This window comes from Puntigrus tetrazona, chromosome 3 (assembly GCF_018831695.1).
Source record: "Puntigrus tetrazona isolate hp1 chromosome 3, ASM1883169v1, whole genome shotgun sequence".
In the NCBI taxonomy this organism is placed as follows: Eukaryota; Metazoa; Chordata; class Actinopteri; order Cypriniformes; family Cyprinidae; genus Puntigrus; species Puntigrus tetrazona.
In genome coordinates this window covers 28,791,313-28,852,260 of record NC_056701.1, presented here as the reverse complement: position 1 = coordinate 28,852,260, position 60,948 = coordinate 28,791,313, and the positions used below count along the sequence as shown (strand labels likewise).

General features: G+C 40.0%; 9 protein-coding genes across 16 annotated transcripts in view; 4 read left to right on the top strand and 5 right to left on the bottom strand.

Moving 5' to 3' along the window:
• Nucleotides 1-5,885: 5,885 nt before the first annotated feature.
• Nucleotides 5,886-8,447, bottom strand: LOC122335482 (protein FAM104A). Of its 3 annotated transcripts, none has more exons than XM_043233373.1 (4): nt 8,317-8,447; nt 7,914-8,048; nt 7,547-7,658; nt 5,886-6,854 (listed from the first exon to the last, which is right to left on the bottom strand). In XM_043233373.1, the coding sequence occupies exons 2-4, from the start codon at nt 7,991-7,993 to the stop codon at nt 6,627-6,629; spliced, it is 420 nt and encodes a 139-aa protein (XP_043089308.1). In that variant the 5' UTR covers nt 7,994-8,048; nt 8,317-8,447; the 3' UTR covers nt 5,886-6,626. The 3 variants fall into 3 exon arrangements, with proteins under 3 accessions (XP_043089308.1, XP_043089315.1, XP_043089302.1); XM_043233380.1 differs by having other exon boundaries at nt 7,914-8,043; nt 8,317-8,441; XM_043233367.1 differs by having other exon boundaries at nt 7,914-8,436.
• Nucleotides 8,448-9,329: 882 nt separating this feature from the next.
• Nucleotides 9,330-21,466, top strand: hid1a (HID1 domain containing a). The gene is made up of 19 exons (XM_043232707.1): nt 9,330-9,491; nt 10,523-10,672; nt 11,877-12,047; nt 12,964-13,086; nt 13,326-13,432; nt 13,620-13,736; nt 14,845-15,052; nt 15,185-15,241; nt 15,329-15,469; nt 15,545-15,635; nt 16,213-16,364; nt 16,460-16,538; nt 16,840-17,004; nt 18,391-18,618; nt 18,732-18,877; nt 18,954-19,046; nt 19,864-19,955; nt 20,039-20,197; nt 20,517-21,466. Exons 1-19 carry the CDS (start codon nt 9,426-9,428, stop codon nt 20,578-20,580), a joined length of 2,409 nt encoding a protein of 802 aa, XP_043088642.1. The 5' UTR covers nt 9,330-9,425; the 3' UTR covers nt 20,581-21,466.
• A 58-nt stretch (nt 21,467-21,524) lies between these two features.
• Nucleotides 21,525-25,648, bottom strand: otop2 (otopetrin 2). The gene is made up of 7 exons (XM_043232741.1): nt 25,537-25,648; nt 24,371-24,753; nt 24,065-24,201; nt 23,923-23,981; nt 23,394-23,542; nt 22,266-23,080; nt 21,525-22,094 (listed from the first exon to the last, which is right to left on the bottom strand). The coding sequence occupies exons 1-7, from the start codon at nt 25,578-25,580 to the stop codon at nt 21,924-21,926; spliced, it is 1,758 nt and encodes a 585-aa protein (XP_043088676.1). The 5' UTR covers nt 25,581-25,648; the 3' UTR covers nt 21,525-21,923.
• A 119-nt stretch (nt 25,649-25,767) lies between these two features.
• ush1ga (Usher syndrome 1Ga (autosomal recessive)) lies at nt 25,768-32,319 on the top strand. The gene is made up of 3 exons (XM_043232851.1): nt 25,768-26,782; nt 29,589-30,039; nt 30,584-32,319. The coding sequence occupies exons 1-3, from the start codon at nt 26,619-26,621 to the stop codon at nt 31,388-31,390; spliced, it is 1,422 nt and encodes a 473-aa protein (XP_043088786.1). The 5' UTR covers nt 25,768-26,618; the 3' UTR covers nt 31,391-32,319.
• A 1,839-nt stretch (nt 32,320-34,158) lies between these two features.
• On the bottom strand, nt 34,159-35,683 carry amn (amnion associated transmembrane protein). Its single transcript, XM_043232840.1, is given in 2 exon segments — nt 34,159-35,013; nt 35,016-35,683. Coding segments are annotated over 2 exon segments (1,425 nt in total). The 5' UTR covers nt 35,647-35,683; the 3' UTR covers nt 34,159-34,219.
• An 873-nt stretch (nt 35,684-36,556) lies between these two features.
• Nucleotides 36,557-38,982, top strand: zgc:112148 (uncharacterized protein LOC550424 homolog). Its single transcript, XM_043233317.1, has 7 exons — nt 36,557-36,654; nt 36,859-36,929; nt 37,190-37,334; nt 37,601-37,690; nt 38,363-38,488; nt 38,592-38,720; nt 38,811-38,982. Exons 1-7 carry the CDS (start codon nt 36,643-36,645, stop codon nt 38,835-38,837), a joined length of 600 nt encoding a protein of 199 aa, XP_043089252.1. The 5' UTR covers nt 36,557-36,642; the 3' UTR covers nt 38,838-38,982.
• Nucleotides 38,983-43,432: 4,450 nt separating this feature from the next.
• On the bottom strand, nt 43,433-53,947 carry LOC122341400 (5-hydroxytryptamine receptor 3A-like). Its single transcript, XM_043234730.1, has 11 exons — nt 52,809-53,947; nt 52,628-52,690; nt 52,388-52,524; nt 52,010-52,054; nt 51,744-51,850; nt 51,188-51,357; nt 50,949-51,076; nt 50,573-50,783; nt 49,899-50,048; nt 49,522-49,776; nt 43,433-43,512 (listed from the first exon to the last, which is right to left on the bottom strand). The coding sequence occupies exons 1-11, from the start codon at nt 52,828-52,830 to the stop codon at nt 43,433-43,435; spliced, it is 1,368 nt and encodes a 455-aa protein (XP_043090665.1). The 5' UTR covers nt 52,831-53,947.
• A 554-nt stretch (nt 53,948-54,501) lies between these two features.
• On the bottom strand, nt 54,502-59,209 carry LOC122335014 (5-hydroxytryptamine receptor 3A-like). Of its 6 annotated transcripts, none has more exons than XM_043232811.1 (9): nt 59,083-59,209; nt 57,642-57,704; nt 57,397-57,548; nt 57,271-57,315; nt 56,611-56,977; nt 56,237-56,355; nt 55,711-55,921; nt 55,391-55,555; nt 54,502-55,185 (listed from the first exon to the last, which is right to left on the bottom strand). In XM_043232811.1, the coding sequence occupies exons 2-9, from the start codon at nt 57,694-57,696 to the stop codon at nt 54,890-54,892; spliced, it is 1,410 nt and encodes a 469-aa protein (XP_043088746.1). In that variant the 5' UTR covers nt 57,697-57,704; nt 59,083-59,209; the 3' UTR covers nt 54,502-54,889. The 6 variants fall into 6 exon arrangements, with proteins under 6 accessions (XP_043088746.1, XP_043088748.1, XP_043088751.1 ...); XM_043232813.1 differs by lacking the exon at nt 59,083-59,209 and adding an exon at nt 58,447-58,778; XM_043232816.1 differs by lacking the exon at nt 59,083-59,209 and having other exon boundaries at nt 56,611-56,780; nt 56,871-56,977; nt 57,642-58,430.
• LOC122335381 (serine/threonine-protein kinase 19-like) overlaps nt 59,191-60,948 on the top strand; it is a 2,064-nt gene continuing 306 nt past the window's right edge. Inside the window, 6 exon segments of the mRNA XM_043233225.1 lie at nt 59,191-59,521; nt 60,159-60,304; nt 60,385-60,620; nt 60,690-60,787; nt 60,869-60,898; nt 60,901-60,948. The exon segment at nt 60,901-60,948 is cut by the window's right edge and continues 67 nt beyond it. Of these exon segments, the coding sequence (XP_043089160.1) occupies nt 59,431-59,521; nt 60,159-60,304; nt 60,385-60,620; nt 60,690-60,787; nt 60,869-60,898; nt 60,901-60,948 (649 nt within the window). The 5' untranslated portion in view covers nt 59,191-59,430.

Genomic DNA, 60,948 nt, shown 5'->3' with positions numbered 1-60,948 from the left:
AGAAAAATAACAAAAAGATGGCGTGTTTGTATGTGTTGGGAGCGCTGATCTGTTTTGCTCTCGGCATGAGTACGGGTCTCTCACTGAAGCAAAACGCGGGAGTGCAGGCCACTTATTAAAACACTGACTGCACTGACTGTTGCTGCTACATGATAAATGTATTTAATAAAGGCTTCACACTGCCTGCATTTGCCTCCATTTAAAGTTGCTTTCATTGCAGTGTTATGGTACCCTCACCGTGCCAGTAAAAACGAGGAGTGCACGCGTCTAACACGCTATGTTATTAGCAAAGAACAACACATGCCGACGCCGTTGGGTTTTGATGTGTTGTCGGACTATTCTAGTATGAAATGATAGTCAATTTAAAGGTTTAATGCTAAGCATCACGTGAATGTCTCAAACAGACAGTGCTAAGGAAAGTTACTTTACTCCATCAATTGCATTAGTAACTTAAAGCAATGGGTAATGCTTTTGGGTTGCTTATTTGTTTTTAATAACAAAAAATCCAAAGGTTATATTTTTGGCAACGGTGAAGGCCCTTTCGCACCAAAAGTGAAATTAATAAGCCTCAGGCTGAAGAAACTGCCTCTCTCTGCATCTCGCTCCCAATTTCTTTCAACATGAGTACAGGAGAGCTGTCAGTGAATGAATGGGAAAAAAAGTAACCCATTTGAAAACATGCACTCAAAGGTTCTTTACTGGCATCCGTGGTTCTGTGAAGAACCTTAAACATCCATGGAACCTTTCGAACGCAGAGAAGGTTCTTTAGGTTTTTAAAATGTTCACTAGGGAACCTTTTTAAGAGTGTTGCTCAGATGTTGTACTCTAGTCGCTTGAAAAAAACCAACCTAATTGCGCAACTGATGTTACTTGTACCCCAACATTGCTAATAAACATCTACAAAACCTGCTCGACGACTTCTTTTTGGAAAAGAATAAATATGTTGCGAGCCAAAATAATGTTGCACTGCATGGTCCCAGATTGTGTGTTCTGATTAATGCCCATCCTCTGCCCCTGTATCCATGTGCCTTCAGCCGTAATGTGGCCATGCTTTGGGGGCCTATGTTTTATTAATTTGAAGATGAGCTCAGCTATTGATGGGGTTGGCAGCCCATGGGTTCAATTAGGATAATATGGGGAGTGGAGGAGATTATGGGCTGCTATTTAAGTGGGGGTATATCTCTTCCTGACAGTTATAGTCCAAATGGAACAAATTGCACCTTGTCTGCCGCCAGTGTGCAGCGCAGGAATGAGCGCATGGTTACTACACAGATGGGACATGCCAGATCTGCCCTGCATCTGAACACGAGACATTTATGTGCGTCTTTACAGATCGGTGTGAAAACACTGAAATGCTCTTAAAAGTAAAGACTCTTTAATGGTTCCTTACAGCAGCCTTGTCAAGAAACTCATTTGGCTCTATATAAAGGCCTTGATCTCTTCAGTGGTTCTTTAGAGATGGAAATGTTCTTGGTGTTACATTTATAGGTTCTTCAGATCAATGTATGGAACGTCTATAGTTATATATAGAACTCACATACGGAACTCAAAGTTGATCTTGGACACCTACTTGCTGATTCTCTGATTTTCTCTCTATTTCCAAAAAGAACAAGAAGCAGCTAGACATTAGCTAAGTACCACACATATTCTACATGACCTTATTCTACATCCCTAGTCCTACCCAATACTTGATCTTAATTACTTTACTAACTATTGATAAACAGCAAATTAGGAGTTTATTGAGGCAAAGGTCATAGTTAATTGTTTGTTAATGGCAAGAAGCTAGGTCCTACTATGTGTATTTTTACTATTGGTCATGTCTTCATGTGAAAGAACTTGAACTCTGAAACACCACGAAATTCACTTGAGCCTTGATATTGTGTGTCTGACCGGCATTTAAGTTTATAGACATTTCCTTACCTAAACACAAACACACCGATTCAAACTACAGGTAAAACATGAGACTAGCATGGGAAATACCTTCTTATTAATTCAGTAGGGCCCTATTTTTATGGACTTTTCTTAGTGTTATGCTAACAGACCTTACGGCCTGTTGATGGATCGTGAACACGTGGCATGAGACAAACGTCTGGATGTCTTCATACGTTGTTTTACACCGTTTAAACCACATTGTTTAAGTACTTATCTATCTAAAGCAGTAGCAAAAGAAAAAAGCTGACCCACAAGCCCTGAAAGTCAGCCAAAACAAACAAAAACAGGCATGTAAAAACACCTCTGGACGAATACGGCACACAAGCCACTTCAGCGAGCCCGTCACTCAAAAACCAGTCAGGAAAAGCTGGTCTTTAGCTGATCGAGAGCTGGTTTAAGCTGGTCCTGAGAAACTAGCTCCTGCTCAGGACCGGCTTACACCGTGTACTAACTGTGCCGCGATAAAAGGTTATCTTTTCCATGTTAATCATTGTTTTCAGACGTCGCGGGAGAAACAACAGCATACAAAATATAAATAATATTAGGTTATTTAAAGTTAAGCATGTCTAATATGAGTTCAAATATCATATTGCGTGACCTTACAGCCACAATGAAAGCAACAACGGCAAATTCGAGCAAAGTGAACTCACTGCGAACCAGCAAATGTATTCCGTAACAGAGATGTCATCACCAGTCACTTTAATGATGTTAAAAAGCTTTAATATTTATTAATTAGATTATAAATGTATCAATTTCGGCGCGAGAGCTCGGGCGCAGAGAGAGCCCGCCCACGCACGCTTCTGATTGGCTGCGATATTTGATCGATTGCGTCGCGTCTGGCGCGGAAACACAAATAGCTTAAATCGCTAGAAAATAAAACTAATTTAGGTTTCTCAACACGATGGCATTCCTAAAGCAACAGTTTATCCAAAACTTTACTCACCTTCAATGTCTTCCTGTAGGACTTTTTTTTTTCTAGAGCACAAAAGTAATTTCCAAAAAAGAAACGCCACACAAGTGCTATATTCAAAGTCTCCAGAAGCCATGCAATAAGCGAAGATCATGGTTCATTTTAAGTTATTATTCCCTGATTTTATTCACATTTGCCTTTACTCAAATATGACATGACACAAATTTAAAAATCCAAAACTCTTCAAAATAAAAAGTCAGACGATTCGTCAGGGCGAGCAAATTCACAAAATGTTGAACTCTTTCTTTTTGTCGGGGTTGCTGGACCAGGGTTTCGTGTACAGCGTTTATTTGATGAAATAGAAGACGCAGAAGCTGTCCCCTCAACGCATTGTGTGAAACTGAATAGGGCACATATTAAACATAGACCCTGAGACAGGCACGGTGTGGCAGCTATACAGAGAGAGTCTATAAAGACTGAATCCATTCGCTTTATGTAACAGAACTACGGAGGAGACATTGAGACGGTCTAACAGCTGTGTTTGGCCTTGTTCAGCGCCCGCTCTTCTTTCTGTCTCCCAAAGTGTTCACCGTCCGTGAGAGTTCACGCTGGTGACCGGACGGATGACCCCGTCTTTTAACAACAGGAGGGGTTTGAGGGTTGCTTTTGGAGAGGGTTGTAAAAGACAAGATCCGACGAAAATTAGGAAGACACTAAAAACGCTTTCAGAGACTTTGCACTCAACTTTATTCAATACTGTAAATTATAAAAAAAAACAATACTGTCGCTTTGCCTCTTATGATCAATGCATAAAATATTAGAAGTGCATGAGATATTATTAATACAGATGCTTAAACGTGCATTCGAAAACAAACGAAGTATTTCCCCTTTATTATGTTTTCAGTTGCTTCCTTCGTCTAGCAAGCTAACAACTTAGCCTAACTAGCTATCATATCTGGTTAAGAGAACTCTTTGATCGGCTAACAGGTAATCACAAGCAAATCATTTTACAAGCTTAACCAATCAGAATCAAGGGCCGAAACGATTATTTTTGCCATTTTGTCGATCATCTTGTTTTCTTGTGCTTTGATCGTGTTAGGATCAGAGAGCCCTCGGGTTTCGTCAAAGCATCTTAAATTGCGATCCGAAGGTGAAAGAAGGTCTTACGGGTTTGAAACAACGCTATTCATTTTAAAAATGTACAATTTTTGGTGTGAAATCTCCTTTAAAAAAAAAAAAATCGAATGATTTGTACGTGTAATGTGTTTCAACGCTATCCTGTGGAGAGTTAATATAACCTCCATTTAGCTGAGGCAAGGTATGCATGTGATTTCTACGAGAAGCCCTAAACACTTCCCAGAAGTGTTCGTCAGATATGAGATTATAGTCATCCCAATCATTAACGTGTCCGTCTGACAGCAGAAAGCGTTTGCACCTCTCTCCCCTGCGGTTTTCCAGGGTATTCCTCTCCTCTCCGCACGGAGTCCAGTGAAGGTAATAAGGCTTTAATGACAGGAGTGGCCAGTCATTAGCTGGAGTGTTTGGGATGGAGGAGGCCTCGGAGAGCTTTTTTCCACCGGTGGAGCAGATGTTGGTGTTGGCTCGCGATGGAAGACCAGCAGCTCTTGCGCCAACTTCGCACCAATCCAACAAGCTACCTAAACAGCCCGCTGAAGAAAAGTACCCAAACTGTAAACTTTGTGTACGGAGAGCGACTATCTGGGAAACCCCCTCGTGGTGTGACTGGATGGGAAGACGGGGGAAACGAACGAGGGATTGGAGATGCTGAGATGTTTATCAAGAGAGTAAATCGCACGTAGAATCACATGTTGATTTCGTTGGCCCTGCTGAATATGCGCGTGGGTCTTATAAAGCGCTGTACCCTGTATGTTGTCTGCAGCCTCTGGTTTCAGGAGCGGGACAAGGACCAAAGGGCCTTGAGTGTAACCCAGATTTTAACGGTGGATGGTAAAAATAAAACGACGTATGCGCGGCAGACACCGGAACAAGGACAGCTGATTTAACTCTCTCCTTCCCCGATATCAGTCCACGTATTTTTTTTAGCTTTTTAGTCATTCGTTTAATATTACAAATAAAGCAACCGTTTTCACTCTCACAATGGATTTGAAGGATTCTGCTGCCACCTGCTGGTATGTTATTGTGATTCTTTAAAAAGGGCGCGGATGCAATTGTGATGAAGCACTGTACGTTTTAGTTGAGTAGAATTTAATAAAGCATCGGTTAATGGTTTTCTTCACACGCACTTAGATTCTCGTAGCTTTGTAAAATTACACTGATGCATTTCCACCTTCAGGTCTATAGACAGTCAGACAGATGAACAGAGAGAGGTCTCAGAGGTTTGGAACGACGCAAGGGTGAATAATTCATCAGAATTTTCAGTTTTGGGTTAGGTATCCTATGTTTAAGTTATTGTTAATCACGTTTAGTTAAAAATTACAGAAGACTTAAATCGTTGTTAGAGACGGGCTTCTACGTAAAAATAGAAAACATACATTTTTAGATTGCTGCATCCTGGATTTGAAGTTTTTAAATCTAGTTCGGTATCAAATATCAAGTATAGGAGAATCCATTCTAAATCAAGGCTGCCTTTCTTCTTCTTCTTCTTCTTCTTCTTCGCAGTGCTGATAAACTGATCCGGGGTCATTCCGGAGACATCTATCATGCTCGCGCAGTGAAGGAAGGCCCGCGCTTTCTGCAGGAGCTCTAATGAGGACGGGGAGCCGTGCTTACCAGAGGCAAATTAATATATGTAATCTGTTACGCAGCGCGACGTGACAAGACAAGGACATGTAGTGCTCTAATTAAAGTGACCTTTCCCCACAACTCCTTGAAGCACAGGTCATCTCTCATTAATGCCCGGTCTGGCACGGAGCTGTAATTCACAACATATCCAGAAAATAGAAGACTTCTTTTTTTTTTTTCTCCCTTGCCACTGTCATTTATTACATGCATGTACCAATACAGGAATATATAGTAGGAGAACTTCCCAGGATTTTACGGACCAAAGAAGCCAAGCACACGGTTCTGCTCAAGAACATCCATCTTTATTTAGAAATGTAGATGATCTGAATGTAAAATGTAATGTACATCTTTCAATACAAAAAGGTATAGTAAAATAAACGACAATCTTTAAATGCAGAATTCGAACGGCACGCAAAAAAAAAAACCTCCGCGGGGGTCTCAAAGGCCTGATGCCTGGATGAGCAACCGGCTTCGGTGATGGTCGGGGAGGCAAGAGATCAGGCGGGAACCTGAAGATTAGAACGAAATTCCCCCGGATCTGCCCATCGGCGCCGTCTTTGATATTAAACCGACTGGCTTCCTCTACGCACGGCAATGGAGTTCGCCGATCAGATTTGCCGTGTCAATGCCTCCCGTCTACGTGCTCAGCTGAATTGCTATATGGTCCACATCGATATATCCGATCAACATAAATTCCCAAGTGCAAATCCCCACCGAACTGCATCTCGATACAGCCGTTTTCAGAAGAAAAGTACACAGTGTGAAAGTCACAAAAGTTTGCATCGTAGTCAAGCCTTTATTGCTTACAATGAACCCTTTTGTGCTCTGGTTAGTCGAAGAGCTTACAGTACCCAGGGCATGGTTTCCATCCAGTAAAACGCCAACATAACATGAGCTCTAGCGGAGAGATCTAGAAAGTGGGAGCAGGTTTGAATGAGGATGGAGATGAAGAAGTTTTACCCTGTCTTCTAGGGGTCGCTACCGGGTGGGGGGGCTTTGTGTGTGTGTGTGTCCCTGAAAGTCACCTGTGCTTGGACTGAGCTCGGCTCTGTAAGCTGTGGAAATGGGCTTCCCTCAGGACGCGGTTGATGTGCTGGTAGGACAGCGGGTCCGCGGGGTCCGACTGCTTGGAGGCACTGCGGGGACTGCTGTGGGGCCCGACGACGTCCACTCCACAATGGCTGCTGCTGCTGCTGCTCCCTGCGGCGTGATCCGGGCTGCTGATCCAACTGCTCTCGCTGCTGGAAGACTGTGGGGGACCGGACCGTCGGGTTAGCGACAAGGGGAAAAAAAAAATCAAGCGCCCCTGAAAGCAGTTCATATTTCGATTCGCTTTCGGGATTTAGTGTGGAAGAACTCGACTAGTCTGCATAAAGCCAACTCCTCAACCCAGCTGAACACCTCTGGTGTGGCTTTAAACGCGGTCCTCGAGCCAAAAAGCTCATCACCGAAACGCCGATGGCTTGTACATTCGCACAAGAACTGGGACGCCCCCCTCGTGCAGAACGGAAAACGACAACAGAGATGAAGACGTAATTCATTTATTGAAAAATCGGTTTCCATCGGTTGCAGCGGTTTTGGAAGTGTCCGAAATGACTGCATCCGCACGGACAGCTCACTGGTGTTTGGTGATGAGATTTTGGCTTTGTCCCCTCCCCCCCCTTTCGGCCAAACCCTTTAAGTAAAATATAGAATTATATGGATACATTTTTAACACTACACTTTTTCGATTATTTTGGTGCAATACCAGTAAAAGCTTGAACCTATCCCGCAACCCACGATTTCATAAACGAATGTGAAACTTTAATTATTAGCTTCTCATCAACCATTTTTAGGAGAACACTTAAAGGCTTTAAAAACAGCTTTTAAAGACAATGGGTGCGGCACTAAGACGTTCGGATGGGTGCAGTTAAATGACACGAAGTTAACTGCATTTCCTACCTCAGACTCCCACGATTCTCTACCCGTCTCCGAGCTCTGGAGGGCTGAACTCAGTCGTTTGGCCTGAGGCATCCGAGCATCTTCATCATCACCTTCGGCGCGCTGACGTTTCCTTAACAGCAAGCATCACTACAGGTTAAAGACTTCTGACACTTCTAAAGCAGCACCTCAACACCGATGGCACACATTTAATCACTGTGTTGCACCGAGGTTAATGTATTTTATATGCTATATTATATTTGTTGCTACAGTCGAGCACATTTCACTGTCACATTCCGTCTAGGAACCAAAAACGGCCCCTTTGTGATTAATAAAGACGTGCTGTTTTATTATCATGAAGAAATTCATCGGCGGCCTGTAGACCCACCTGTTTTCTGTAAGCATTTCTGCGAATCCCAGAGCAGATGATAACGGTCTCGAATGTTTGAGCGTTTTATCGAGCAGCATTCGCTCCTGGATCAGCTGTGTTGCTCTGATCAACTCCCTGCTGTGTCATGCTACACTGAACACAGCAAAACACATTTAGACACTAAACGCTCTCATCCCTGTCCGAATGAAAGCGAGCTTGTGAATCGGTAACGAGAGGATTATAAATCAAAATGAGTGAAAATCGTGTTTAGCTGATTGTACGGTAATAAACGTGTCAAGCTCTAACGTTAACTCCTCCGGCTAGTCTCTATCATAGCTGGGTGCTAACTGACACTTCACTAGCTGTAAATTCAAGCGTTCTGCTAATTTAACGCTGTAAGTTATTCTTCTTCCAGACTTACTTTCACGAACGTAGCAGATATAATATCGTTCTCTGTACGTATAAGCCGGTTACTCGTTTATTTAATGAGCCTGCGCGACACCAAACAAACCACCGCGGTTGCTGTTATTTACATGCTAGCGCGCGTGCGCGGAAATCAGACTGTAAACACGAGGGCGGCGCGGGATTGGCTAATCGTGCGATGACGTCACGTCCGATACCCACAGCGCTTCTGCTAAAGCAAGAAAAAAATATTTTATTTTTGTCTGGTTCGTCTCCCATACTGCTATTTATTGATTCATTTATTTATTTAGCTAATTTAATGTAATTATTAAAAATGCATATATATATATATATATATATATATATATATATATATATATATATATATATATATATATATATATATATATATATATATATATATATATATATATATATATATATATATATATATATATATATATATGCATGTTTTTAATTTTATGTTTTATTTTAACGCTGAGTGAGTAAACAATTAATGTGTTGGTTTTCCCAGCGCGAGATTTTCCCAGAATCTTCTTCATATCCAAATTGTACTTTTTTTTCCAAAATTGTCCAATGCTTTTCGTCACTTAGATTTTATTAAAAAGTAAATGCTGTAACTATAAATTATGCATTTAGAACATGGGTTGCGATGCCTGTGAAAAGCAAAAAATTCAAGGGGTGAATTAGCTAAACACTGTTTTCCTAGCAACTGCCGAGTGCGTTTGGAATTTATGAATCCTACTATGACTGTGGTAACTTTGAGGGGGCCTTATAAATATTAATTTGAGCCGACTGACGTTGCTTGGTAACCTGTAGTTACGCAAGTTAAATAAGGTTCAAGAGTCAGCTCCGCGTTATCAAGCCTTCATTAATTGACCTGAGGGCCGCTGCCGTTTAGCCAATCGGTTACGCCCACCGACTTGACGTCACACCGCGTAATTAATATTCATGAGACATCCCTGACCATAGTAGGACTGTTAGATCCTCATCCCGGAAGTTTGTGGCTTTAGCGCAGCACCGCCGCCTCCGCAGATGACACACGCAGAGGAGGAGGTGACGGGGATTAGAGCAGAGCCTCATCATTAAACGATCGTATCAGGAAAAATGGGAAATACGGACTCGAAGCTGAATTTCAGGAAGGCGGTGATACAGCTGACCACGAAAACACAGGTTTGTGTCTTCGGTGTTATTCGAGGCTGTTATTAGGAGCGCTTGTGTGTTTCCAGATGGAGACTGCGCCTCAGATCAGACCTCTGCAACACCAGAACCATCAGTGAAATAAAAGCAGAATTTAGTCGTCTTATATACGTGCGCACGGCTGCGGCGGCCACTGGTGTTTAAATCAGAATAATTTGTTTACCTCTAATATATATAAGACAGCAGTACAGGTGTCACGTGTTTATCTACAGACGCGAATGTCTGCGTTATGTTGCTCGTTCATGTAGAACTTCTTCGTTTTTGACAAAAATCGTAATAATTTCTTACAAGTGAAAATGCAGGATCAGATAAACCTAAATAAAATAATCAATTTTATTCTATTGTTATTATTAAAAAAAAAGAAGACTAATTTAATTAGAGCTACGAGAGCATATCTTTAATATAACTGTATTTTATGTATATATTCTTTCAGTCGCTGTAAGTATGAACCTCCTTGTTAAACTATAGCATTTATTTTATTTTATTGTTGTTTGCTTGCTGTTGTTTTTTGATGTTTTTTGTTGTGTTTTTGTATACGTAAGAAATCGTAAAATGAGATGATGACGTAAGTTAGACCCCGCCCCTCCTGGCGTGACGTCTATAACGGTCAACTCATCCGATATTTTAATACTAAGTGTTTGCGGGGTAAATATAAGAAAATATAATGCAATATTATATTTAGAAATATTTGACGTAATCGCTCAGTACAGGCTCACAACACCGCATGTATAATAATTGTTAAAACGATTGTAAAATGTTGTTTTGTTTATTTGAAATATGCAATAATCAACTGTTTCTTGTTCTCTGCAGGGTCAAGGTGGTTGCGTTGTTATTTTTAGCTGTTAATTAAATATTGATGTGATTTATGAATTCAGTGTTTGTGTAAGCCCAGCTGTTGCTTCAGTCTGGCCTGTGTGTGTGTGTGTGTGTGTGTGTGTGTGTGTGTGTGTGTGTTAAAGGATTTACATATGCATTTAAAGAGTGTCCCCCTCACCCGCCCCTAGCCCGTGGAAGCCACAGACGACGCGTTCTGGGATCAGTTTTGGGCCGATACTGCTACCACCGTGCAGGACGTGTTTGCCCTGCTGCCCGCCGCCGAGATCCGAGCCGTCCGGGAGGAATCGCCCTCCAATCTGGCAACACTGTGTTACAAGGTAGCTTTCAGCACGGCTCTGCGTGTGGAAACGTGACACCCGTTACGTTCACATCGATTCGGTGGGACAGGAAAACAGCTGGCGCTTTCCCCTTCCTGTCTCAGTCTCCGGGCTTCCTGTTTGAGGCTGCCCATCAGAAAGCAAGCTTGATTAGAAGTCTTCGTGGCTGTCAAGTGCGCATCCTGCCAGAGGAGTTTGCAAAAGAGAGAGAGAGAGAGAGAGAACAAAAGCATGACATCAGGCCATAAGTAAAGAGATTATGTTGTGTAACAGTATTTAAAAATGATTTAACTTGTATGCACATGAAGTCTGTTTAGTTTCACAACGGCCAAAATGCATTTCACACTTATCCGTATGTCTGAATAACAAAAGCAGATCAAAGGGAATGTTATTTATTTTAAACCCGCGCCCCAAAAAATTCAAAAATGCAATTTTTGGAATAGTTTTATTATAGATGCCGTGGTTTAGTGATAACCGCTGTTGAACATTGATGAATAATAATAATAATTTAGACTTTTTTTCCGGAAAGTACTCTCAAAACACTCAAAAGGGACAATAAAGATTTTAGAGAGTTGCAAAAGATTTCTGTGTCAAATTAATGCTTTGGTTGTGTCCATCAAAACATAAAAAAAAGCATTACGTGACTTTAGTGGCAAAATGAATGATTGAATGATTTCTGAAGCATCGTGTGATATTGAAGTATTCACTGGTTATTGAATATAAAATGTTCATTTTAATTGTGATTAAAAAAATGAGTTTTTTTGTAATGAAACTAAAGAGAAATCTTTTGAAAATCACTGGTTAAAGCGTTGTGTTCAATCATTAATGGATCACATATTAATATTATGCATTTGATATATTTTATCATAGTTTTTTTTTAGAAATCAAATATGATATCTGCAATATGTTGATCTTTTTTGGTTTTAAACAATAAATATTTAGTGTATATTTAGGGTCTATTTTTATTTGATGTAAAAGTAGATGAATGTTTACGTGTATGTTTGTACAGTATATGTACATCCCATTATCATTTTGATTTATGGTTTTGGTTTTAACTGTTTATATCCTGCTTTTATGTTTTTGCTTGCATGATATACCTTGTGGATTAAATACTGCTGAGCAGAAATCAAATAAACTCAAAAACCGGGGCGTTCTAATATTTGCATACAGTCGGTGTGTTATGTGTATCTGTGTTTTGTCACAGGCGGTGGAGAAGTTGGTTCAGGCAGCCGAGTCGGGCTGCCCCTCAGAGAAGGAGAAGCAGATCGTGCTGAACTGCACTCGGATGCTCTCTCGAATCCTGCCCTACATCTTTGAGGACCAGGACTGGAGGGGCTTCTTCTGGTCCACAATCCCTGGATCCGGCAGAGCGGGGGTGAGGAGGACGCGCCAGAACTATCGAGTGTACAAAAACGGGCAGGCGGCGTGACTTCAAGCTCGCGTTTAAGCGCAGTTCAGTTCAAAATAGCAGTGAGGGATTAAGAGAAACCTACATCGCTAAAAAAGTAGCACCGATAATCGTCATCAACCGATATTTGATGCGCATTTTGTCGGTAAAGCTGGCTTAATAAACATGGCTTAAGTGAAATCAAGCACCTATACTGCTGATTACAAAACCGGCTTTTCTGACAAAATCCTCGAACATATCAAACCGATAATCGGCCGTTCGTCCCTACTACAAAGCAATTCCAGTGCTTTAACTTGAAATATTATCTTCTTATAATCATTATAATAAGTGCTGCCAAACAATTAATCACGATTAATTGCATCAAAGTTTTTGTTTACCTGATATGTGTGTAAAGAAGAAGAAAATGATATTTATATATTAGATATGTTTATTTGTGATATATTTTCTATTTCAAAAACGTTTCATTTGGATGTGATTTAATCATTAGACTAATTGTAACCAAACGAAACATACAAAATAAAAAGTAAAAAAACAACACGTAATGTTACATTTACAAAAATAGCAGAAATTAAACGGGTACTGTTTCGATTTTTAGTAGCGCTGTCCCGCGATTAATCGCATCCAAAATAAAAGGTTTTGTTTGTATAATATATGGATGTGCACTGTGTATATTTATTATGTAGGCCGGCATATAAAAGCACACGCATACAGCTTGCATTTGGAAAATATTTACCCATCTTTACATGCGTACATATTTATATTCATATCATTTATACATTTCAAATATATACATTACATATTTCTTTTAAATATATACGTGCAAGTGTTTTTGAATGCGATTAATCGCGATTAATCGTTTTTTTTTACACTTGTCTCTGCACAGATGGACGATATGGAGGATGAAGATGAAGGTGCCCGTCCACTGGCGGAGTCTCTCTTATTGGCTGTGGCTGACTTGCTCTTCTGCCCAGACTTCACTGTTCAGAGCCACAAGAAAGGAAGACCCGTGAGTTCAAAAGTTCAAAACGGACGCTTTACGGTCCAGCACCTCTACAACTTAACCGTTTAAAGAGTGAAACCCTGAATATAAAAAGGAAATAATATAATAAGGTACTAAAAATGCGTAGACACTTGTAAGTATGTTGGTTTTAGTTCGTGGAGAACAGCTGGGTAAAGATATAGTAAATAAGTATGCCTTTAAGAGTTAATTCTGTCCCGGATTGAGTTTGTGCGTCTTACTTACAGGACTCGGTTGAAGACATGCAGTCGCTGGACAGCTGTGAATACATCTGGGAGGCCGGGGTGGGTTTCGCTCAGTCCCCTCCACTCAACTACATCCACGATATCAACAGGTGAGAGCGCTTCCCACGGTTGATTGGAGTTTCCATGGTGATCTTTTAATCAGTAACCATGTTTAAAAGCCCGAACCTGTTTTTCCACCCAAACTCGAGATTGAGATCAGCTGTTAAGAGACCAGATGAGTAGTTTATATACGTGTTTCACTCCTCCGTGTGTGTGTGTGTGTGTGTGTATTTATAGGACTGAGCTGTTGAGGTTGCTGCTCACCTGTTTCTCAGAGGCCATGTACCTGCCGCCGACATCTGATAACAGCATTCTCAACCCCTGGGTCACCTTCTTCTGTTCCACTGAAAACAGGTCAAACAGAGCACTCCCCAATCAAACACCCGGAGACTTACTAGCGCTGTTTGCAAAGTTAATCCCCTAATCCTGAGCTTTAAACGCTAGACGGTAAACTTCAGTATGGGTGCTTTTGATTTGGGCCTGGAGGAAAACGTGTAGCCAGCAACATCGCAGCCACCGCGTAGAAGTACACTTAAACTAATTCTCAGTCGTTTACAATCGCATGCTGACTCTCAGAATAGTCTGTTAGGCTGGGTTTGGGGTTAGTAGAATAAGTTGACATGTACTTGCAAAGTTTCTGTTAACATTGTTTAAAAAAAAAAAAAAAAAAAAAAAAAAATACTTTTGTCATATCTCTTCGTTGCAAATTTGAGCAAATCTTAAGTTTTTAAATCTTTTGAGGTTTTTAAATCAAGATACATTTACATGGGAAGAAAAATTACAATTGCTTTAGATTTTAAGATTTTTTTTATTTATTATACATTAGTAATTAATAATTAAATTTATATATATATTATATATATAAATTAATGTATTTTTTTCAAAGGAAAACTATATTATTTTTTTGCATTATTGTCTTATGATTTTTAATTTGATTGATCTTAATTTTGAAAACAAGACTAAACAATACCTCTCAAGTAAATGAATTTCATCAAGAATGTTAAATATAAAAAAAAAGTGTGTGTGTACAATTTTATTTATTTAATTTTTTTAAAGCAGCGTTACCATTAAATATGTTTTATTCCACAATATTCCACCCTTTAATTAAGAGGCAAATAATAATAATGTAATTTCCTAGAAGACTGCAGCTGAAAGGTCTTAAATGTTATGTAGAAAATACGACACTTTGATCTTTCAAAATATATGCTTTAAAAAATGTTAAATTTAGCTTAAAACAAGAACAATGTCGATAGAAAGTAGTAATTTTGCTTTATAATTCAATGTTGATTTAATATGTTCGCCTATTTGCGCTAGCATCAACCTAACGTTGTCCCGGCAACCATGCAGAGCTCCCTCGTTAATGCATAGCAACACCACACCAACCCTACCAGCAAACACCGCTCACGTTGTCCTCAGCGACACAAAAGTGGGCGTAAACATTGACAGCCTGTGCTTGTTTCAGACACGCTCTGCCTCTCTTCACCTCCCTGCTGAACGTGGTGTGCGCTTACGACCCGGTGGGCTACGGCATCCCCTACAACCACCTGCTCTTCTCTGACTACCGCGAGCAGCTGGTGGAGCAGGCCGTGCAGATCCTCATCGTGACTCTGGAGCACGAGGGCGGACAGCCGTACCGCCCACCCTCCCCCTCCAGCATGGAGGACCAGGATGTAAGCTCGCCACACCCCATAATGTACACATACTACGAATGTCAGTACAAGGATCGGGATCAAATCTGGCTAGACGATAAGTCTAATGGTCATTGTGTGCGCTATACCTTCTGTTTTTCTTTCCGTTCACAGTCCGTTGGTCCAAATAACCTGTTTGTGAATTACCTGTCCAGAATTCACAGGGAGGAGGTACGGAGTTGGCCTTCATCTCAGCATATGTTAAGAAACTCTGCCATTGTCCTCTTGATGCCTGAGCCGTTTTTCTTGCGTCCGCAGGATTACGACTTTGTTCTTAAAGGTTTGGCGCGCTTGCTGACCAACCCACTCACTCAAACATACCTTCCCAACTCAACCAAAAAGATCCAGTTTCACCAGGAACTGCTGGTCCTCTTCTGGAAGCTCTGTGATTTCAACAAAGTAAGAGATTAGGCGCTTGAATGCAGTCCTATCCAAATAATGACTCTGGAAATTCACACGCGTTTCCTGTTGCAGAAATTCCTGTTCTTTGTGCTGAAGAGCAGCGACGTGTTGGACATATTAGTGCCTATCCTGTATTACCTGAACGATGCTCGAGCCGACCAATGTAAGAGTGTAAGAATATTAAAGACGTAGTTCGCCCAAAAAATTAAATATACGGTCATTTACCTCATGTTTTTCCATACACTCATGGCTCCCATGTCCCACACTGCAACAAAAATGTATAAACTGAAGTACATATGAATCCAGCTATTAAATTTTTTGAAGAGACACGATTGCTTCATACAGATTTTTAGACTTTTATGCACATAAAACCCTTGATCTCCCATTCATAGAGCACATCAAATATGGTAAATGAACAAAATTTGGGCAAAATGTACTTTCTTTGGGTGGACAGAAATCTCTCAGGTTTCATTTTAAAAATCAACAAGAAGAGGGCGCAAATGCCCAAATTAGCATTTTTGGGTGAACTATTCCTTTAAGGGTGACACTTTATAGTTTTCCCCCCTTGAAGTCCACTTACTGTGTTTCTTTTGCATCAAAAACGAATCATTTAGTTTTTGTGAACATTTTTGAGTCTTGCTGACCCTTAAATGAAACCTTTACTGTTTTACTGTTACTGTACCTTTTAAGATCTTTATGTAATGAGCTCTTGATGTTGTTGTTGTTCTGTTGAACTTCAGCACGGGTCGGTCTCATGCACATCGGCGTCTTCATTCTGCTGCTGCTGAGCGGAGAGAGGAACTTCGGTGTGCGTCTGAACAAGCCCTACTCGCTTCATGTCCCCATGGACATCCCTGTGTTCACGGGCACACACGCCGACCTGCTCATCGTGGTGAGGCCCTTCGCTTTTACAGTTCTCGCGAAAGCACCTGGTTTGACTATAGAAATAAGTTGTTTTGAACCTCTGAAAACCGGTTGTGTCCGAAGGTTTTCCACAAGATAATAACCAGCGGCCATCAGCGTTTGCAGCCCCTCTACGACTGCCTGCTCACTATCGTGGTGAATGGTGAGTATTAGTAGCGTCTGGGTTTGTACAGGGCTTCGCTTGGATTCAGATTGTTATCTGTTGTTGCGCCAGAAGGGCAAAAAAAACGGAGGTGACCCCTCTCGTTTGGCGAGAGACTACGTGATGTATTCCATTTAGGGTGAGGTCATTTTTATCAAGGAGAACGAGTTCGGCGGTTTCCTGAGGTCAAAAAGGGATTTATCATATTGGAATGGTCAGAGTAATGTTGAGTGGACGCTTACTGTTTGGTGTCTGACCATCAAGCACTGTGTTCGTCACATAATACCTTGTCCTTGTTTAGTGTCCCCTTACCTGAAGAGTCTTTCCATGGTTGCGGCCAACAAGCTCCTTCATCTCCTGGAGGCGTTTTCCACCAACTGGTTTCTGTTTTCTGCACCTCAGAACCACCATCTGGTCTTCTTCTTGCTGGAGGCCTTCAATAACATCATTCAGTACCAGTTCGATGGTAAGCTCGACCCTCCCGTTCGTCTTTGCCAGATGAATTCTCACTTTGAAGAAGAGTTTTAGACATTCTCTGGTTTTATAGAAGTGCATGTGGTACTTTTATCGGCGAACTTTCAGTGTACGTGTCTGGCTGCTAAAAGGTCACACGAAGATGACTCCAAACAGGTTTTCTATTAAAGGACAATGTTTGACCTCTGAAATTGTTTTTTCAGTTTCATTTATTGCCTTGTTAGGGCAATTATTGTAATTATCTTATTATATAATTACCTTAGTAACTAGTAAACCAAATATTTAAACGTAACCAATTTATTCACACAGTCAGAATACTGTAGACTGTTTCGAATAATTTTTTATCAGCATCTATGAAAGCCATTATTATGCTTCAAAGCTCTGGCATGGCATTCTTTATTTCTAAAGACATTTACACAAATCAAATGTCTGTATGAAGTATATCATTTTAAAATATATAAAAATGGTTATTAAAAATGATAATAAATAATATACAAATATCCCTTAGCATTTTTCAGTGCTGGATGTCTACACATAGTTGGGTAGGATAAAAATTTGTCCATTTTTATCTGGACAAAAATGTTAATGTAAAGAAAAAAACGAAACTTCAATGGAAACACATCTACCGGTTACCATAATAACTTCACATTTAGCTTAAAAAGTCATGTGACCTCGCGCTGACGGCATAACTCGACTAACCAGCAGACTAATCTTGTTCAGAGATCAATATGTTGTCTATTGTCAAAGTATTTATTTAGGCTTGTCTTACATAACTGCATTTCCAAACAGCTGGCATCTGCTCACTCCGAGGCTCAAGCAATTTATCGTATATGAATTATTATATCCTCCTGGGACCCAGCTTTGGAGTTTTCACCTCTGTAGTGGACATTATATTTTAGTGAATTTCTCTGAGACCTCACATGTCTGGACGTCCTGTACAGAATACGCTCAGGGCTCTTCAGAGATACCAAATGATCCGAAGTTTGACCACGACCGCACCTTCTCTAAAACGTATTTGAAATATGATTATATTTAGCAATTTTCATTTAAATATAAATCATTTTCAAATCGTTTGTCATAAAGCAACATCTTATGAACATGTTAAAGGGATTTCAATCCAAATATGACTTCCTGTTGTGAAACAGGACATTATTTCCTAGTCCTAGTGTCCTTTACAGAGGACATAGAATACATATCATTAAATATGCATTCATTAAATATAATAGTATTAAATAAATATGGAGGCTGAGTTTGTATCGTGTGTTTTGTTGTTCTATGTGAAATGCTTGGATGCTGCAACAAAAATGCCTTCAGCAAATGAATAAAGAACCGAACTGATTTCCTCCCCCGACCCCAACTCTGCTAATGTTTTGATCAGGCAACTGCAATTTGGTGTACGCCATCATTCGGAAGCGCAACGTCTTTCACCAGCTGGCCAACCTGCCCTCCGACCCCGGCACCATTCAGAAAGCCTTGCAGAGGAAGAGGAAGTCTCCAGACGCTATTTCTCGCACCAGTTCGCAGGAGACGGTGTCCATGGAGGGCTCACGGCCGGCTGTCCCTGCCGAGCCCGGCACTCTGAAGGCCAGTCTGGTGGCCATGCCAGGTATCACTGCTTAGTTTACGTGTACCGCATGCTAACTATTAATATTAGCGAAGACCAGTTACCGTGAGACGCTTTGTGTGTAAGTTTTTGATAGACAAGCTGACTCTCTTCAGGCATCGACAAACTGACGGAGAAGTCCCAGGTTTCAGAAGATGGCACTATGGTAGCTGTGCCACAGACGGAGCCCCCGCAGACCCCTGAACACAGCGCCGCGGCTGGAACCAGCGACACGGAGTCCATCTCAGGAAGAGACAATGAGGTTAGAGGAGCAGGCTCGCAATCACATCCGCAACCGGATCTTCGAAGAAGGTGGTAACGTTGTTGTTCCTTCTCAGGACGTCTTCTACACTGAGGCAGAGATGGCAAGGAGACGTCTGTCCAGCTCGTCATCGTCTGCCGTCAGCCACTGGAATCCTAATCCAGACTGGGTAAGAAGACCTTCATCATCACAGCCATGAAAAACTAATAGTCATTGATGCTATAGTGTTTTTGAGCCTGTTTTTGTATAGTATAGCATAACACTTACTTTGGTATTGAATGTTACAACATACTGTAGTATTAACTATAGTGAACAGTTGAACTGTAATAAATACTGTAGTATGCTTCAGTTTGTGCGACAGGAAACTAGTATGTAGTATAATACAGTAGAAAACGTAGCACAGTATTGGGTCGGTTATTGTGTTTACTATACTATAATTGTTATATTAGCATAGCAATTATAGAATTCCCCCAACAAATTAACTTTAATGCAGTATGGTTCAAAAACACTAAATACGGTATAAATTACTATTGTATATTTTATTGTGTTTTACTATAGTACTATAGTATTCTATCAGTGTCCTACAAGGGTCATTTTAACCCCTGAGTTACAAAACTGTTTACCCATCAATGGAAATGGTCATTATTTACTCTCCCTCACATCACTCCATGGAACACAAAATGAACTCGGATGTGGCTAAATAGAGATTTGTCAAATTTCCGCACTTTGTTTTGCACGGAAATAATTCCAGCTTACAGGTGGGTGAGTAAACAATGACCTTTGAGTCATCTCAGTCCCGCGATATATAGTTTGTCGATCTTATTCCATATTTTGCCTTTTTGTATGAGTATATTTGTCGTTTGGGAATTTTTACAAAAACGCCTTAGCAGAAAAACATCACAAGCGTGCATATTTTAAGATATTTTAAGTTCAGTTGAGAACCAGCGTTTTAGGGATATAGTCCTAAATGAATCCTGATATCGCAGGTCCTGTCCTGGAAAAGCAAGCTCCCGCTGCAGACCATCATGCGCTTGTTGCAGGTGCTGGTGCCGCAGGTGGAAAAAATCTGCATCGACAAGTAAGCGAAGAGTTTGTCGTTGACTAGCTGTGTGTAGTTTGATCTGCTGCTGTGAAATATAAAAAAATATGTTTTTAAATAAGGGGTCTAACGGATGAGTCGGAGATCCTGAAGTTTCTCCAGCACGGCACTCTAGTGGGTCTTCTGCCTGTGCCCCATCCCATTCTTATCAGGAAATACCAGGCTAACGCAGGAACTGCCATGTGGTTTCGCACGTACATGTGGGGGGTCATTTACCTGCGGTGAGTATGATGTCTCTAAGTGGCTCTAAGTGGAAACGGAATATAAATTTTGAATGTTCAATTTAAAATGTGGGTTTTTATTAAACATTCTGTACGCAAAAAGTAACCTAATTGTCGACTAACCTTTTTTTTGAGTGATTTTTAGCAAATAGTAGACTGATAGAGATAGGGTTAGAATAGGTACATCTTCTTTGTACATCAACTTTGTAGTGCGCCTATGAATGATTCAGAGGTCAAATATATCCAGTATGTGTTTTTGTCAAGTATAATTCAGTTCAATAACAGAGTTTTAACATCGTTCCGTCTTTTTTCGCTGCAGTAATGTGGATCCACCCATCTGGTACGACACAGACGTGCGTCTCTTCGAGATCCAGAGGATGTAAGAATGAGCCGTAACCCGTCGGTCCCCGAGACTTCATCTTGCCTTGTCATTTCGCTTTATCCCGTTCATAGACTGTGAGACTCCACAAGAAGTGCCCATAGCTGCCGGTCGGCCTATCGGTTTGCCCCGTTTGCTCTGGCTGGTGTACAGATGATAAAGCGTCTAAATATAAACCATGCACTCTGATAGTAAAAGCGTACTGTGCTCAGCAGCTTAGGCAGCCCGGACATGTGAAACTCTCTCACTGTGGTTTTTATAGGAACAAGGTGCTTGTCATAAGAAGGAATGTTATTTATAGCGTCGAAAAACCTTAGAGGAAGTCGTTAGATTAGAAGCGTGGACGAAGACCTCTAGATTGTATTATCACCACAAGGGGGCGATCTAGCTAAATCCTCTTTTTTTTTGTTATCTGTAAGGACGTGTGTTTACGTGCATATTCTCAAACTTCACTGGTCGGGTAGGAAGAATTAACCGGATGAAAAATGAACAGAAAATCAGCAGCTGGTTTAGATTACTTCCACGAGTATTCATATATATCGTTTTAAAGTATTATATCGCAGTTGTTTGATGGTATATAGCCTACCAATATCTCTATTTTCGTCTGCATATCAGTTTTGCTAATGAGATACTGTAAATACTGCTTGCCGTTTAAAGTAGAAATGCTGTCTACGTACATGAAAAATACGAAGCTATCTAATGTTGTCAATTACTGAATTTCTGCATATGTTCATCGTATTGTTTTAAGTGCCGATGGCTGTAAACGGATTGTTTTTCTTCGTTTGTGGCAGTATTTATAAGACAGCTTGCGGAACGGATTTGTATATGTATTTTAATGTTTGTGCATTTGTGCAAAAATTGTCCAAATATATTTAGAAGATGTAGAGAAACACGCTCGTCGCGTCACGCTTCCCGTTCAGACTTCATTTATGGAACAAAACAAAAGAGTACAGTTTGCTCATTTTAATCTCGGTACACAGTGAACAGAATAAACAGATATCGGGAATTCACAGGTGCTCTCTGGTAATACTTCCAGAGGGTTTTACTGCGTTGCTAACAGTCGAATGCCTGTAACAGGATTAGGCCATATTTCAGATGATATTCTGTCATCATTCACATATTCAAACGGATTTCAGTTTAACATGGTCTATATCTCCACACACACACACACTCACATGTACACATTGTTGTATTATACACTAAAAATGTAGTAAAAAATAATACAATTTCTCTTTCAGCTAAACAAAAATATAATATAAAAATATATATATGTATATATATATATATATATGTATATATAGTTTACAAAGATATGTGCATAAGCTCGTACAGTTCCTGAGCAGTCGTTTAAGAGGCGAGTCCCACCTCAAACAGGCTAGCCACTGAGTGCATGCGGTAGAAGATACCGAAAGGCATTCCGATGTTCACTACCGCCGCCCACGTTTCGAATTCAAAAATGTCTGATCCGACGGAGTTGTCAAACTGAGGCCGGGCTCCGAAGGCAGGCATAATCCAAAGCTACAAAACAGAAGTGCAATGTACAGAATTAGATTCATTTTCAAAATGTTTCCAAATCGTCCGGACGTTCCCAAAAATTCTGCAGTGTTTCTGGAAATTTGCGGAAATGTCCCACCTCCTTTTAACCCTACCATTAACATAATAAAAAAAAATTTGGAGTCAGGTACTTACAATGACATTGCAGAATAACAGGAAACCACAGATCTCCTTAAGGATCCTCCTCTGCCAGGAGAGCTGACCCTGGAGCAACGTCAACGGGATGGGTAGCGTGTGAGCCGGGACGATGGAGCTGCTCCGTCTTTCGGGGTCTCTCTCTCGTACGGCCACGACATTGGCGAACACGGTGGTAGTCTCAGTCTCTCTGAACGGCTCTCGATGGAGGCCTTTGATGAGGAAGGCGTTCTGCAGGCACAGCTGGATCACAGTCAGAATAGAATTGGTCAGGTTGAGTCCGTTTACGTGCCCCTTGACCCCTGATGCCAGAACTGCTACTATAGTAAAGTAACAGATGAGGAACTGGCCCAAAGATGCTCCCACAAGCAGCCCTACATCCAGACTCCTGGTAGGGTTCTTCCCGGACACCTGCTCTCTTTTATCCATCCGGAAGATTATACAGCCGATCAGAGTCGTGATGGACATCAGAAGGATGGCTACTATGTTCATGATGTAATGCATTATCAGAGCTTCCTCCTTCTTTTTTGGGTCTTCTTTGGCCACGTCCACTTCGTAAACCACAAACGTAGCCAGGCCCGCCACCAGAATGATCAGGCCAAAAACTGGTCCGACCAGAACGTCCCAGAGGCTAAAGTGCAGATTGTGGCTATGGTGTTCATCCATCTGGCGGCCAACGTTTTTCCACATGACGTAGGCCATAGCTGATGCGAAGAGGCTATACTCGATGTTGAAGGGGTACAGATAGTAGTAGGCCTTCTCAAAAACATCGCACATGTCATGGCTACACTTGCAATCACTCGCTCCAGCGCGATCTGGAAGACAACAACGGGTAGAACGTCAATAAAATACTCTAATCTAATGCTAATCTTTGAAATAAATGAATCAATACAACAAGTCCACAACCCTGTTGAAATAAACAGCTGCTTAGGTATGTTTTGAAGCTTTGCTGCTGGTTGGATCTGGTCCTTAGTTGGTCAAGAGCTGGTTTAAGCTGGTCCTGATCAGGAACTAGTAGCTTATACCCAGTTGCCATGCTTCAAAACATCTCTAAACTGGCATATAAACTGGCTTTTTTTCATCAGGTAAGTCTCCAAAGTGTGCAGTATTATTTGCTGATTAAATCACCTTGTGATGTGACATCAATTTTGTAACCACCACTTGAGGAGCTGTTGTATGAAGGGTTAGCTGGAGCCACTGTTTGATGGAGCGACTCTTCTGTTACCGCCGTCATCCACACTATAAGGTTCGTAGACAACGTCAACATCAAACCACAACTGCAACGAGAGAGTAAATATTACAATGCAGTAATGCTAGTGGCTTTGTTTCATAGAAGTGTACACTCAACACAAGAGTCAATGCACATGCCGCTATCCTATCAAACCTTCAGTCGGGCAAACATTTCCTTGAGCCAACTTTAAAATATATGCTCATTGCTTAACACGGAGATGTCAGACAGTTCTACAGTCAATCGGCTATTCAAGGTGTCTACAAACAACAAATTTCCTTTACGCTCCTGGAAGGGTGCGATCAGTTACCTACATTTTCCCATTAATTTCACTTCCTGACTACACACTGAGGTCAAGATAGCAAAAGACAAGGAAATAAACTGACAAAACCCAGATGAATAAAGCATTATCAACCGCCAGGGACTCACCGTGTGACGATTTGCTGTATCTGCACACAGTCTTTTGCATGAACCCAGAGGACGTATGTCTGAAATATGGAAGAGAGCATAATTAAATGTTCTAGAAATGCAAGAATAAATAGCATAAAACCATTCTTGATTTTTAACCTACCTGTACGATAACAAACAGAGCTTGTACAACAGGGAAGGCGATTTTCACAGGCGACTCGCAGTGTATACGACCCACGTAATAAATAATCTTGAAAATGTCCATGATTACACTGCAGACGCCAAACAGAACCAGTCCACCTGATGAAGAAACAAGCAGGAAATAAGCACTTGGAAGTAGATTTCTATGGAATATACAAGATAGTGAGAACAACCCAAATTTTTTTCTGAAATCTTTCATTTAGCGTCATTCAATTCAAATCCATTTGTCAGCAACTCCTTTACTGGACCATACAAAATGAAGACTCACCTCTCAGCCAAACTGGTCCAGCATGACTGTCTTTGTAAAGCACTGCTCGGTACACCCTCGAAGTATGGATTTTGTAGTAAACCAACCATACGGTGGTGAGAATGACAAGCAAGATGAGGAAAATCAGAAGGTGAGACGAGGTGATCTGGATCTTGTTGAAGACGCTTCCACAGACAATGGGGATTCCGAGGAGCAGGATGTTTAAGGAGATGAATCCAGACAGAAGCCACCCCCAGTTGCGTCCCTTCTCCACCGCTTTTAAACCGCCGTGGGCGAGTCCTGGGTTAACCGTCTCTCCATGGGAACTGACTTGGATGGTAGATATCTGGTTCTCGATAGCTTCTAGGTCTTGCTTCGTCGTCATGTTGTGTGAGTTAGAAGAACTGTCCAAGAGAAAACACAGTTTGTAAGTGGAGCTCTAAGAGTCCGAGTTAAAAAGAGTTTGTAGAGTATGAAGCATGCAAAGACCTTCTACGAGTTGTCATGCAAAATAATTAGAAGGAGCCTAGTTTCCTCAAGCTATATAAATGCTTGAACCCGCATAAGTATCCAACCAATCACCTCTCTCCTCTTCTGCTTACGTCTTGCCCTACGTCTATCCCACATCTGAATGGACCAGCATCCTCAAATCTGACTTGACAATATTGGAAATCTAAAAAGATTTCACCTTTGCTTGCACTGGACCAAAGCCAGCCAAGAGCTCCCAGCTATTGTGATAACAGTGTTTAACAAGAGGGCTACCTGCACAGTCCCTACAGTCTGTTTGGTGACGAAGGAAATGTGAAGTACTGATCAGACACCCTCAGCTCTGAGTCATCAACAAATATTGAGCTTTTATTTACTTCAATCATATCTGTGTTCAAAATATTAAGCCTTTATTTACTCAGCTTATATCGGTTTTCACAATCATTGTGATATTCAGCCTCACCCAAATTCATTGCAAATGTCTGAGTACAATGGAATTGTGCATTGTTTCTTTTGAGACCTATGAAAGCATCGTATTAATGGTGATTATTAATGTCAACACAAGAAATATTAGCATGCGCTTTTACCAAAAGCAACTTGCATTACTTCCAAAACACAGAATTTCTAAAGTAAACATAGTGCAAAAGCTATTCGGCGTAACACAATTCTAATATGCTAGATAGTTAGTATACTTCACTTACCAAGAGTAGGAACCGCTGGCCTTCTGAGGAGCATGCCACCTCATGGTATATATATTCTCTTGGTGACACAAAGATTTACAGCCGTATCACTGAAGGACCTGTAACCTGTCAGACACAACACAGTACACAAATAATTAGAACAAAATGTATGAACAATTTGACATCTACTGTACACCATGCAGTTATAGGCATTATAAATCCTCAAACATCAGTGGAGGTGTGTGTGATAATGTCACAGTGATGGTACATCATGATATATATACCATCCATATAAAACGCCCATAAATAACATTGATGGAACTATTAATCCAGGTTTAAATGACTGGTAATTCACAGACGCAGTATATAAAAAAAGTTGATTCGACACATTTAAAAGTACTATTTATTATGGGAAAATAATAGCAGGCCTGCTTAGTAGTTCACATTTCCTTGTTCCCTGTAGTGACTGCCATTTGTATAACCACAGTTTTACTACAAACACCACGTTTAACCTATTAAACGTTCATTTGTGGTTAGAACGGTTTAGCTAGCAACCGTGTTTTTGTAGCAAAAACTTTTGGCTAATTTTCGCTAGGGTTAAATCACGAAGACTGTCCACCAAAACCACAATTAAAAATATGACACCAGATATCAAAAGCATTTCAGCACAAACCTAATTTTCAGGTTAAACATTTCGGGGAGAAATGTGTTCACAAAAATGGATATTTTTAATTAATATATACTACAACTTTTTTTCCAAGTGTTTAGATGTAGCTTCTGAGTCTTGATGCCGCTTTATTTGAACGTTTATTGAGCGATAAACACTCGTTTATTAACGCTATCCGTGTGCTTGGGATTTTTCAGGGGACAGCGGGCTTCTTTTACAGAACCCAGTAATATAATATTTCGAATCCCCAAACGTGAACGAGATAGTATGCTTCGCAGGGACCGAGCTGAAGCCACACCCTCGCGAGCCGCCCGCAGCGCGTCTGAGGTGTCCTTGGAAACTCCAAGCGCCTGAAGCGCGCCGCAGCCGGTCAGGGGTTCAGAGCTGATGCACAGAGCCAGTGAAAGAGTGATGGAGGCTGAGGTTCGAGATCACCATGAATGACAAATACCACAAGGCAGCTCGGGATGGCTACCTTGACCTGTTGAAAGAAGCGACGCGGAAGGACCTGAACGCTCCGGATGAAGATGGCATGACACCGACCCTATGGGCCGCTTACCACGGCAACCTAGAGGCGCTGCGGCTGATTGTCGGGAGAGGGTAAGACCGCTCTACAATGTATTAGTTACACGAATCGGTTGAGTTTGTGGGTTTAACGGAAGTGCAACCCGTATGTTTCGCGTGCACGCCTCATATGAAATCGCTTGGGCATGGCGCGGATCTCTAGTCACCGTTACTGTGCATCATCACAACCCAGCACTGGTGCTTCACGGGGCTGATGCTTTTATTAGGATAACAGGGTGCGGAACACGCCGTTTTCCGTTCCCCAGCCCACTTCCTTAAACCCTTTCTCGTGATATTTATGGTGGCGTTATGTAACATATATCGAGTTTGCAGAGGAGCATGCCATACCAACATAATACCGAAAAGGCTACTGTAAAAAGTCATTCAAGTAACATGAAAAGCAACTGGCTTTAGGTCAAAAAATAATGAATCAACACCATCAACAAAATCTATTTCTGAGAGTTAGTTGTTTGCATGTTTTTGCAGAATTCGCAATGAAAAATACATCGTATTGGTATTTTAACACGGTGATTTTTTTTTCTCTCGTGTTCCTGTGCCTTAAACTTTCCGAGCATTCCATTAGCAACAACCTCAAGGTCATAGGTTCAATTCCCTGTTAATGCACAGACTGATTAAAAATGTATACACTGAATGCACCTTAAGACAAGTACACCGCCCCTGCTGCTCCTTAGCAGGCCCCTATTCGTTTGCAGTGTCATTTGAGTTGTTTTATCACTAACAATTCCACTTTGCGTGATATAGAGCCGCCCTGTTCATGCCGATGACAGAAGACGGATAAAAGCGGACGCACAAAAGCTTTCATCAGAGTTGACCTGGTTTCCTCTGCGGACCTAGAGGCCCTTTATAAAAGATCTTAATTGTCAGAAGTTCTCCCACTGTTCTGCGGTCCTGAATGCATAATCGGACTGTTTGAGCACTGAAAGCCGCTGGCTATCGCGTGATCTCCTTCACATAAAGCAAAGCAAGCATCGCGTTTCTACGGTTAGAGCCAACTTATGCTCATGTACACATAGGGATACAGTAATTAATCCCTTAATTTGGGTGTTTCATTTCTCTAGTGATTAATTCAATGGCACTGACTGATCCCTGAAGCATGATTTCCCACGATAATGCCCACCGTCGACAGAAAAGGTTTTCAAGAGGTCATTAGTGCGTTACGGTACATGAGAACAGGCTCTGAACTGTCATGAATCATGCTATTAGAAGCTGTTAACAAACAGGGACAGTAAATGATGGTAAAAATAGCAACGATGGGAAAAAAAATAGACATTTATGGGTGGTGGGTAACATATAGCAGTCGTGTTGGGAGATAACCAACAATATTATACTTCTCTTCCACTAAGTTCACAATGTTCTGATAGTCATATGTCTTCTCGTCTGACAGTATTATTACTCGTGTAGACCGTGAGTTATGAACTGTCATTTATAGCACACTAATACTAGACCAGCTGCAGTACACGGGAGTGAGATTGATTATAATAAGGATCTATAAGTCTCTTTCACTCTATAATTTGTATACGATGAGTATTGGCGTGCCAAAAATCAAGGTCAGGTAGGTTATCGGGTCATAATCCAAATTCTGGCTTGACCCAATAGCGCACACAGCTCCCTTTGCTAACTGTGAAAACCTTGCAGCTTTTCTCATCCATAATGCATCACTGCAAGGCTTCACCTGTCACCCATCAAATATTAATTAGGCTCAACTTGCGCTTCGTGCAGAAAACAGTAAGATAGGGCTTAACTGTAAGGTGCAAATAAGAGCAGCACAAATCATATATATATGGTAAAATATGACTTTTGCCATACAATTATGCATCAGATTTTTTTTTCACGATAATATATACCATATTGTACCTGTAGGTGGAGCTATACAGTATAGTAGTAAAGCAAAAAACAGTAATGTTTCGATCTGAGTTTAGTTTCAAGCGATCCAATTGTCATATCATAATGCATCCCACTGTACTGAGGGCAAAGAGCACCATATAGCACGTAACGTTAATAATAAGTTCTAATAGAGATATGCGATACTACTTAATAGAGAATTGCATGCAAATTACAGTGGTACCTATATGTTTTAAATAGCTCAACATAGCATTTCGACAAACTAGATTTAAATGATTGTCTATTTATGCGTTTACTAGAATGAATATTGAATATAGAAATGACGAACAGTCACTGTGCACTGTATGTAGTTTCTACTAATCATAGATTAGAACGTTTTGTATAGTTTGAGAATAGTTTCTTTGTTGGCCTGTGGTTACAGTCTGAACACAGGAATTTAGTGTGACATCACCTATGCAACTCTATCATTCTTGCTAGTAAGGAGACACCCAACAAGCTCCCTCTTATTCACGCAGGCGATCAAATTACCGATCCAGTGGTTTGGATCGGCATTAGGAGAGATAAACCTGGATTACTGGCTTACAAAAGAAAACTTATGTAAGTGAGAAAAATAAGAGATTGCATGGGTTATGTAACACACCTGTTTGTCCTTCCTATGGCCCTCTTAAGATGCTTTTTTAGATATCAAATGTGTAGAGCAGGTTGTTTCAGTTTCATAGACATGCATTATTTACTGGCCTTCACGGGTGACAAACCAGTGCTGAAAACATAATCAAAAAATCATGGGATTGCCAGTGTGGTCTCAGCTATTCTTGGGATATAAAACAAATAATAAGGACAGCTTGGAAAAGGTTATATCCAGTTTCACTTTACACTTAAAAATGTGAACTGTATATGCTAGATATAGTCTATAGTGGTTTCACGGAGGTCATTATTAAATGCCACACCTGATATGGATCTATCATGGCTCTACTTTCAGGGGGAACCCAGATAAGTGTGACATATGGGGGAACACGCCGCTCCACCTGGCTGCCTCCAATGGCCATCTCAACTGCCTGTCCTTCCTGGTGTCGTTTGGTGCCAACGTGTGGTGCCTGGACAACGACTACCACACACCGCTGGACATGGCCGCCACCAAGAACCACATGGATTGCGTGCGCTATCTGGACTCCATCGCTGCCAAGCAGACAGCCCTCAACCCCAAGCTAGTGAGCAAACTGAAAGACCGGGCTTTCCGTGACGCCGAACGCCGCATCAAGGAATGCATTAAAATGCAGCAGAAACACCGACGGCGCATGGAACGCAAATTTCAAAGAGAGACAACGGAAGCATCGGTCTCTGATGCCATGAGCTTCTCCAGCTACGCCAGCAGTACCTTGAGTCGCAAGCTACGCCACTTCAACACTGCCACAAATGTGCCATACTCCCAGGTCAGATTGCTCTCCAGAGCTTAAATATTTGGGGCCAGTTTAACTAAACAATTAACGTAGCACGAGAGCACAATTCCAAAACAGCACCAATGGGTGTGGAAATTTCTTTACTAACTAGGTGATTTACTAACAATTCGCAAATTGAAGAACACAGATGCGCCATCCCATTTACATACCGACCAACGCAATACACCAAATGCAGCACAAATTAAAGTAGTCGCAAATAAAGAAATAAAGAAGCCAAAAAATGTAAGTTATTGTGTGGTTCCTAGTTGAGTCATTTATTTCCTGAAGCAATCTAAAAATAACATGACTTGACAAACTATATGTTCGGATGATGTGTTATTCTGGCAAATTTATATTTTAAATGCCTTCTACCACATGCTCTCTGTTCTCTCCAGTGCCTCTTCTAGCAACAATAATTAAATCAATTTCAAAATAGAGTAATTCAACTAGGGCAAACATTAGTAAATCTTTTGGTGTGATTCATTTGAATACTCTCCCCTCATACATTTTATATACTTGTGCTATTTTTTCACTCTAGGCTACTCTCCATGCCACAGCCAGGGGAAAAACTAAGATCCAGAAGAAGCTTGAGAAGAAAAAGCAAGGTGACGGGACATTCAAGATTTATGAAGATGGCAGGAAGAGTGTCCGCTCTTTATCTGGCCTACAACTAGGCAATGACGTTATGTTTCTCAAGCAGGGAACGTACGTCAACCCTAAAGACCGGTCTCGTCGTAACATACGTGACATGTTCCCTAGTGACAACGAGGATGCCATCTCACGTGCCATCAGCGAACCCGACTTGCACGGTCATGATGTGGACCATTCAGAGATCAGCACTGACTCAGGCCATGACTCGCTCTTCAATCGTCCCGGCCTGGGCACCATGGTTTTCCGCCGCAACTACGTGAGTGGTGGACTTTTTGGGATTGGGAGCAGAGACGAAGGCAGTCTAGCAGGCAGCGAACGGGTCGAGAACGTGCGGCTCCACAGCCGGATGCATCGCGTTCCCAGTCTGGACGAAGATAGTATCGGAAGCGCCCGTAGCCTTCAAGAGAGGAACCTGCAGGAGCTGCCATGGGAAGAGGTGGAGTTGGGACTGGATGACGATGATGAGCCTGAAAGCAGCTTTTTGGAAGTGTTCCTAGCCACGCAGAGCATGAACGAGTTCATTCCTATCTTCAAAAGAGAAAAGATCGACTTGGATGCCCTGCTGCTGTGCTCAGATGATGACCTCAAGAGCATTCACATCCCCTTGGGGCCTCGCAAGAAGATCATAGACGCCTGTCAGAGCCGATTGGAGACCATTGAGGACCCAGGCTGCATAGAAGACACTGAGCTGTGAAGCCCTTCAAGGGTTACTCCACCCCAAATTGAAAATATGTTTATTAATCACTTACTTCCATGTTGTTCCAAACCTGCAAAAGCTTTGGTACACAATATAAGATATTTTGAATGAAAACCAGGAGGTGAGGTTGCTTTCAAAATGGCGCTATGGTAACTCTACGGTGACACTGAATAAAGTTGTTTTTAGAGTTTTCTATCCATACAATAAATATTCTCACTTCATAACATTATGGTTGAATCACTGATTACACATGGACTATTTCTGAAACAAAGCTTTTACTGGCTTGAAATGACATGGGGGTAATTGATTAATGGCAAAATTGTTATGTATTTTTTTAAGTATGTCAACTGGTTTGAGCTGCTTTAGTCTGGCTGGTTATGAGCAGGAGCTAATTGCTTAGGCACCAGCACATGACCAGCTCCAACCAGCTCAAACTAGATGCCATGCTATAAAACAAAACTAACCATCATATGATGTTTTTTTTCAACAGGGATGTCTGCTTTTACCTCGTGAATGCTGAAGAAAGCAAGAGTTTACAGAACCATTGTTTCACTTTTTTTTGACGATAGTTGCTTCATCAACATTTGGCCAATGCACCAGTTGTTAAAGAAACAGGGGTCTTTATAAGTCTCGGAGGGCCAGTTTAGCTCCAGAGTTAGATTCTGGAGACCTTGATTAGCAGACAATAAAATGAAAACAACCTGTGGTGTAAAAAGAAATTCTCTTTTCATACATTTTTGTAGAGAGGTTTTTAGAGGACCAATGTTGAAATAGCTGGCTACATTACCTCTTTAATTGACACAAACAACGCAATATGCATAAAAATGGTAATTCAGTTTCAATTTAATGGTTAACGTGTCATGTGGCAAATAAAGAGTATGAAAATGAGGTAAAATCTCATTACACACACTCTTAATCTCATAATATTTCAGCCCCGTGGGGTATGTATCTCAGTGCCTGCGCTTTCTTGACAATATGTCATTTAAGACATAACTTGTATATATAACTTGACAGATATTTTCCTTTTAGATGTACAAAGCTCATTATGTGCTATATATGGTGTTAATTATACCATTGCTATTCTTGTTAATGCACAGATTTGGTTAGTTTGCTGAATATGGTGAAATGTACAGTAGATGGATTAACAGAATCTGACGTCAGTGTTGCTGTTGTGGGGACTGTATGTAGGATACAAGCACCCTCACATTATGTTACACATAATGTTTACATATATCAGGCCATAATGTGTTTTTTGAAACATGAGCAATTGGATGAGTTGTTTGACGCATGGTTGAGTTGGTGTACACAGAGAACCCTTTGTTGATCCTGAAGCTTTAACTTGAGGAGCATAGACCTCATTACCGCTGAGTCATTTCATTTATCACAACAATGGTTTCTTTTTGAACTGAGGTATATTGTCAGTAAACAGTATGGTTCATGCACAGGTCTAGAGGACAGCGGGTTCTTGAAGGCCTATCTGTGCCTATCTGTTTTTACATGATGTCTTCCTTCAAAATGTATGAACATGAACAATATTTACAGCCATGTTTTGTAATTCATACATCGACTTTATTCATAATGTTATTTGTTGGTATGTAACTATTAAATTCATAATCTTTAATGAAAAATGATCTGGTCGTTACATTTTGATCAGTATTAAAAGTGCTGCGTCTACTTTTGTCCTGCTTCTCTTTGTGGAAACTGCAATAAATGGGGGCCGTCAAACTTATTCAAATATTTATAATTATATGTGTGTTCTCTCACAGGGCTGTTCAAAGCCTTCAGAGAAGAAAAGACTGTAAATGTGATGCTTGTTGACACCAACAAAGATATAACGATTAATGTTCCCTTAGGAAATTATGCTAATTATGTTAAATATCCTGTCTGACTTCAGAGGACAAAGCTCCTGTATGGTTCAACAGAACTGTCCGGAAGACACAAAGCAACGTGCACATCTTCAAGTTTACAGCTCCACCTTACACTGAACCACAGATGGTAAAGGTTATGAGGAAATGCTAAATAACATTTAACCTGTACAATGTCATGATTTTTCCTGAGGCTGCATTGAGATCAACAACCTCTAGTTCTACACCATACAGAATTTCTGCTGACCATCTTAGAACCATATATCCAACACGGACGTCACCTTTTGGAACTTGACTTGTAGTAAAATCTAAAGGGGAGTAGTCTCGCTGCTGGTGATTTAAATAGATTTTCAGTCATTCATGTCTTGGCCATTTCTAAAGAATCTGCTATGCAACATCAGGAATCTTTAAAAATCCTTAAGAGACTTTTAGAAACTCAAGAAGCCCAAATAGGTTCTTGACTACTGAGCATGCTGTACCACTGAAGAATCTTTATTTTTAAAGGTGAATAATTAAGTATTTGTCGTAAACAGAGTAGGGCTCCAGTCTAACAACATGGCAAAAATCCAGCATAACACTTTGAAGTTGTAACCTTCAAATCTCAGGTTCAATAATTGTACTTGTTTGTCACTGAGGAGAGATTTCTTTGATATTTGAAAACCAAATGTTGTGACAACAAACTTCATGTGGGCATTTCCACGTGCATGTAGTATTAAACATTCATCAAATGCATGTTTGTATCAATACATTTCACTCTGAATTAAAAATAGTAAAATGTAATAATAATAATACAACTAAAAATCTTCTATGCTTGAATTTTTTTATTAAGAGAAATATGATTATGTGGTGCATTCAGCTTGTGAAAAACATACAGTAGTATATATTTTTGTAAAAACACAAGCAGTGGAATTTATTTTTGTATAATTTTGAGATTAATTCATCAAGAATTGTTGTATTAAGCTCATGCACTAAAATCAGTTTCGTCATAAGCAGGATTTACGAAATGCACTCCTGACTGAGTTAAGGTTATCGAGTTCATCATCTCTGTCCCATACAGCCCTGGCTCCTCAGGCATCATAGTCGGTTTGTCAAACATGGGATTGTCAAAGCCGTGGTCCAAGGGGCCACCAAGCTCCCCAATCTCGCTACTGTTCTTCCACTTGCTAAATGAGGGCATGCTAGGCATTCTGGGTATCCTAACAATGCCACGACGATAGAGCACAACGACAGCCGCAAGTAGACCGATTCCCAGCAGGGAGCCCAGCACTGCACCCACCACAACCCCTGCACCACTTCCAGCCGTCTCGCTGCTGCTCGCCCCAGATGATGCCTGGAACTCTGCACTGGTGATGCCGATGTTCAAGCCTTGGTTGTGCACATCCTGCACTACGTCTCGAGCGAGAACTTCAGCCAGCTTCCCGGCTTCCTGACCTGTTTTCTGGTCCAGAAGCAACACCTGAATCTCCTGAGTGGCTCCAAAAGGAATCACTCGCAGCAGCCTCTGCTCTTTTGACACTTTGGACAAGGCCATCTGTATAGATTCATATTTATGCTGGCTAAGAAAGAGGTGCTGCAGACGCTGGCGATACGACTCAAAGTTGAAGCTTGAGGAGAACTGAACGTTAACGATGGCACCACAAACGTTGCAGCAGTGTCCCACCGGTTGCAGGGGTTTCTTGCACTCCAATGAATCGCATTTCACATTTGAACAGATCCTGTCTCGATTTCCAGAGTTGTCACAAATGCACCCGTAATATCTTCGCAGCCTGAACTGCCAACTTTAAGGTATGAGGAGCCATGGAATTGCAGCTTGCCGGAATTGGATGACAGGTACTGAGAAAACTCAGAGCTGCTGGTGAACTTCTTCCCAAGTACAGATACACTCTTCACGGGCACGTCATGATCTGAAGAAACGTCCACACGGAATGAGGTGGCCACTCGAAATACCACGTCGTCATACTGGCATGGGACACTCTCCTCGTGGACTGAAAACTGATATGTGCCTCTGTCCAGGTCGTTGATTGTGGTTGCAGCCACCCAGAGCGATGGATCGAACCATTTCAGAGAATCAGGGTCTTTAAAGTGTGCCGTGACCCCAGATCCACAACCAGGATCTCCACCCTCTCTTACAGTAAATCCAGCGCCAGGTGCCAGAATCAGTTCTCCATCCACTGGCAAGCTCATTCCAGTGATAGTGTGAGCCGTTTCTACATACACCGATACTTTCCTCTGAGCTAAAAACACCACTTGGTCATTACTGCATGGTACAGAGCCTTTATCCCAGTTGGTAGCATTTTCAAAATTGGTATCTGGAATCCATTGCTTGTAGAGTGCATCAGTAAAAGGTAAAATGCAAAGGAAAAGCAAGACGTTGCGTCGAAGAGCCATCGTGAAATGAATCAGTTCGAAGAAACACAGACCGACCTTTGCTCAGTCCCTAACGGTACGACTGTCACATGAGTGCTCACGCTTTAACTTAGTAACAAATTCACAAGAGCTGTTTTGTCAAGTCAAACATCTACTTCAATGACAATAAAGGCACACATTAAGACTACTGTAAAATGCTTAACAGCCAAATTGTGGCGCTGTGTTGCGTACATATAGCAGTGGGTTCCACGAAAACATGGTATAGGAGAAAAAGTACATTGTTACATTACTCTCTCTATCTCTCTCTCATGTTCTTTCTTAAATGTAGAGATGCCACGTTGGCAGTATACCTTACTTCAGTGTATATAATGTTAAGGCACTGCAAACGATTTCCACCATTTTGCTGACTTAGCCAATCAATTAGACTAGCCCCATCAATTTAGCAACACACACTCTTTCCAGCGACAACCAAGTCATTGTTCGCAAATCTAAAATGTACTAAAAGTTTTACAGGCAAATAGATTGTGATTGAGTTTTTTTTTTTTTGTAACGGGGTGTGCCATGATACAAAAATACAAAAACAATACCCTGAAGGATTAGCACATTAATATATAAACAGTTCTCCGAGTTACTTTGGTACTAATTTGTATATTGGCCTTCGTTGTTCTTTTACTCAGCTAGTCAGAACAGCTAGTCACTTTTAGCAGGACCAGTGCTAATGCTAAACAGATGGCTGTTATACAGTATATATATGTATATATATATATATATATATATATATATATATATATATATGTATGAAAAATATATTTGGAGCATAACTAGCCATAAGTAGCCTAAAAAAAAGAAAGAAAAGAAATAACGTGTTGAGATTAGCACGTAATAATCATTATTTGAGCCACCATGCGCCCCCTAAAGGAGGACCCTCAAATGAAATATTACGAACATTTGATCCTCATGGACCAGACACGTGTGTTTACATACACGTAAGCAGGAAACAAGACTGCGTGCGCCAACATGAGCAGACAGGTGAGTTGTCACTTATATTTTCTATAAAGAAACCTGTTACGAAAGAGTCCTCGGTGACAGCATGTAGAGTTTCGCATCGTTAAGTGCACCTGTAAGCATCGCTTGTTGATGAAGGAATAATAAATGAAAACATAACGGTTGCATTACGCGCATAAAGTTCAGGATGTCGTAGTAACGTAAACCGACGCAGTATTTATTTTGAAGGATCCTCTCGGCGAAGTGCCATTATTCTACGAGGACGAAAATGCGTTTAGAGAGAAGAAATCAAAGATCAGGTGAGTTGGGAAAACACAGACTAGAAACTGATGAACGTTAAGTGAAATTTTGTAACTGCTGTATGTTTCTTCCGTAACATTTCAGTTGCATAGGGACCAGTACTTATTATTATTTGCATATTAGTATGCCTAACGTTGACTGTATATTAATGCTTATATAGCACATAACAAAAGTCATTAAAAATACATTTTGACCGTTTCTGATTCTTCTTTTTAAAATCATTCTTCAGTCTACATAAATAATAGTTTGTTCCTCTCAGGCATCCCCTGGCCTGCTTTTTTCATCTCCTCTTTCGCACAAGTGCCATCCTGATCTACCTCTTTTGCGAGTTTCTCAGCCAAAGTTTTATTGCCAACATGGTCACCATCATTTTACTTCTGTCATGTGACTTCTGGACAGTAAAGGTGAGCATGAAGTCAACGCGCATCTTCTGGTTTTATTACTAATAATCAAAAATTGCATTGGTCAAACCTTGGTCCATAAGGTATCTTCCTCTTTATCTGCCTTTTTACTGGAATAAAATCCAAGCCTCATCCTGTGTGTTCCTCATTGAAGTTCTTTTTACTCCAGATTAAAGAAGTAAAAAGAGCATTTCACTTTGACTTCAGTAATGTATAATAATCAGGTCTTCTGAGCGTTTCTGAACGTGTTGTTTCATATGCTGTGTAAGAACGTGACGGGGCGGCTGTTGGTGGGCTTGAGGTGGTGGAATCAGGTTGATGAAGATGGTCGCAGTCGTTGGATGTTTGAATCCAGATCAGTAAGTCTCGCCACCCTCAACTTTACAACACTGCAGTACATTAAAAAACCATGGAAATCGACCCTACAATAAAAGTCAGGTTTATGATCGTGACTAACAAAACTGAGGTAATGTACAACTTTAATATATAGCTTTAGCTAACTTTTATCACGGTTCGATCAAAGTTTAATGGTTGTGTTTTGTCACTGTTTTGTCACAACCAGTGTTAAGACGTTCCCTAACAGCGAGTTAAATTTCCTCTTTTGAGTCACACTGTTCAAATTTTTTTTAAAAAGAGTTTATTCTGACCTAATTTCCTAACCCTCGTGTTGTTCTAGACCCATATTGACTTTCTTGGTTTCATGGAACACAAAAGGAGAATTGTGAAGGATCTTCAAGACTGTTTTTCAAGACAATTAAAGCCACATGATAGCTTTGTGTGAAAAACAGAAGCTGTAATACATATTTACTATACACAATAAAACAGTAAAAATGCCCTTTACTGCATGTCTCAGGCCCTATTATCAATTTCTGCACATCTGCTGATCATGAATGCTATGGATTAATTTAGTCCTTTTTTAAGCTGCTTATTTGACATTGAGAGCTCTTTATTTTACACGTAAGGGAGAACGAATAACGAGAGGCTTTCTTTTCACGACTGAACTATGTCTTTGATACCCTTTTTTTTTACAGGGAACGAATAAAAATCGAGTGTCAAACTCTGATTCACGGATTTTCTGGATTGGTCTGATTTTGTGTCCATTGTTTTGGGCTTTCTTTGTCTTTAGCTCACTTTTCTCCTTCAACATAAAGTGGTTGGTGAGTTAAAAACTCTCAAATGTCTAATTTTGCTGCATCAAACATCTAAAATGTGAGCTGTAATCTTCTTGATGTGTGTGTGTGTGTGTGTGTGTGTGTGCAGGCGGTTGTAATCATGGGAGTTGCGCTACAGTGGGCAAACCTGTATGGATATGTGCGATGCAAAGTAGGTGGTGCAACCAAACTGAAGAACATGGCGACTAATTACTTTGGCGTTAAACTCTTCAAAACGGTAACGCTGAGTTTTAGAGCAATTAAATCATCTATAGTTAAATATTACTATAAGTGTGTATACATTAATTCAATCTTTATTTCCATGCAGGTAGTAAACAACCCAGAGGGACCCTAATTTGACCGTGGCTGCCTTCATTTCATTGATACGCCATTTTTTTTTTCATCTTTTTTTCACGATTCTTTCCTGCTCATGTTTAAATGGACCGATTTTCTTTTTGGCCAGCTTCTTTTGCTTACCATTAAAACATCTTTGAGAGAAATTGTATGTGTATGTGCAGTTCTGAACATTTACATTAAAATATTTAGTGTACGTTACTAAGCTGAAAAATACGTCTTAATACTTAATTTTATATATATATATATATATATATATATATATATATATATATATATATATATATATATATATATATATATATATATATATATATATATGTATAGATATAATGCATTGTCTCCTTTAGTCTTACGCTGTAAGCACGTCTCGATTTTGCTGAGTTTTGATGTTTCCCAGGTGAACATATTTTGTTGACCCTGGAACAACATTTTAATCCAAAAATCTTGACCATATGATCCCTAAAATCAGGGGAGATTACAGATGAATAACGCTGACGTACGAGCACCAAATACTGGTTTTAGACCTAAACTTCGAATCTGATTGGCTTATCACAACGTTGTTAAACGTGTTGAATCGGGAACGCGTCACACTCGGCAAAAATCAGGTTCTCACGACACCTAGACCATGTGTTACTTGTCGGTTGTTCTCCAGGTGCCGCTGTTGCTCAGCGATCAAAGGTTCGTTTTCCTATAAATCCTACTAGCGAGGGTAATCATTAAGATCTCAAGTGCTAAAAACGAGAATAATGACAGTAACTGCGACTTTTGGCTCGGTAAACTAAATTAATGGTTAGTAAGGTAGCATTTAGGTTCAGTTATGAGGTCGGATTAAGGGATCGTATGGAGGAAGGCATTAATATGTGCTAATAAACACAAATAGGCAACCAGTTCATCGTGGAAACCTCCAAATTGTTTGTTGTCCTGTAAAATTTTGCTCTTAAATAACCGCAAAAAGCTTTTCGTGCATATAAGTCTTCAATGAACGCTACCATGATGTTCAACAAGCGGAGTTTGACCAAATGTGCAATGACAGTAAAATATGACAAATCACAACTTTTGTTTGATAGCTGCAATATAAAATTCAGAAATGGGTCAAAGTATGCGGGCTGTTAAGGGAATATGTGAACAAACAGACATCACGAGATGCCACTTAAACGTGGTTTTATAGCAAGCAACTGTGAAAATACAGCTGCTGTCTTGGTTTTGTCATATACGTGCCGACACTGCCATCTGATAAATACGCTATGTTATTGGACAACATTGCCAGCTAAAATTAACGTGACACTACGGCTAACTGTTTCTCAGTTTGCACTACATAATGTATGTATTTTTGTGCAGAAAGCCGTTGTAACCTGCCTTGACGCATTCATTTTATCAAAAACAATTATTGCTTTAAAGTGGGCCACGTGTTGACATGCTGGTTCTCCGCTTGTAAGCGTTTCACCCTTATTGTCCCTGCGCTCTGTCTGGGTCATGTGACCACACCAAACACGTACGGGATTATTGTGAGATTACAACTAAATGAAGCCGTTTTCATCGAAGTGGAAACTAGATACGAACCTGTATTGACAATAATACAACTCAGACAAAAACAAATACATATATGCTCTGATTAGCTGAAATCTAATAGCCAGGATAAGGAAAAGTTTTTCTTTTTTTCTGCTGTATGACTGGATATCACATACACTATGAATATTTCGATCATTTGTCTTAATGCTCCTAAAGGGTCTGACGAGCATCATTTTCTTTCTCGTGTTGATGTTTTTGGACTAAAAATGAATGTATGTCTTTGTGCAGGAATTATTAATGTTCTTGCTTTTGCAGGACAGGAAAAAGTGTTTATTTTAAACCTAAATGATTTTTATCAGCTTTTAGTAGAAAAAAGCTAAAACAAGAAACAGCTTGGTGATTAAATATAGACATAAATTGATTAAAAAACGGATTGATTTTCAACACATTAAATATTATTCTTAATTATTTAGTTGATGTATATAAATATTAAATATTAATATATAATATAATGTATTAATCATTATATAATTTATTAAATATATATCCAGTTAATTCAGAAAGATTTCTGTATTCAATAGTGATATATATATACTAATTATGATTTTGAAGTTACATGATAATAAATAGCACGCATGTGTGTGTGTGTACTTCTATGTAACTTCATGTAACTTTTATATTTATGTCAGATGGATTTTACTTTTACCTTTTATATATATATATATATATATATATATATATATATATATATATATATATATATATATATATATATATATATAATTTTTTAAATTAAGATATTTGACTTCTGTAAGTGCTTTATTGTGGGACGAGTCATGAAAGACGAAAATTATACAACACATGAACTTTTGAAGTTTTGGACGACTTACTTTTGGCAAAATTTAAAAGAAATTAGCTGTTAGCACTTTTTGTAGTCCTGTCCTGCATGTAATATGTACATCCGTTTATTTGCACTTATTATAAAAATTACAATAGCTGTGTATTACTTACAGATACTAAACCAGAACCTACCCCAAACCTGATATTATTCTATATGGTTACCTTGTGCCACTACTTTCTTATATATATATATATATATATATATATATATATATATATAGAGAGAGAGAGAGAGAGAGAGAGAGAGAAAAATCAAAAATCATGAAACAATAAAAATAAAAACAAAACTTAAATGACTTGTTACGTTGTATTAGGGGTTGAACTGATGTTTCAAAGGCATTCTCGGTTCCGAATGGCTCTCAACTCTGCTGATAGAGACCAAACCGATGGCTAATCTATATAGATTTGACTTCATAGATTACCAGCATCACTCCTCACCCCACCCAGCGCCAAAAGAAAACCAAGTGTTTGTTGATATCAACAGCTTCTGCTATAACAGCTGCTATCGTGGTATCAACACCGTTGTCTAATCAAATTACAATAGCACTTTAATCGCCTCGCACACCATATAGCATGCAAAGGCACGATTGCCCTTTATCTGTTATATGTGATTTCTATCTCTCATATCTGTTTAAATAAGACAATATCTATAACAGTGAGATCCTCCGTTGAAAAGCTGATAACGTAGTCACGGGACAGACACCAATTAAGTCTTAATGATTATACGAGACCATAAACGGTGACCCTCAAAATGTGGAAAATCTAGACCACGTACTGATTTTCCACAGTGGACAAAATATAACCAACAGTAAAGAAAGAATGAAGTTCAACAGTTTCCAACAGCTCTGTTATCTTGCAGTGGCATCAACCTTAGACCCTCTTTCTTGCCCGAACGGTCTAGTCTAGCTCATTTTATATGTTCGAAACGTAACAAGCAACCCGCAAATGCGAAGATGCTGCTGTATGAAAAACAGGTCCCGCTTTCGCCATACTAAATCACGGATTTCTATAGACGTTTTAATGCATTGTGGATAGCATGCGCTACATCATACAGCACAGTTAGCTTAACACATTAATTGAATTAATTAGTTCAGAAAATAGCGGCATTAGAATATCGGGGTAAAAATTGCTGTGCATCTCCGAGCAATGCAGCAATCAGTTGCACCGAATTAGTTTGAATCGCGTGAAACAGCCATTTGATTGAATTGAATGAATGAATGACTCACGCGATTTCGTTTCTCATTTGTTTCTCGTTGTTCACTTCAAAATTGAAATTGTCTCAGAATTTACTCAAGGCGGTTGTCTGATTTTGTTGCCAGTGACTTTCACTGAATGAGCAGTGAATACCGAGATGTTTCTTTTATGTTCTGCAGTTTATGTGTAATACATTTTATATGAGCGAAATTAAATATTTCTTTTCAAACTGCTATTTAATGTCTGCTTTTCTAAATTTAACGCAATACGTGCTTTTGTGGTACTTTTAAAGCCGATAAGTTTGTAGTTATTTAGATTAAGTAATCACCACATATTGTTATTAATATATATATATATATATATATATATATATATATATATATATATACAACTACACAGAAAAGTTGACCAACAAACCAACAACGGAGCTTGAAAAGCACTAAAATGTACTAATTCATTCTTAATGAGTTGCTTCGATCGAATTCTCTGTAGCGACGTGATTGAATGTTGATTAACTGTTGCTTTGAAACATGTCTTAATTCCAGCAAACATGGCAACTGATAGCTCTAAGCAGGCTTAAGTTATCAGATAACGGACGCGAGTAATGAAAACATAATACTTACAACCCCTCCGTGTCCCGCCGAGCGTAAAAATCACACCTCCGCCGAATGAAGGCCTTCTTATAGATGAGCCTCAGTCTTTGTTAGCCACCTTTGACCCGTGGGTCAGTCGGTATTCTTAGAAAACGCCGAATGACTCCAGCAATCTCTGAATACCTCTTTGGCAAACAGTGACATTCCCAGAAGCGATCCCATTGGCTAGCTCGCTTTACTCTTTTACAACGCAGGCTGTTTATATGGCCTTGAATACACTCCTAGTCCATTTTTCTTTATAATAATCGACTCTCATTTTTGCAAAAGAATTACTAACTTGCGTCATGAAGGCAATAACCCTTAAAATGCGTCATACTTTCTTTTATCAACGGCTTGTTCAGATCCACAGATCCACTCTTAATCCTACAGTCTGGACTGGTTTAACAGCTTTGCGTTTATTGTCGCGCGTCAAAATCTCTGTGCACAAAAAAAATCGACTTATTTTAATTGTTTAACACATCATTGACTAAATCTAAATGATATTTAGAGCTTACGAACACAAGACGAGGACTATCATAGTCTCTCGTTGGTAAAGTTCCCTTGTTTTGAGGACTTTAAGACATCAATTTCACGAAAAAGGCTTTTGAATCAACACAGATTGTAAAAAGCGTGAATACTTGACCGGTTATGATTCTTTATTCCTAGTCTGCAGACTCATCACTCATTAGTGAGTTCAGATATAATGCGCGGGGTTTATAGAAGTTACTGTAGATAAATGATATCTGATCGTATCGATATCTTATCACGTTTACAGATCAGATGTGATATGGATTATCTCTGGTCAATCTTATGGGATTTCAATGGGCGCGTCAAATTTGGATAAGTAAATATGCTTATCTGCAGCGCATCCTTATCTTCGAGTTCAGCCCTTTCGGGCCTTCGGGTTATCGGTTGCGGAGATGGGCTGCGTAAAGTCATCGGTGAGGATACATGGCGAGATGGGAGTTGAAATGGATTTTACGAGACCGGCATGAATTAGTTACGAAACAGCCTTGACGTTTTGAAATGTTGGAAGTCTGGGGCACGTTAGTACGCTATTCATCGAAAGTGTGCATTGTTAAGCTTTGTGTACACAGTGACTTAATGCACCAAATGAATGCCGAAACTGTTTGCACAGATTTTCAGCTGCATTTACTATAATTTTTTTCTTTTTATTGTGTGCAAACAATTTATACCAGAACAATTACAGGACGATTTACAAGACAGCATTATCGCTAGTGTACATTTGGCGCCATGATCAAGAGGGAGCTTCAGTCAGGGTCAGTAAGTTCAACGCTGTGATCATTTCTATATAAATATGTACCCAGCGTAGCCGATCATAGCCACATTAGTCAAAGTGCCCCTATTATGAGTAATAAACGGTTAATATTTTGGTTCCACAACAGGTTGACATGCATGCGAGTTTGACTTGCATTTATTTTTTTACCTTACTTGCTCAGCGACTTTCTAACGATTGGCTCGACGTTTCTTTTTTCGAAAATCCCTGTTTTAGATGATGCTAATCTGTGGGGATGAGTCTCATTTTCATTTCATGTGATGCCTGATGAAGCAGCATTCATGCTGGTCTTTTGCTTGTTTATGCTGGTCCCTTGCAGGTCTTGAGCTGGTCTGACCAGCTTAGGACCAGCACATTTATGGGGTATTCACGTGGTACACTCAAAAGAGCAATGGACGGGATAAAATGTATGTGCGTTGAGGCTAGAGCCCACGTAATTTCTATATGATATGTTTGTATCTGCGAGGCCTCTGTTACCCATTTTTTCCTGTTTGTAAATCACATTTAGTATTAATGACTTTGAATGTCTGACTACTTGATTCTTGGAAGTGTATTTTACAGTCCGTTACGGAGGTTGGACACCAGTATAAACATAAATCGGTGCTTATGATTAAAAGAGTTGCTTATTGCTGAAGTGTAGTGGACCCGGGGCAGGATACCTTTGAGTAACACTTCAGTTTAGGGACCAATATCAACAATTACCCTACCGTTAAGAAGCACAAATTGGGAGTTTATTGAAGTTAAAGTCATAGTTAGTTTAATATTGAGAACTGGTCACCAAAGAAAAGTGTGACTGATTTTTGCAAAGCGAAAGCCATCTCTTTGAGCAAGTTGCTTACAGAAACTGTGAGATAAAATCGGCTATTTTGTGGCTTTTAACCAATACCTGTATCACAGATTTCATCTATGATAGTGTATATAACCTCAAGACGGGGTCAAGGTATGGCAGGTTGACTTTAGCCACTGTTGGCAGATGCTATAATCTAGCCATATAAAAGCAATAAAAAGTAGCTGTTTATTCAGGGGGTAAAAAAAACGTCCAGTGGATCCAGTTTTTGGAAAAACATGCTGATGTTGACCTTTGTGCAAAATTACATAATGTTGTTTTTTGCACATTTTATTGCAACTTATGTATGTAACTATTTTTCTTTGCGTATTCGCAGATAAGACGCCGCAGTCGAGGTTTAGACTGCTGGTTTTGTCTGGCCAGAGGAGAAAGGCGCTCTGTTTCAACACACCAGTTCCCTGCGAGCTGCTTTGGCTTTGCGTTGAGTGGTTATGAATTAATGAAATTAAACGCGTTCGTCTGTATTTCGCTCCGTCTCGCATCGCGCCTGCGAAGAGCACAGCATTAAAAGCAATGATCGGTCAAGTTTTCACAACCGCTGGCCGTCATCTTTAAGAACAAGGGGACCGTTCGCAGCTTGCGTATTGAGATATGTTTGTCTTTCCTGAACTCAGCCTGACCTGATGACATCATTATCTCATGGCTCAGATGATTGGTTCTCTCATGTATCAGTAGCCAGTGAACTCCATATTAAAATACTTCGAGTGTTTGCTGTAGCAGTTTGCCAGCGTACTTCAGAAGCTCTTCACCTTCCCCAGCTCCACCTGCATAGATCTGCTACGACTTCCTAGTAAAAATAGGCCTACTTTTACACCTGTGTCTTGTTTATTAAGTGATTCCGTTGAATATTTAAGTCCTGTGATTTCAGTTCTGCTCGTCCGGTCTCGTCTTTATTTGCGTGTGATATTGTCCTATCTGATTTAATTATTAACGGCCATTCCGCACAAGTAAGAGCTACGAACCCAGTTGAGATCTCTCCTTGATGACCCTCGAAGAGTTTATTAGAAAGCCGTAAAGTAATTGTTACTGTTGCAGTCAGGTTGTGAGGTTGTGTTGTTTGTTTGCATACAGTTAATAATTCATTAATGAATGGTGTGCTGTTCGTGATGGAGTCTGAAGAGAAATCAAAGACATGACAGTGTACAGTGTGATCAGAGGCAGGCGGGGTGTGTTTTGTGGGGAAAGCGAGAGGCAGCTGTGGAAACACCACCGATCAGACGCTATTGTGTCGTGCCTTTTAGCTGGAGCTTATGATGTTCAATCATGTTTGTGATGTGTGCACGCCAGAGTAGATGGACAAAAAGTCTAATCAAACCACTTCAAATGTCACGGCCAAATTTCTAGGTCTGAATAAACTGCGCTGTCATGCATGCAAAAATGATCAGCTCTTTGCTAGTGGCTTGAGTCTTTGATGGTTTAGTTGGTTTATTCAGGGCATGAATGCTTTTTTAAGCCCTTACAATTACGTGAACTTCAATTGAATCAATCTAACTATATTATGTAACTCCAAAACCCATAAAAGCTTAGCTTGTCCTCAGAACACAATTTATATCGAAAACCGGTAGGCTTGTGACCGTCCGTTGACTGACGAACGATTACGACCGACGCGGTGCAGAAAAGTATGAAAGATGTCACCTGTAAGTTCAGCGCGCCACCATTTTGGATAGCATCTGGTGAACGATCAATACGTGCTCTGTTTTGTGTTAGATGCGATGGAAAGATATGTCTTGTATGTTTATTTATGCTTTGCTTTGCACAAACAGCATAGCTTTCCATTGTGTGTGCCGCCTCGACAGTGGTAATTGTTTGGCAGTCGCAAGCCTCCTGGTTATCGCTGAAAAAATATCGTGTTCTGAAGATGTAACTAAACATTTTGTTGAGTGGAATAACCCTTCAAAGCATTCGATCATGTAAAGTGCCCTGGTACTTAGTAGTAGCCATTCGGAAAGCGAACTTCCGATGCTTACTATGTATCGGAGTTATGTAACGGTTTTTGTGATTATGTAATAGGCAGCCACTGTAACACACGTGTAACAGGACGAGCGTGTTACACAGCTACTTGTACACTTAAGTACAATCTTGATGCGCTTCATTTTAAGTAGCTTATGCCTGTGTAATTTTACTGTAATTCGAAAAGTGCTTAAGCTGTGTACTAGCGGGTTAAATCAAACTAAGTATAAATACACATGAAGTACATGTAAGTACAATATCGGTACGCTTTAATGTTGCGTAATATTATGTTATTGCGACGTAATTATAAAAGTATTACTATTTTAAGTAGGTTATGTCGGTATACTTTCATTTATAATTACATTGTATAGGTTCACTCTTAATTTTGACTAAACTTTATTAATATTAACTTAAACTTCCAAACACTTTTGTTTTCCATTGTAAATAATATAATAGTGTTAATAAGTATAGTGCTATTATCACTGTTGTTGTTTCACCAACATCGTTATCATCAGGACTTTTACGATTTAATCATTTCCTTATTTATTTGAAGTTTCTTTTTTTTATTATTCTAGTTTATACTTCCTGCTATATCCTTGTCTCCTGTCTGACCCTGTTTCTGAACCAAGTAATTAATAAATATTAAAACATCAGTTATGCCTAGCCGTTTCATTCAGTCAAAGTGTGAATGAATCCGCATTTATGTGGCGATATTGCTGCAATATCCTCATTTTTTATCAGACAAAATGCGTCACCAACCTGATTTTATGACATTTTGCGTATTACACCTATGATGCAATGTGTGCAGTCACAGCCATTAACCTACAGTCAATTAAAATAAAAATCATTCTTGTTGTAGTTTTCACAGTATTTAGCTACGTTTTCCTAGCTGATAATGTACAGACACATCACAAAAATATTTGATCTTTTTTTTATTCGTCACTTCAATTTGACAATTTCCCATCACATGCCACCATTTTATTTATTTATTATTTTTTTTTGCTTGTAAATGGTGCATAATCTATGCATATCTTCTGATTCGAACAAGACAACCGTTTTACATTTTTAGAAGTGTTTTTATTGAGAATTTAATTTGAAAGCCATTAGCAGCACTGTCAAGCATGGAAATGTAATTTTTACAGTGAAACGACGGCGAAACGAAATACTATATAGAATTTTGTCGAATCGCTGTTCCATTTGTTAACCACTGGGGTACCTCGGGGTTCATTATTGGTTCCCTCCTCTTCATAAAACATCGCTAAGACCTATCATCTATAGGTCTTAGCAATGTTGCCATGTTTTTCTTAGCTTAGAAAACTAATGGCTTTCAAATGAAATTCTCAAGGCACTTAGACCAAGATTCTAAAAAGTTACTGTTAGATGAATAGATGACATTAAATAGTTTTGGAAAGCTGAAAATGTAGTCGTTCTCAGGCCATCCAAAATGGAAAATCAGCAATGGATCTTCTTCAGCAGTCAATGGGTGCCGTAGGGTATTTGTTAGTTTAGGTATGAGGGTGGTTATCCAGAATAAGGCATTAATGTGTGCTTTATAAGTGCTTTAAATGTACAGCCAATATGCTAGTAACATTAATTTATTATCGTACTTATAATTGAATTTCTTATCTAATGAACTGTTACGATCCAGGCTGTCAACGAGGTTTTGCTTGCAAACCTGCAACTATTCAAAAGCCATTTTAACCGAAATGGGACTGTGTGTGTTTGTGGGGGTTGTCGTGGATTTTTCATTTATGGCTCTCTCTTGGAACTGTTGCCTTTTCTTGGATGACGCACGCTTTTGAGCTTGTACGTGTCAGGATACTGCCATCTGCAGTCAGGATCGGTGCGCCCTCACAAAACAGAAATACACTAAAAGTATACATTGTTATACGTCTCATATGCACCGACTCTTTTAAACAATTGAAACGACACACAAGGCCAGAAATAAGCCTGAAGAGCGGAAGAGAAAGGGAAACATTTTTCATTTGAAATATTACGGTTGCAGTGCAGTAAGCGCTTTTTACGGTTGTGTGCATTTTAAGTCTTTCCATACAAAAATGATTTATTGAACTGGTATCAGTACAGATTTAGTGTATGGCATCGGGGTTTGATTGATAGATGGAGATTGCGCTTGACTGGATTAGACGAACACCTCTAGTATATTTGTATACATATAAATAAATAAAATCCATAGAAAATCACAGAATTATATAATTGTGTTTCGTAGACATCACATACAGAAATGCCGCGGATCCAAACCACCAGCGTGCAAACAAGTAATAATGATATCATTTTTATTCATAATAAGTATATGAATAATTAAAAAAATCTGAATAATGGTAATATTCGCTGCCTTTGTCGAAGATAACGATCGCTTGGGGCTTGCAAATATCTGCTCTGGTGACGCTAACGACGATGATGATGTAAATGATGTCGATGAACAAAAAAAACCAGAAACAGATTTTGTCCAAGCGGTCTACAAAAGCCTCGTTGTTGTTTACCGCTTGTTCCTTTTGATCCATATGCTCAAAATATTGCGCAATTTTTTGGAGGGAAGCCGCCTCTGAAGCCAAATCGGTGGTTGTTGTTGCAATCACGTCAGCGTCCGCTAATAGAGACCACACACACACACACACACACACACACATATATATATATAAAGGCATGAACACACTACTAAGTCTAAAGCTGTTGACTCGTATGTGTTTGCAGCATTTATTATTCTCTTACCTTTGCGCTGGCCCAGATTGGCGTTTTGTGTTTTGATGATCTTTGAGCATTTACAAGGCAGAATGCTGTCGTCTGATGTCAAACGTGTCAAGACCATCGATGTCACCATGCTCAGCACCAGACTGACCAGACAGAAGCAGAAGTGGTAATCTTTGGAGCAAAAACGTTGATTTAGCTAATGGATGACTTTTCCTTCATCTGACTTCAGTAGCAATGTGTCTCATCGCTGGTGTGCCTCAGGGTTCAGTGCTGGGAAACCTCCTCTTCTCGATATACGACATTTTTGATAGACCTTTTAATCTGTTCACAAAGTTTTTCTGTCTACTAGGCTGACCTCTGACTCAAAAGTGAACACATATAGACTTTTATAAAAGATCACTACCTGAAAAAGACAAAGCATCGCCCCACCTATCAATTTCGGGAATTACAGAACGTCCAACTGAAATCTAAATGACTCATTTCAGCTAAGCGGTATGGGTCAGTTCAGTACAAATCGGTAGGAAACACTGCCATCGCTTCATTGATAGGCGTAGTGTATGCGGGGAAAGTAGCGATCGACAATTCAACATGAAAATAAGCGTAGCTCTGCCTCCTTTCTTGGTCAAGGTTAAACATCACGCTATGACTACTGCCCAGAGCTAATGAAAAGTGTGCTGTTGTGTTCTTTCACTTACGGAGGAGAGGGCTACAGCTTGTGCCACTGGACAGGTGATCATTGAGGATGATTAGGAACATGGTAAAGCTCAGGACCAAGGTGACCTTAAGGTTGTTGCGTTCGCCTCCTTGAACTGGCAGAGCAAAGCTCACCAGGTCAGCCAGCATTATTAATGCGCTGGGCAGGATCAGGGTCACAACAGCACTGAACGGATTGATCGATAAAGTGACCTGAAACGACAGAAGAAAGAATAAGCATCAGTTTTTACATTCAGGTTGGCAGCTCATTAGCAGATGCTCCAATGACCTGAAATGGGACCTCATACGGGATATTAGGTCACTTGCATTTTTGAATATGGCCGTCATTCCTAAAATTACACAGTTTTTAGGTCATACCGAGAGAAATTTGTGGTCTTGAGAGCTTGCATCTTGTTTTATTTTCACGCTCTGGGTCAGCCACTCTCCACTCTGATTGCTGCCACTCATGGTTACGCTATCGGGGTACGCCAGTTTAAGCCCACAGTCTAGATCAACACAAATGAAAGAATCCGTCCCTCTAAACAACTGAAATTCTGCGTGGTTATGAACAGGTTAGAAACAAACCAGTGCGCTTATTTAGTCAAAAATGCCATTACTGCTTTGGTTCCATCCGCTGATGGCCACAGAACAGTCCCCGATCACAAAGGGGTAGGTGAAAATGTTGATTTCGCAGCTCACTGATACGAACACGATAACAGCATGGTCCACGGTGCCATTCATCGACACAAGTACGTCGTTTTTGTAGGGCTGCATGGTTATATCAATTCTGAAGAGAGACACGTTAAACACATTGGCCAACGACCACCAGAGAAAGCCATCCACTGATGAAAGTTACTTTTTTAGATGTCCAACGTTTAGTTGACAGTGAATTTAAACTTACGTATATTTTATCAATACAGTTACAATTTGCTCCCATGTCACATGAACGTAGTGTATATAAAATTAAAACTATATTTGAAAATTCTTAGTGTTGCTTTTACTTGAATTGAAATTAATTTTATTGTTAATTATTTCACCCATATATAAAAAGATGACTAGCGTATTTAAAGTAGTCTGTGTTACGAGTCACGTAAAAAAAATGTAGAACCTGGAAACAGTGAAGTAGATTTAGTTTGCATGTACTGAACAGAATGATTGATGACATTCACTTACGCATTGTCCAAAATTAGCCCAGGAGTCCAAATTTTATTAACTGGCACCATAATCGCCGTAGTATTAGATGTACTTGTATTCCACGCTAGTCCTGGATCATTCCACATCTGCGAAGGAAAATATACTTCCAATAAACACATTCACTGACATTTTGGCCAATGTAAAGTACATATTATGTTGAACAGTTAAGAATCAGTTTATGAGCCCTATATTTTTATTGTTGTTTGTTTTTTGTTTTACTCAAAATCAAAACTGTTTCCGCTTACCATGTTAACCTTGACACGACTGCTCATCTGCATGTTCTTTGTATCCTAAATATAGATGATGACGTAATTGTGAGAGTTTCGGCAAAGTAAAAATTCTAACATATTAATAACATTTACCGTAAATGCATTTCATTTAATACAGGCTGAATCAATGATCGTATTTTTTCACTACATCCGTTTCAGCTGAAGTACCACTTTACTTAATAATTAGTGACAGAAAAAAATGTTTTTTTACGCCTGCTGTACTTATCCGACCACAACTTTTTTACTGTGTGGATTAAATGAATAAAAGCGGAATTTCGTATTATCAATTCGATTTTTCTAAACATGAAACATGACAGAAAGAATTGATTTTTTTAAAAAAACTGTGATACTTACAAACGACATTGTCTCGTATTGCATTGAAGTAATTTTTACTGTGACGACACAGTTATCGCCGTGTGGAGAGCTTATCAGTTTCTTGGCAATTACAGAATTTGCCAGACATCGATTGTCACATGATTCTGCTGAAACCGCTAAACCGGACAAGCATGTTATAAACATCAAATTAAAATCTCCAAAACATCCATAGCACTTATAATGATTTCAATATTCTCTGCAGCTCGAGGAAGCGTTTACCGATCAGATTTGAAAGGATGAGGAATGAAACTGAAATCCTGTGTCGAAGAACCATTTCAGTCCCTACAAGAACACACAAAAAAAATCTCTTTCTTACGTCCTCTTATAGTTTCTTTCACCCGCATCTTTTAAGTAGGCGTATCCAGCTTAAGATCGTAAGAAAAAACACTGATACGTTTACCTTTGCAAGCCAGCAAGAGCATACGAATTAAAATTTCACCTTCGGCTGTCGACGGTTGAGGACTATGTGAACGAAGATCACTCGGCTTTTTAAAGGCGTGTAAAGGAGGGTTTAGGGTAATGCACAGTAGGGCAAACGCAATCGAGCGGGTACGTATTAAATTTCATCCCGCGTGAAATTGCATAAACATCAGCTTTTGAGATTCTGATGAGCCTCCACACAGACGTCAATGCTATGCAAGTACAAAAGCGTCAGCTACCTCCAGGCTCTTCAAACACCAATCTACATGCACAAATAGGTTTATAAAGACTTTCCCCCTCAGGTTTTAGATGTTCCTGTTGTGAACAAAGGCAATAAATAGCTAGATGGAGAACGATTGTTAGTTTACCCTGGGGTGGGCTGCCTTTTTCTCATGAAGTGCCATTTTAAATTTCTTTAAATGAATTTAAACAGGCCCCCTTTATCTATGAATTGGCTTCATCACCAAATTTGATCACCGCCATCATTACTCTTTGGATTTTGTAGATTCAGCAGTGGTGCATATCAGGTCTCTAGTAGCCACGAGTAGTGAAAATCTTAGGAACTGAAATATTCAGAGGCAATTAAAATTTGGCAGGTTATCTCCAAAAACTTATTAGTGAACATTTAGCAACTGCACGGGTTATGTGCAGGGTAAGTGCACTTACAAGGTAGATATCATTAACGACACATAACTGATAGTCAGTTTATTATCCAGTTAGTCTTCCTCTGCCTTCTGTATTTTATTTAGATAATGTGCACTGATAAACAGCGTTTGAACGCTTTTGTTGCATTATTTTTGAGGAGTTTTTATGTATTTGAACAGTGTTGTTAAATCAACCGATCGCACAAGATTGTATAGAGGTTGGAAATGCAGTGGCCATATTAGTCATAGTTGAATTCGTTTCTTTCCCTTATTCTTTCCCCAACAAAACCGCAGGCTTAAAATGGGACTTAAAATGAACTTAAATGGATTTAATCCCAAAACGGGAAAATAAAGATACAAAGGCAGGCAGGACAAAAACCACGTGTGGACATTGACGACCGGCCAAACGGAACTGAAAACACAGGACTTAAATACACCGGGTTAAACGACTAAATTAACTACACACAGCTGAAGACAATGATATAATTAACACGGAGGGAAGGCAGGGCACAGGGAGCACATGGCACGAGAAAAACCATAAACAAAGAGTCCAGAGACGTGACACTATAAATGTAAGATTCATTTACCATGAAACCGACTGCGCTCATTTAAAAGTGCATACTTTCACAACATGATTCAGTCGAAAAATTCAGAAGGTTTCAGAAAAAATAAATAAATATATCAATAAATGAACAAACTGCGCATTAAGCTTTCCTCTGCATTGTATATATTTGTTTTATAATAACTAATGATGATAATGATTTTCTAGAAAGCCTTTATGAAGGTAAAAATGCCAATAAAAGGTAAAAATCACTTTCGAAACATTCCAAAAAATTCTATCGCAGCTTTAAAACTGACCGCAACAGGCTCAGTAAGATATGGTTTAATTGTCATTGCCATCCCAGAAAATATAGAGATGTCATTTTTTGCTTTGTGCTTAGTGATCGCTTGCACACAACTCACTGATCATCGTACAATAAGCTTTTTCGATTTATCGGCGACAACGTGGACAAGACAAAAAATATTTATCATGCCAATACAAGGTTTTATTTATTTTTTGAAGGGGACGTGGTGGTCTGGTTTGACACAATTCGACCACTGCTGATGACATAACATACTTTAAGAACGTTAAAAATGTTCAATTGTGATTAAAATAGGCTTTGTATTTGTTGTTATAATGAATGCTATAAGAATGTCTTCGAGAATATAGCGGTATAATACTAATAAATTTGTTTTCAATCTTAAAAGCATGCAATGCACATTCAATTAGACAGTGAGAATTACAAGATAAGCAATTTTGTATTTTGCCTTGCATTGATTCCCAAGATTCAGTTGATATCCTTATAAATGTCAATAAATCACTATTTGATGTCCATTATTCAGCCATCACTTTAGATCTGAGAAGTTACGGTGCCTTTTAGTTTGAGTACGAGTAGTCAAAGTTCTCATCTTCTCGGTGAGATTCATCCCAGAAGTCTAGATTATTAACCTTACAAATGTCCGTTCTGGTGATAGCAATTAGAATTATGGCATAAAGCACGTAGATGATTATGAAAAAGCCGAAGCAGAATTTGTCTAGGAGGTAAGCGAATGCCACTTTGCTCTCAATCTTCTTTTCTCTTGCATCCATGGTCTCCAAAAGGTTGGCTATTTTCTGGAGTGTAGTCGTCTCTGAAGCCGGGTGGCCAGACTTTGTTGTGATCGCACTTGTATCTGTTGATGCGGACCAAATCATTTACTTTATTGCAGCGTCGATCTAAATATTTTTACTGTATTTTTACAGCAGTAAAATGCTTTGTCAATGGCGTGAGCACATTACTGTTAAAAAACATATATCACCTTATACGTTTGCGCTTTTTTGTTACTTGAAGCAAAGGCTGAAGAAGCTAATTAAACGGTGTTTCTCGTCATCTCGTACCTTTCTCTCGATCAAGGCTGTCATTTGCTTTGCCGCCGTCTGACGGATGAACTTTGGCGGAGCCTCTGCAAACCAAGAAGCTGTCGTCTGCGGCCAGTCGTGTTAGCACTATGGAGACCAGCATGCTCATGACCAAACACACCAGACAGAAGCTGAAGTGGTAGTCTTTAGAGGAGAAAACAGAGAAAATCGTTTTAATTGTGCATTGGGATTTTGAACTGTTTATTTTCCATATTAAAAGCCTTTTTCGAAAGCATGCTGCTAGAAAAGCTAAATCTATGTTATGCGCCAAGTTTGGTTCTCTTCGTACGTTCACTTACAGAGGAGGGGGTTACAGTGGCCGCCGTTGGGCAGGTGGTCGCTGAGGATGAGGAGGAACATGGTGAAGCTCAGGACCAAAGTGACTTTGAAAGAGTTGCGCTCTCCTCCTTCGAAAGGAAGAGCAAAGCTCACCAGGTCAGCCAGAAGTATCAGCCCGCTGGGCAGGATCAGGGTCACGAAAGCAGTGAAGGGGTTAATCGTCAGAGCGACCTGTTAGAAGATCAAAGCGATTCATTAACAAACTCGATTTCGATCACACGAGGAGACGAGTAGATGTTTCCTTAAGCTTCAATCAGACTAGTTCCAGACGCAAACTCAACACACAGCAGTTTATTGAGGTTAATAATAAGTGAGAATTGGACCTTACGATAAAGTATGACCATTCTTTAGTAGAAACAATAGCTGTTAAAAGAAAAGATTACATTTCTTAAAGCCTTAATGGACCATTTAGCCTATGCTTTGAGGGTTACAGGTAACAAACCCGATGCTCTCGATCAGAAATTTAGGAATGAACAATTCATTTACTTGGAGATAAACACGCTTTGATGCATCCACAGTTTTGACCACTCTAGTAGTCTGCCACTCTCCTCGACTGCCGCCGACCAGCGTCACGTTATCAGCGATCTGGAGCGCGAGCGAGCAAGCTGGATCAAATAAACAAGACGACACGCTAACACGAATGCAATTTCACAGGTTCAACTCACGAAACCGTAATTCGCCTTCATCGCGGCGCGAGCTGTTTCAATGAGCTCGTTGGTTTTCCTTTCAGCGCAAACACGTCTCTTTTCCAGGTAATCTAGGCTATTATAGACCGTGTTTACGAAACAGGCGCGAATCATTTGTTACGTTTGCACAAGGAATAAAAACAAATGGCCATAATCATGAGATTTCAGTCTTACTTTTCTGGCACCATCCATTGATGGCCACAGGGCACGACCCCTCCACAAAGGGGTAGTTGAAGAGGTTGATCTGACAGCTCACCGTCGTGAACAAAACGACCGCATGACTCACGGTCCCATCCCGCCTCACCTGAACGTCATTAGTGTACGGCTCCATGGTCGTTTCTATCCTGCGCGCAAACAGAGGGGAATTACCCGAACAACGCCAAGAATAAAAAATGTATATATGCCGTTGGCTCAGCATCGGTCTGGAGACGCACGCGTTGTCCAAAACTATCCGTGGAATCCAGATTTTATCAATGGGCAAAACGATCGTTGGGATTCTAGATCTCTCTTGCATCCATCCGAGATCAGGATCCTTCCATTCCTGCGAGGCAGAAAACAGAATATCTAAAATCTATTTATGATGATTATTAGAATATTGTTACAATTTTAGTGAAAGAACTAAACTCTAGCTATCAATGAACCCTTAACTCTCCTTTTTCTCTCAATAAACTCCTGCTATATTAATGGTTGTTAAGTTTAGTTATTGGGTAAGGGTCGAGAGAATAACGTCATGCGGAACAAATGCTTTATAAGTACTAATAACCACTCAGCATGTTAATAATAGGCATGATAATAAGCTACTAGCGAATAGTGAGAATTGGTTCCTCTACTCACCATGTTTACCTTGATACGGCTGTTCATTTGCATGACCTTTGTATCCTGAAACATGGCGGAGAAAATTTAAAATGCAGTTACGTAAACGCGTTCGCGTTTTATTAGCGAAAATGAAGTGTCGCTTACGAAAGACAGCATCTCATACTGCATCGATGTGATTTTCACTGTCATGGTGCAGTTATCATTCTGTGGCGCGCTGACTAGTTCTTTCTCAACCCGAGCATTCGCCAAACAGCGACGATCGCAGGGGGTTTCGGTGGAGTTATCAGCGGCAAACACTACAGGACCGAATGAACGCGTTATAAACTACACGAGAAGTCAGTTGTGATACGAATGAAGCATTACACAAGAAACCCGGACAGATAGTTTACCTAGTGGAGGCGAACAGAAGAGGAGCAGCAACGAAATCCTGCGCGGAAGAACCATGTCAGTTCCTGCAAACGAAAAAAATGAGTAAATAAATCGCATGCTTATACCTTTTTTAAGAAGCAAAATCCGACAAAGGGTTGACCTTCGCTAGCAAACTCCCAGCTAAGAGGAACTCCAGCTGACCGTTTACAGTTTTTGGAGGGAAAAACCAGGACGATTCGGCTCTTTTAAAGAGTCGCGGCTCTTTGAAAACCGCTGTCGTGAAAGACAAACAAAATACAACCCAAAAAAATACGATGTCTATTGAATTTGATCCCGCGTTTTGTGTGAGCCTGCCTGTTGCTGAGGCTACAGATGAGATGTTGAGAGATCCCCGCATTCAGCTGATTGTTGAACGTCACAACGGAGAGCTAATTACTCGCCGGGACAGTCAAACAGGAGGCCATTCTGTGCTTCACAAAAGCCCAGAAGGCCATACACGAAAACAATCACTGCACATCGGCAAACTCTTCCAGGGTTTTAATTATGTTTGACGGCGTATAGAGAGACTACAACACTTTAATTAAGGGACGTCCTTACTTTACATAGCCCTAAAGAGCAAGGCTCTTCTATTGTATTTTCTTTTTTTATACCAGCCTGACATAATCATTATATACCGTGTGCCGTGTGTGATATTGCGGTCATATTTCTTTTCCTAGAACATTTCGCCAACTCCAAACCTCATCGATCGCAGTGACTACTGCTGACTTGGCATTTCACCATTTTTAAGGGCTATATAATTGTCCGTGAAGGCGAAAAGCTCCTTACGTTCAGGCGTGCTGAGTGCCTTTATCCAGAACCACTTCAGACCCTTTCAATTCCCAGCTTCTCTTAAGTTGACCTCACTCATTTTCCGCATGGCTCAGGTCGGAGCGCTGGAAAGGCCACAGCAGAAGTTTGGTTTTGTGCCGTTTTTGAGATTGGAAGATCTGAACATGAGATTTCTAACAGAGCCAGTCACTTATTGACTTTTAATCTGCTGTTATTTGATAGGATCTATGATGCCACGTGACTTAAACAAGATGTCGAGGACCTCGAGCAGAAATATAGACATGTCCTCTTCCAGGCAATTTTGTAACAACGCACTAATGGTGGAAATGGGAATTATCTTTCGCTGCTCATCAGAAATATATTGTTCGTTTCTTTTTATCATTGTGACGGATGATTAAGGGAATCTGGACAATGGACAATTTCATATTCACGAGTGCTCACAATTGTAAATACGAATGGGAATATACTTCAGAGATATTTTACTCTACAGAATTTCTAGGGGGTACCAATAATGGTGTCCAAAGTGCATTTGAGAAAAATTAGCATGTCATCTCATCTGTGACACTGATATTTGTGAGAGCGTGTTGTTTGAAACCTTACAGGCCTATACACACAAACACAGAAACGAAATACCTAGCAGTTATCAAGCGAGGTGTAGATTTTTAGACGACAGCTCGCGCGTCGTTTCAAACGGACCGCCAGAGAGCAGCCGAGCGACGCGTTCCGTTTGTCCTCAAAACATCAACGAAGAAGAGTCCGACTTGCGGTCAGCTGTCGTGTTGTCGATGAACTGTGAAGAAACATTTACACTCGAGAGAGACTGTCAAATATATCTTTTATGAAAACAAAAACCGTGTTTCTGTGTCGCATGGACCGGAAAGTGTTAATGTAAACATTCTGCGCTGCCGTCATCTAGCTAGCTAGCTTCCATGAGGAAAACAGTTACAGGAAGAAGTGGCGGTGTTTTAAAATCAGTAAGAAATGAACAGAAAAAGAGCCCTGATCGCAGACACCTTCTGTTTAACGAAGAGACGCAGGTGTGCAGCCGACAGCGTTACCGGAGACGGGCGAGGTAAGACCTTAACGATATTTCTGATCTATAGTGTTGCCTTTAAAACCAAAAACACATTTATGTATTAGATTGACACGGCGAGGTATAAAACAGACACGTCAAAAAAATCCTCCTTGTAATAATATTTTTTACTTATTTCTGGCAGGATTTATCCAAAAGTAATGAATGAATAATTGCTAAAAGTTAACACGCGTACATTTAAAAACGTATGCATGCAAAACATATTATTATTCATAAAAAATAAATAAATAGAATCAATTAAAAAAGCAATGAAAGTAAAATGTAAGAACGTACATCAGTCTGTATGTCCGTAATTATTTTGGTCTGGCTTTGTAAAAATAAAAATAAAAAATAAAAAAAATTATATATATATATATATTTTTTTTTTTTTTTTTTTACATATGTATGTTTAATTACATATATACATATAAAATTATAAAATACACACATATATATATATATATATATATATATATATATATATATATATATATATATATTATATTCCACCAATACTTAAAATGCCCTAATGTTTATACTATCTACCCTATCCGCTCTAAATGCTATTAAAAATACTAAAATGAACATTAATTGGGATTAAAGCCAATACCCATGCTGTACGCTGTCTGTTCAGCAGATGGATCAGCTGATATCAGGTCGAGCTTACAGTATCTCATGACGCTGTTTTCCCGCAAGCTCTTCAACGACAGCCTTCCGCCAGTTGTCCTAAAACACCAGCTCTACAGCTTACACGATGACAAAACCTCGGTGGACAAGCAGGTGGTAAGATCAGAGTCTTTTCACCTCAGATCGCTTCACAATAACACGTTTCAGAAGCTGCGCTCTCCTCTTACCCTGGTCAGAATGAGTTGAGGGAGAACGGCGAGCTGTTGATGTTCCAGCTGGGCTTCGACTCCGAGGCCTTCGCTTTGGTGTTCGCGGAAGATTACCGAGCCAAAGTCCTGCAGGGGGAAGCCGGCAGAGCCACGCTGGCCACCGTAGAGAAGTTTCTGGCCAAGCTAACACCCGGCTGCTCCGACCTGAGCTTCAACAAGGAGAAGATGCTTAAAGAGTTCCTCTTCGCAGACTCCGAGATAACGTAAGGACGTTGGATACGTGGTTTTTTTTATCGTCTCTAGTGCTTATTCGAAGGTGCTTTCGGATGCAGGCAGCTGGTGAAATCGGGCGTCCTCACCGTGAGGGATGCGGGCAGCTGGTGGCTTTCGATCCCAAACTCCGGCAGATTCATTAAGTACTTTGTCAAGGGTAGGTTAATGACGCGCGCGCGGCTTTCCGAACTTTCCGTTCGGCGCAGTTTAATAGCTGCTCTTTCCCCCCCCATGGCAGGACGCAAAGCCGTTCTCGGCATGGTCAAGAAATCAAATACGGTGAAGTCCTCAGGACTGAATTGGAGGGACGTCGCACAA

Excerpts from the sequence above, each read along its gene's own strand:
- LOC122335014 (XM_043232809.1), bottom strand. The coding sequence starts at position 57,738 with ATGCGATTTATTTACTCATTTTTTTCGTTTGCAGGAACTGACATGGTT. Across the intron at positions 57,316-57,396 it reads AGTATGAGATGCTGTCTTTC|GATACAAAGGTCATGCAAAT; the intron begins GTAAGCGACACT and ends GCCATGTTTCAG. Across the intron at positions 55,556-55,710 it reads CCACTGTAACCCCCTCCTCT|ACTACCACTTCAGCTTCTGT; the intron begins GTAAGTGAACGT and ends TCTCCTCTAAAG.
- hid1a (XM_043232707.1), top strand. The coding sequence starts at position 9,426 with ATGGGAAATACGGACTCGAAGCTGAATTTCAGGAAGGCGGTGATACAG. Across the intron at positions 17,005-18,390 it reads CATTCAGTACCAGTTCGATG|GCAACTGCAATTTGGTGTAC; the intron begins GTAAGCTCGACC and ends TGTTTTGATCAG. Across the intron at positions 18,619-18,731 it reads CAGTCTGGTGGCCATGCCAG|GCATCGACAAACTGACGGAG; the intron begins GTATCACTGCTT and ends GACTCTCTTCAG.
- zgc:112148 (XM_043233317.1), top strand. Across the intron at positions 36,930-37,189 it reads GAGAAGAAATCAAAGATCAG|GCATCCCCTGGCCTGCTTTT; the intron begins GTGAGTTGGGAA and ends TGTTCCTCTCAG. Across the intron at positions 37,335-37,600 it reads GTGACTTCTGGACAGTAAAG|AACGTGACGGGGCGGCTGTT; the intron begins GTGAGCATGAAG and ends ATGCTGTGTAAG.
- LOC122341400 (XM_043234730.1), bottom strand. The coding sequence starts at position 52,830 with ATGCTCTTGCTGGCTTGCAAAG. Across the intron at positions 51,851-52,009 it reads GTCGTGTCAAGGTTAACATG|ATGTGGAATGATCCAGGACT; the intron begins GTAAGCGGAAAC and ends TTTCCTTCGCAG. Across the intron at positions 43,513-49,521 it reads GATCGTTATCTTCGACAAAG|AGATTTTGACGCGCGACAAT; the intron begins GCAGCGAATATT and ends TTTTGTGCACAG.
- LOC122335482 (XM_043233373.1), bottom strand. The coding sequence starts at position 7,993 with ATGCTGCTCGATAAAACGCTCAAACATTCGAGACCGTTATCATCTGCT. Across the intron at positions 7,659-7,913 it reads GAAATGCTTACAGAAAACAG|GAAACGTCAGCGCGCCGAAG; the intron begins GTGGGTCTACAG and ends CTTGCTGTTAAG. Across the intron at positions 6,855-7,546 it reads GAGAATCGTGGGAGTCTGAG|TCTTCCAGCAGCGAGAGCAG; the intron begins GTAGGAAATGCA and ends GGTCCCCCACAG.
- otop2 (XM_043232741.1), bottom strand. The coding sequence starts at position 25,580 with ATGAGGTGGCATGCTCCTCAGAAGGCCAGCGGTTCCTACTCTTG. Across the intron at positions 24,754-25,536 it reads GCCAGCGGTTCCTACTCTTG|TTCTTCTAACTCACACAACA; the intron begins GTAAGTGAAGTA and ends TCTCTTGGACAG. Across the intron at positions 23,081-23,393 it reads AATTGATGTCACATCACAAG|ATCGCGCTGGAGCGAGTGAT; the intron begins GTGATTTAATCA and ends GTTGTCTTCCAG.
- ush1ga (XM_043232851.1), top strand. The coding sequence starts at position 26,619 with ATGAATGACAAATACCACAAGGCAGCTCGGGATGGCTACCTTGACCTG. Across the intron at positions 26,783-29,588 it reads CGGCTGATTGTCGGGAGAGG|GGGGAACCCAGATAAGTGTG; the intron begins GTAAGACCGCTC and ends CTCTACTTTCAG. Across the intron at positions 30,040-30,583 it reads CAAATGTGCCATACTCCCAG|GCTACTCTCCATGCCACAGC; the intron begins GTCAGATTGCTC and ends TTTTCACTCTAG.